Consider the following 60,948-nt stretch of genomic DNA (forward strand, 5'->3'; position numbering starts at 1 on the left):
TATTTTCCCTCCAGGAATCTTAAATCTGTACAGCACTTCTCAGTTTCACTGGAAAGTGAAAAGTAGTAAAGTAGGGAAAATAGTAAACCCATTTTATAGAGGAGGAAACAGAGGCCCAGAGAAGTTAGATTTTTCCCTGGGGCCACTTAACTGGGATAGACCCCTGGGCTGCCGGTGAGTTCAAGACTTTTCTACCAAATGGTGCCACCACCAAGAGGGGACCTACAGGTCGCAACCCTCTGGCTTCATCCACAGTTGAGGCAGATGGGCACATGTGAGAGTCCTGGGCAGGCTCAGAATTTAGTTCCCCTTCTTGAAATATCCATGCAGCATTTATTTAGCCAAAATTTAAGAAAGCCTCATTTTTCTTCGCAACAAAAATCTTTCTTCAAAGGTCAAAAGAAGAGATTTGTGATATACACTAGCTGTAACCAAACGTTTTAACCTAATTGAATTTGCCTTTCTTTTCAAAATTTCCATCACTCATACTACTGGTGACTCACACTCACCAGGAGAGAAGTAGCGAGTGCAGATACAGTTACAAAATCTTCTTCGAAACGTGCTTTAAAATTCTTTCCCGGCATTCGTGTCAGCAAAATATTTCCCACTTTTCTGTGGTTTTGCTCATTTTCATTTTCTTCTACAGTTGTGAAACCAGACAATGTGTTGGGAGATGCATCAGTTAGGTGGCTTATGGCCATAAGAAACCCCAAACTCACTTCACCAATGAAGAAATCCATTGTTCCACAGATCTGGCTCATCCAGAGGTAGGAAGGCTGGATCCAGTAGCTCAGCTCCAGTTCCCCAAATTCTTCCCACTGTGTTTTCCTCCAAGCCTTGGCTTCATTTCATGAGAGTAAAATGGTTGCAGTGAGTAGCCAGAAGGTGGAAACAGTCCAAATATCCATTGACAGGTAAATGAAATGAAAAAAAACATGGTGTACCTACAAACAGCAGAATTTTCTTTCGGCCACATAAAAGAAGGAAATCCTGACATGTGCTACAACATGAATGAAGCCTAAAGACATTATAAGTGAAATAAGCCAGTCAGGAAAGGATGACTGCTGCATGATTTCACTTACATGAGGTACCTCGAGTAGGAAAATTCAGAGATGAAGAATAGAATGGCGGTTGCCAAGGGCTGGGGACCAGGGTGTGGGGGAGGGGGAAGTGATTCTTAATGAGGACAGAGTTTCAGTCTGGGAAGTTGGAAACAGCTCTGGAGATGAAAGATGGTGAAGGTTGCACAAGAGTGTGGATATGATTGTATTTCACGTTACTGAGTTGTACATGTAAAAATGGTTAAGATGTTAAATTTTATGTTAGGTGTATTTTACCGCAATTAAAAAATATATACACCAAATATATATACAGTGTATATACAAAAAAATACAGCCTCAGGACCCCCAGCACTCTGAAGAGAGCAGTGTTCTTTTAAAGGAAAGGATGCCTCTTCTTCAGATGCCTTTAACAAATCAGCCCTCTGATTAAGGTCACATTTTCTGAGTCTTAAATCATCAGGGCCAGGAAAAATGCTCCACACTGATTGGCTTCGGCCTATTTCCTGACCTAATCACTGTGACAAAAGGCTTGGGATTATCGTCTTTAGACCAGCCAGGTCAGCCTCCACGATAGGGACGATAGGGACGGAGTCCACTTCCCCTGAACCAAATGAGGGAGGGGTAGTGGGGAAGGGAGGAGGAGTGTGGGGTTACCTGGAAGGGTGGAGGCGGGAGGGGAAGGAAAATGGAGGTTGGTGGGTGGAGCAGAGAGTGCCGGCCATCTTCCAACATTCATTGTCCCTTTCTCCCGGACACCTGACCAGACTACATTTCCCAGCCTCCTTTGCTGTCATGTGTGACTTGGGACTAAGGTCACCAGTGGAATGAGTAGAAGGTCTTGTTCTGAATCTAGACCAAAGCCTGAAGGAAACAGACCTGCCTCCTCCACGCTCTTTTTACTGTTTCCCATAGCTTCAAACATGCAGAGGAAGACAAAGTTTCTGGAGGATGGTAAAGGAACTTACCAGAAAGAATCTGGGTCCTTAACTCATTGCCCTTAAAACTGCAACCACACACATCACCATTGTTACATGCATGAGGAAAAATTTTCTATATTTTTTCTTTTTTCTTTAAATCTAAATTCAATTAATTAACATATAGTGTTTTAGTAGTTTCACGGGTAGAGGTCAGTGATTCATCAGTCTTATATAATACCCTGAACTCATTATACCATGTGCCTTCCTTAATGTCCATACCCCAGTTTCTATCATTTTTAAAAAATATTTTATTTATTTCTTTGACAGAGAGATAGAGAGCACAAGTAGGCAGAGCAGTAGGCAGAGGGAGAAGGAGAAGCAGGCTCTCCGATGAGCAGGGAGCCCAAACGTGGGGCTGGAGGTTCACGACCTCAGCCGAAGGCAGCCGCTTAACCAACTGAGCCACGCAGGCACACCTGGTTTCTATCATTTTTAAGGTGCAGTCCAAGTGAGCAAACTGCGGCTCGTTGTCTGTTTTTATAAATAAAGTTTTATTGGAACATACCCAAGCTCATTCATTTACATATAGTCCAATGGCCGCTCTCGCCCTATGATGGCAGAGTTGCGTGGTTGCAACAGAGACTGTATCTCTGTTGCCTAAAATATTTATTCTCTGACCCCTTAGAGAGAACATTTACTGACCCCTGTCCTACCTCATTATTGGATGTCTTTGGTACAGCAGTGCAGCCTTCCCTCAGCTAATGCAGCGCACGCCCAGCACTGCTCACTACGGGACATACATGAAAGTGCCTTAAATTGAAATGATAAATTACTTATTACCAGTAGAAAGCACCTGTATATGCTACTGCCCTCTCTGGGTGACTGCCAGTCTCAGGAGTGGTGACCTAAGCAATGTTGCACCAGACGGCCATGGGAAAATTTCAGCACAGATCAGCAGGCCAGGGAGACATACATATTTTATTCCTCCTGGGTAGCTTTGATTTCTTTGGCAGAAGCTGGACCAAATTTTATAGCACAGTTATGAGAAAAGACATGCCTAGAAATCTGGGTCGACTGGCCCCACGCTTATTTCAGTGCTGTTTGAGCCCCTTATAGATCAGCGCCCAGAATGCTGTCCATCTGGTCCAGCCCTTGAGATGCCTCTGGACACCGTTCTGGATGCTTCTTTCGGCTAGTTTCTGCTAACCCAGCTCTGGCTCTGGCTGACCAGGGAGTCTGAAGTATCAGCCCCAAGACAGCTGCGATCCTCCTGGTTTCTCACAAGAGAAGGCTCTTCATAGTCTCCTTTGGGGACAATTCTGACCCACCAGTACAAGGAGACTCTGTGAGTCTGAGAGTCGTCTCTGAAGGGAAATACCCCATCGCGATGTAAGATTGGGGTTGGGTTGGGGTTGGCTATGGACTCCGAGGTGAGGGAGGGAACTTCCTCAGGTCAACACACTGGCCAGCAGCTGGCTTCACCCCAGCGCTCCAAAGGGGCTCAAATCAGCGCTCTGGAGTCAGCTGTGGGATTTGAATCCCAGCCTTGCCCAACCCTGTGAATTTCTACAAGTTATTTCACTTTCTCTGCTTCAGGCTGGGCTGTAACAGAGGTAACCGCTCTCACAGGGTTGTTAGAAACCTTACGTGACATCTTGCTCAACGAATGTGGCTCTGGCTCCAGAGGTTCAGACCTCTGACCACTGGTAGGCTCAAAGACGACATGGAATCACTGAAACATGTGAGTGCCGGGAGTTTTGAGCAAAGCAGGCGTGCCAGAAGGGGATGCCTGTCTGTTCCTGCTGGCAACCCCCGTGAGCACCAAGCGCAGAGCAGGGCGGAGGGGAGGAGTGAAAAGGGAGGCAGAACATCGCCTGGTAGCTTTTTTCCATTAAAAGTTACTGGCAAGGGAATGGGTGTTTGCCAGACCCAGAAAAGTAATCTCTGGGCCGATCTGCACTTGAACCTTGAACGCTGGAAATGGTTTACCCTCTTAACCAAGGGTGACAATCCAGTGCCACCAAGCTCTTGGAAAATGCTCATTCAAAGTTGCTCAGAAGGACCTGGCCAGATCTTTCTTATCCGTGAGACTCTGTTTCCCCATCATCTCCACAGGCAGGCACGGGCTGGGGGAGCCCCTCGAGCCTTCCCCCACACCACCTTGCATGCCCCCATTATAAATTTATCTCACGTCTATTTTTGCAACGTGTTCAACAAATATTTGTTGAGCGCCTACCACACATAACTCTTTGTTTATTCTCTGTCCGCCCACTGGACTCCCTGAGTGAGGGCAAGGCGTGGCCACCCCCAGCTCCTGGGGGACTGCGCCTGGCCTGGTCCGTAGATCTTCTGAGCATTCACGACTCTTACTCAGTGAATGACCGAGGCCCCCAAAGCTTCACTTTATTCTTTGATGATTCCGAAGGATCCTCACGGCTACCATGAACTCGGTGCTGTGTTCCAGCTGTGACGTAATGCTGTCTACTTATCTAACAATGCTGTGAAAGAGAAAGTCCCATGCCACTTCTCCAGGTGAGGAAGTGGAAGCCCCAGCTCTCACCCTGCCTGACCTCACACAGCTCCTGGCCGGGACCCGTGCGGCCGGACACCGTTCACTCCCACCCACTGCTAACCAGCTCGACGCTAACCAGGCTGCCGCTTGCTGGGTGGGTACAGACATCTGCCTTATTTCAAATCTGTGACTTGGCTTAGAAAACCAAAGCAAGTGACTCTGATCATCTATGTTTTCATGATATGTTTGTGCAGGTGGTTCTTGGGAGGGCGCCCACCTCCGGGGAATTGTTCACACCAAGGTCAAAATCTATGAAGCAGAGTGACCAAGATGACTTTCTTGTCTTAGGAAGACCAGATACATGGAGCCGATCTCCACGGGAAAGCTCTGTGGCTAGACGATGGGGCCTCATGAAGTCTTTGGATGATAACTTCCTCACTGGGGGAGCCTCCAAGTTGGGCCTGTGGGTTTCACTCACCTCCCTTCTGATAAGGCGGGGCTGAGATTAGGTCTGCAAGCATCAGAGTGCCTGCAGGGTCCCCATGCCTGAGGGTCAGCTGGCCACATCCCCTTCTAGAAGCCCCTCTGTGTGAACAAGCCTCTGGTAAGGCCTTGCACCATGACTGCCTGGAACAAAGGAATGCTAGGACCACCAACATTGATCCGCATTTTCTGTAAGTCAGGAGTTAGTCTTAAAAGAAAATGCCCCAATCTTGACCTCTGTGGGGTGATGGGTGGGAGAGGGAGCGGGAAGATGGAATTGAAAAATCCCAGAGAAGCCAACAGTCCACCTGACGGAGGGAGAGGCTCCTTCTGCCTTCACCATCCCTGGTGACCGGAGAACAGGGTGAAAGTACGGGGATAGGGGTGGGGGTGGGGGTGAGGGGGACACAGGGATAGAACTGGGCCTGGATCTTCACAAACACAATGCTCAGCAGTAAAAGCAGGGCTTGGGATCGCCTGGGTTTCTACTCATCTTCTCAGAGGGAGTCCGGGACCACCCACCAGGGCACGCGGTATGAGAGCTCTGTTTGGTTCTAAAACTTTCAGAACTGCATGCTCGCTATGTTGGTGATGGCTTGTCTCATTTCCTAGAGGAAAAGCAGCCCGGGAAGCAGCGTCTGTGAGCCTGTGTTGGAGGAGGATGGTGGGAAATCAGCATTGCTCCCACCAGCTCTGCCCAGGGCTAGAGGGGGAGTGACTGCCTTCCCCACAGAGGGGACCCTCAGCAGGGTCCCCGGGACTTGATCCAGGAAGGCAGGCAGGGGTCATCAGGGCGGCCTGTGGGCCTCAGAAGGGGCCTGGAGTGCTACAGGGGCAGGCTCTGGGCTGGGGGCTGGGGTTCCATAATGACTAGAGCCCAGGATAGTAGAAACAGCCTCGTTCAAGAAATGCAGAGATTTCTCTGTAGGAATCCCTCCACTGCCAGCCAGCAATTCACTAGCAGTGGGACCCTCCTCCGTCTCCACTGGTCATGTCTGAACCGACTCCAGATCTGACGGACAGTACAGGCTCCATGAATCCTAGCTGTTCCAGGCCTGCCACCACTGTCCCCCAGGCTGGAAGGCTGCCCTCAGTTTCTCAGTCCAGGCCCCTCTTAAACGAAACCAAGGCAAGGGCGGCGGTGAGAACAGGGACGCGCTTGTGGGAAGTTCATGGCTGCGCATGCGCCTGACCTGGAGCCTGCTCTCCTGGATGGGGCTAAAGTCCACGGACTCAGTGACCCAGAAAGCACGGGTGACGCCAAGGCTTGGCTCCTGGGTGTCCACTCCCCAGCACCCTTAGGCAGCCTGGAAGGCTATTCTGGAGAGCTGTCCCCACGGTCATTGGGCAACGCCCAGAATGTGCCAGCCTCCCCAGATTCCTGAGGGCCCCGCTGGTCCCCTGGTCTCAGCTGGTGTCCACCCAGGGTGGGCTGTGTTCCTGAAGGACCTATGGCCCAAGAGCATGCCTTGCTCGGGAAGGAGCTGCCCCAACAGGCCAGTGTGGTGAGAGCCCTTGGTCTCTTCTGGGCTCACGCTACCTCGGGCCTGGCATCCAGCCCCGAGCTGGCTGCCTGCCCACTTCTCGCGTCTCATTTGCTTATCGCTGTTTGTTTTGGAGGCTTCTGGGAAACAAGTCTCCACCTGAGGGAAATCTTTGGCTCTGAGGACTTGTGACACCTGAGACTTTGAACTCTCAAGGAAGCTGGGCACACTGTTGGCCACCTCAGGCCAGGGGCGTGGAGACAAGCTTTACCTCAGCGCCTGGCCTTGCAGTGGGCTCCTCTCTGCCTCCTCAGCAGCCATCTCGGAAAGAAGACAAGTGGGCCTGAGACAGAGGTCATGGACAGGACCTGGGGGCTCTAAGTGGCCACCACCTGGGGCGGGGGATCTGTGTCAATGTGGCCTCCTGCTCTAGCTGAAAACAGAAATTATAAACACTTTGTGTTTCTCCCATAATTTGTTTGGATTTGTTTTACTATGAAAGTCAATGACTAGGAGCATGGGGAGAGCACGCAGCTCTTGGTCTTGGGGGTTGTGAGATCGAGTCTCTTGTTGGGTAGAGAGATTACTTTAAAATAAAATCTTAAAAAAAAAAAAAGTAATAACCAGAGGAAGATTATTCAAGTTAGCTGTGAACACGTTCTTGTAGTAGCCAATTAACAGAAACCCCAAACACACCCCAGTTTGAGAGGCAAGGACGGAAAAGTATTTTTTTTAAGTTTCTGCTCAGTAAAGAACTTTTAAAAACACAAATTATCTGGCAATGCCTAATTTTTTTAAATTGTGAAATAGATGTTTAAAAAAAGTTATTGAAATTTGGTAGAATCACAAAAGAAACGTTTCATATAATGAATTTGCAACAACAACAAAAAAAAGAAATAAAAAAGAAAAAAAGAAAGAAAGAAAAAGAAAAAACCCCTCAGGTTATTTCCACCAGAGATAACCATTCTGATATACATCTTGGTGTTCAAGTTATCAAACTATATATATATATGTGTATATATATATGTGTGTGTGTGTGTGTATACTTTGCATCATGGTTAGTATTCTAACTAAGCATTTCCCCTGATCAGTCGATTCATGTTCATTGAGATGATTTTTAATTTTTAATGGCTGCATAGCCGACCATTGTATGCTTCAACAGAAAGTTTTTTTTTTTTAACCATTTCTTTTTTGACATTTAGGTTGTTCCTACTTTTTGTTCTTCTAAAAAATATTTAATAACTGTCTTTGCACATTTATCTGAGCACATACTCATACTCAGATAAATGTGGTTTACTTAGGATAAATGGAGGTTTACTTAGGATAAACCTCCTATAAGTGGAATTTCTGAGTCACGGTGTAAGAACATTCTAAGGCCCGTGGCGTATCCCACCCTTTCTGGCTTCTTCTGCATCCCCAGAAACCATTCCCACCTAGAGATCAGGTGAACGTTTAGTAATGTTATGATTTTGCCATTATACATCTGGATTACAGCCCATCTGGATTAATCATAATACTAATAATAATACTAGCTAACAGTTATCAGGTGGGGACTATGAACGGGACACAAGGCTGAGAACTTTACACGCATTACCTCGCATAACCCCTCATTACCCTACGAGGCAAGAACTGTATCTCCTTGGTATTAGAAAGACACAAACTTCGGATTTAACTTGGCACATGAGATGAAGTAGGGATCTAGTACAACATATTCATCACATATTACTCATTTCCTTTTATATCTAGGATCTCTTCCTGGGTTACTTCTTCTCCATTGAGCTGCCTGTCTTGTTTTGGCCTTCCCAGTTTGTTTTTCTTTTAAGATTTTTATTTATTTATTTGACAGAGATCACGAGTAGGCAGAGAGGCAGGCAGCAGAGAGAGGGGGAAGCAGGCTCCCCACTGAGCAGAGAGCCTGATGCAGGGCTCGATCCCAGGACCCAGAGATCATGACCTGAGCCGAAGGCAGAGGCTTTAACCCACTGAGCCATCCAGGTGCTCCATTCCTCCCTCTTTTTATCACTGAAACTTTAGAATGTATTTTATTTATTTTTTGATTACTTTTTAAATTTTAATTTCAGTATGCTGAATATGCTCTATGACGTTTGTTTCAGGCGCACAGGACATACAATGTATCTTAATACCTGGGAATACAGGTCCACCCAGTTCTTTTCTTCCCAGCAATTTTGTGGCTCTTTTCACCCATTTATTCTTCCAGCTGAATTGTTCCACACAAATGCCTTGGGTCAGATTTTACAAACCTTAGATATTTTTATCAGCATTGCATCAAATTCATAAATTTGGACAAATGGCATTTTAGCATATTAAGAGTTCTCGATGTGATGTTTTACCATTTATTTAGTGCCCCTCGGAGCAGTTTGGTAAAATTTTTATGAGCACTGTGCATTTCCCGTATACTTTACATCTTGGTGTTGCTGTTGTAAATGGGGCCTTTTTTTTTTTTTTTAAGATTTTATTTATTTACTTGAGAGAGAGAGAGATCATGAGAGGGGAGAAGGTCAGAGGGAGAAGCATACTCGCAGAGCTGGGAGCCCAATGTGGGACTCCATCCCGGGACTCCGGGATCATGACCTGAGCCGAAGGCAGTCGCTTAACCAACTGAGCCACCCAGGCTCCCATAAATGGGACCTTTTGCATATGGAGCTCCTGGCCTGGTGTTTGCTGCATGGACAGCCTCCTATTCAAGGGCAGCAAAACCCTAACCTCAGCTCCCGGACATGACTGTGTCTAGCAAACCCTAGCACCCAGCTAGAGCTGACCCCGTCAGATGGGAACACCTGCAGGCAGGGACATAGAGGAGCTTTGACTCCTTTTTTGAAAGCAGTGATTCTCACTGTTTGGGGTCAGCGTCTGGAGAAAAAAAACTATGGACTTTCAGAAAAATGTCCCCAGTGCTGCCAGTACTCCCAGAGGATTCATGGACAGCCCCAAACACACCTAAGAACTATAATTAACATACTTGCATTAAAAGGATGGCCCAGGGGCACCTGACTGGCTCAGCGGGTTAAGCTGCTGCCTTCGGCTCAGGTCATGATCTCAGGGTCCTGGGTTAGAGCCCCACATCGGGCTCTCTGCTCAGCAGGGAGCCTGCTTCCCCCTCTCTCTCTCTGCCTATCTCCCTACTTGTGATCTCTCTCTCTCTGTTAAATAAATAAATAAATAAATAAATAAAAATCTTTATAAAATAAAATAAAAGGATGGCCTGGGGGCGCCTGGGTAGCTCAATCCGTGAAGCATCTGCCTTTGGCTGAGGTCATGATCTCAGGTCCTGGGATAGAGCCCCGGTTGAGCTCCCTGCTCAGCAGGGAGTTTGTTTCTCCTTCTCCTTCTGCTACTCCCCCTGCTTGTGCTCTCTCAAATAAATAAATAAAATCTTCGAAAGATAGATTAAAAAAAAAAATAGTCCAGCTACAGTCTCCTCCAGGTGGGTTATGTTGAGCACTGAAGTCCTGGGGTCTGTGTGACCATAGGTGAGTCACTCCTCTGTCTGAATCTTTATCTTCTTCGGGAGAAAAATATCCACGCAATGCAGTGACAGCACCATCTGGGGATCAATCGAGGCGCTATTTGTGAAAGTGCTTTGGAATCCGCAGCTCAGTAACACAAAGGTAAGAACCATTGGTTCCAGGAAAGGGCCGGTGACAAGGCCTGGCTCAGACACAAGGTGAAGCCTCGAGGATTCTTAGAGAGCATTATCTGCCCCTGTGCCACCACTGCCCCCCATGAACTTGGCCTTCGCCCTCAGGAGAAGACAATAAAGACGTTTGCGGCGTTCTTCTGAGGTTGCAAGACTGTTACGCTGACCCAGCTAAAACCATGATTAAGTGGCTGGATGTTGGAAAAAAGGCGTCGGGGCTCGTGGTTCACAGATATCAGTTTCAGGGTTGTTATAAAAATTAATAATTAATTCTTCCCTGCATGCTGGAGGGGAACAGCCAGGAGCCTTAGCGAAGCCTTGCACAGAGTGATGGAGAACAGGACCAGCCAACGGGGCCCCAGGAGTTCTGGCTCTGCGTGACCACAGGCTGGCCCTCTTCTCTGACCTCCCGGGGTCCCCACTATAGAATGAGGGGCTACACTCCATGACAGTTAATTCGCCACTGAAGAATTCTGCAAAGTGTAATGATAAATGCAAATGCCTTGCAAGAGACTTGAGAGGTCTTCCAAGTTATTGTCCTGCTCCCGACAGCGGAGGCCACCTGATCTCACGCCCCAGCTTGAACTTTGGGCTCTAGACACATCAGCCCTTGTGTGTGTGTGTGTGTGTGTGTGTGTGTGGTAGGGATGGTGGGAGCACATCATCTGGGGAACATTTTTCTAAATACAAATGAATGGCTACTCCCTTCTTCCCAGGATAAATCTGAATGGGGGAGGGGATAGGCCCCATCCATATCCCGGACTTTCCAGGGAAAGGGCAGAGGATAGGGCTGTAAGGGAATTAACAGGAGCGTTTTGAACACTCCACTCTCCGTGTGGAAGGTAGGAGGGAAGCCTCATTCTGCTTTCATCCTCTCCTTGGAGAATGAGCTATATGAGGCATGGAAGGCCTTTCTGAATTCCCAGTTTCTGGCTCAGTGACTGGCATACAACAGGAGCTTAATAAAAGACTCTTGGACAAATGAACGAGGCCTTCTCCCAGGCTTTGCTTAAACAGACCGGGTGGTTCAGTTGGTTAAGCATCCGTTGGTTAAGCATCCGCCTTCCACTCAGGTCATGATCCCAGGTCCTGGGATCGAGTCCCGTGTCCGGTTCCCTATTCAGCGGGGAGCCCGCTTCTCCCTCTGCCTGCTGATCCCCTGCTTGTGCACGTGCTGTCTGACAAATAAAATCTTTAAAGCAAACAAACAAAACCCTCCTCATACCCTTCCCTGCTACTAGGGTATCTCCTCTCCTTCTGACTTCCGCTCAAAACTCAACTTCCCAGGGTGCTTCCCACGGAGCCCTCGCCCCTCCCTAATTTTGCATCCTCAGCCCTATGTCCCCCCTGTCTCTGCTAATCCCACTCGGAAGCTGCCTGTGTGTGAGTTCTTGTAAATGGCCTACAGATAATTTAGGGAGCAGCATTACAAACGATCTCTGTCTTGTCTGTTACAGTAACACATGCACACGCTCTGCCTAGAGGAGCAAAGTTATGGCTTCTGCTTCCTGTGATGAATCTAACATTGTCACAAATTCCATCAGGTAGGGTAGTGGAATCAATAGGCTAATTAATTGACTGGTTTGTGTAAATATTCAACGAATTTTAAGTTCAAAACGAGCCATTTCAGCCTTCCCAGATCCCTTGGTAATGTGGCTATAAGTCCTCATGCCGTGGCTCAGGGTCGTGGTGGGTCCCTCGCTGACCCTCGAGGGGCTCTCCATGCTAGGTAGCCATCTGCCTGGTCCGTAAGCCAGCCTGGATTCCCCCAGCCCTCAGCTATTCCCACTACCAGAATTCTCAGCAGGGATCAGGGCACAAAGGACCCTCTGCTTTTGCCTTAGCCTTCAGTCTACTCATCCACTTGCCTCCTCACTCAGGAACGGCATCCTGGGGCAGAAAGACAGGCACCCATGAGTCTGGCCACTCATGTCCCAGATGTGGGCCCATCTGCCTCCGGTAATTCCCAGGCCCGGGAAGGCGGAGCTCTCCCGCAGAAGCTTTGCTATCCCTCTCACCTGCACGGCCGGGCGAGTGGTGCAGGACAGCCAGACCAGTATCAGCTGGGAGTTCGCCAAGATTCTCAAGCCCTGCCCCGACCTGAATGGGTGCTTGTGGTTCTACAAGACTCAAGGGCAGACCCCATGCAAGTCTGCAGAGCAGGACACCTCCCAGGGCATCCCGGGCACTTTCTGCCCTCGCCGGGCCTCGGGCTCTGTACTCTGGCCCTCAGGTCCTGGGCCTTGATATTCTTGGGGCTTCAGCAAATTTAGGAAATCCTTTTTGCCGCTTCCAAAGCCCAACTTCCCGATGCCGTGGACCCAGAAATCTTGCCCCAGCACCTGTCACTTCCATGGACATGGGCGCGGGGGACGCCAGTAGTCTGCATGGACAGGACGGGAGAAAGCGCTGGGGCCTCGGCGTCACACGGGCTGCCGAGATGTCACCTAGGAGCATCCTCCCCTCTGTTAGGGCGTGAGAGTCCCAGACAGCTGTACACTTTTTGAGCAAGCAGACACCTGCCTTCGTCTTCCAGGTCTATAGGGGATAACTAAGCACTTCCCCCCCCATTTGCTGCCGGGAAGCTTCCAGTCAAATCCACGGCCCACCAGTGCTAAGTGTGTGATTCTGTGTGATCCCCTCACGTGGCTCGTTCCTGCCTCCATCCTTCCTCCTCACGTTCCATATAAGCAGTTTATTAAAATCCATCTTCCCTTTATTAGTCCCTTTAAATCTCTTCTGAAACCAGGTGGAAGAAATTTACAGGCAGGTACCGTTCTAGGTCCCTGACCGCATTTCGTCTCACTTCATCTTCACCGGGATCATGGTCTCTTTTTTCAGGAGGAGGAAAGCGAGCCTCGGAGAGGCTCGAGACACGAGCCAAGGGCAGCAGCTGAGTGCCTAAGTCGGGGGTCTTGGCTCTCTGCATTCAGAGCTGGGCCCCCAGAAGGGCTCTCATGGAAGGTGCGCCAACACTGCTGAGAGGGAGCCACAGAGAGACACATATTGGTTTCTGCTGGGCCCCAGAACTCTCCACCAGGCATTATGGGGATTTGCCCAGTAGCCAAACGCTAGCTGGAAGGCTTGTTTATGCTAGGCCCACTATTTCCCCCAGTTAATTGATGATGAAGGTCCTTTTTTTTTTTTTTTTTTTAAGATTTTATTTATCTATTTGACAGACAGAGATCACAAGTAGGCAGAGAGGGAGGCAGAGAGGGAGGCAGAGAGGGAGGCAGAGAGAGAGGAGGAAACAGGCTCCCCACTGAGCAGAGAGCCTGGTGCGGGGCTCGATCCCAGGACCCTGGGATCATGCCCTGAGTCAAAGGCAGAGGCCTAACCCACTGAGCCACCCAGGTACCCCGACGATGAAGGTTCTTGAGAACAGAGCTGGGGCTAGTGATTCTGTGAATGGAGCAGGGACACTGCTTTGTGGGAGTGTGTGTTTCAATGGGGTGTGTCTGCCTCGCCCCCAAGGCCCTAAGTTCTTAAGGCAGGGGCTATGTTCCCCACCTTGTTGGGTGCTCCAGGCAAGCTGGTACCCTCAAAACTCAAAGTGAGCCTGCCCTCCGAGAACAAATTTAGGATGAATGCGGAAGATGACACCAGGCACCTATTTAAGAATGAGAAAATTTAGGGCACCTGGGTGGCTCAGTGGGTTGAGCCGCTGCCTTCGGCTCAGGTCATGATCTCGCGTCCCGGGATCGAGTCCCACATCGGGCTCTCTGCTCGGCGGGGAGCCTGCTTCCTCCTCTCTCTCTCTCTGCCTGCCTCTCTGCCTACTTGTGATCTCTCTCTGTCAAATAAGTAAATAAAATCTTTAAAAAAAAAAAAGAATGAGAGAATTCATATGTACCAACAAGAAAAAGTTATCTTTAGTTGAAAAAGGCAAATTAAAACACAGTATATGGATTAAGATCCAATTTTTGTGTTTTGTTTTTTTTTTTTTAAGATTTTTTCATTTATTTGACAGAAAGAGAGAGCACAAGTAGGCAGAGTGGCAGGCAGAGGGAGAGGGAGAAGCAGACTTTCCACTGAGCAGGAAGCCCAATTCAGGGCTCGATCCCAGAACCATGGGATCATGACCTGAGCCGAAGGCAGACGCTTAATGGACTGAGCCACCCAGGTGCCCCCAATTTGTATGTTTTAAATACACAGTCATATGCATACACGTACACACACACACACACGTACACACACACACAGGAGGTCTTGAAGGAAACCTCAAATACCAAATTATTAACAGCTACTTCTGGAAAGAGAGAGAAAAAATGGGGTTACGGGTGACAGAACTTTTTTATTGCTTAATTTTTACTATATATACTTCCATACTGTGAGAGCTTTTTACACTGATGTTATCACTTCATAATTTAAGGGAAGACTGATTTTTTTCAGTGTAGTGAATAAAGTCAGCCACTGTGAACATGTCCTGTGAATGTGTGACTAAGATTACAGAATGCCTCGTTGCATCAAAAGGGCCAGTGTGTTGCTTCAGAGAAAGTCTGGGCACGTGGGTGAAGGGGATATTTGCTCCCTGGCTGGGCAGTTGTAGGGAGTGATGGGGCAGCCTCACAAGCCTGGGGTTTTAGCAGCTCAAGCAGAGTTGCCATGGTTGTGGCCTCAGAAATGTAGCTGAGGAGCCTCGGTGAAGCAAGCAAGGGTGCCCCTACTGGTCCCTCTGAAGGCGGTGTGGAATCCAACCTTTCAGAGGTAAGAGGCTTCGGAGAGGCTGACCTCTGCTCCTCCATGGGGGTGGGGGCGGGGCAGAGTGACCCGGTGGGGGGGTGGGAAAGGCTTGCCTCACACCCCCAGACTCCATCAGCTAGCCAACCGTCTGGAAGGGTCGCTCCCCTCTTCCTCCTTGGTGAAAGCCATCCATCCAACGTGGAGCCTGTCTTGCCAGCCACCCGGTCCCAGTGAACGAGCATTCTCTCTTGATGGGCCACAGAAATTCTCATTCTTTTTTTTTTTTTTTAAAGATTTTATTTATTTATTTGGCACAGACAGAGATCACAAGTAGGCAGAGATAGAGGGGGGAAGCAGGCTCCCAGGACCCTGGGATCATGACCTGAGCTGAAGGCAGAGGCTTTTTAACCCGCTGAGCCACCCAGGCGCCCCTCTCATTCTTTTTTAAACAGCTGCCTTGTGTCACCTTTTACAGAATATCCTCAGTTCGTTGCAGGGGGCAGGCTTCCCTCCAGTCTTTGAGGGAACCGGCTGGCCTGGAGAAATGGGCTTTGTCCTGGAAGGCCGAAGGTCAGCTAGAAACATCAAATACCCCAAGGGAGGGCGGGCCGAGGGCTGAGGAGGAAGCTGGGCCTCTAGGCTGGGCTTTGGAGGGCGTGGAGCGCCAGGAGGTGGAATGGAAGATGCTGGGGAAAGGAGGTAAAGCGACTGGTCTGAAGCCATTAGGCCTGGGGTCCTACTGGGATCCCTCGAAAGCCACCTCTCCGCCTCCGTCCTCCAACACCAACCGGTCCATCCCAGCACACAGATGGGAAAGGCCACTGGGCCCTACCATGCCTGCTCCACTCCCCACTCCCTTGGTTATGCAAACGTCCTTGCTAAAGCCCAGGGACTGTGACCACCCCCATCCTTACGGGAAACTAGATGGTTTGGGGACAAAACGGACCCTTTGCGGTCTTGTGCAGGCAGGCAGTGGAGGGTCCTACTCAGGACCATGAGCTCTGGAGTCAAGAACAGTCCAGAAACCAGCTGTGCATCTCCCCAGCTGCGAACCCTGAGCTTCAGCTTCCCCGTGTGAATGTGACGCTAATGATGCGCATTTCTCAGGGGGCGTTGTGAGAAATGGATGAAATAACAGGAATAAGACATTTAACCAAAGCCTGCCAAGGAATCTCTCCATAACGACCGATTGCCAAAGCCGGAGGCCCGCGTCGGAGTCTGGTCTAACGGAGCCATGGCGCCACCTTGTGGCCGCTGCTCACAGAAGTTCTTAATCAGATCCAAACACCCTTTTTTCCCCCAATGCCCAGGAACCAACCGTGCTTGATAAAGCTCGTTGTTTAAATATGTAAAGTCTGTAACGGTGAGTATGGGATTGGTGTCCAGCAAAGCATCTTACAAGGGTCTTAGAGTTGCCAGAGAAAGATCCTTTGGGAGGGCTCTCCCCTTCCCGCCATCAGAGATCACCTTTCATCTCTTATCATTGCCCAAATATTCCCAGGCATTCCCAGCTTTAGAGGTGAGCAGGAAGCAGGGTTTTATTAGCGTTGGCTCAAGCTGGTGAGAACGTCTGTGCTCAATTTCCAAGTGCCTGTGTCTTTTCAAGTTCTGTGCGACGGCGTGATTCCCAGTGGCGCTCAGTTTCCCCCCCCCCCGCCCCCTGCTGGCCGGGCCTCCTTCTCTTCACTCCAAACTCGCCCTTCCTTTTCTCCCCCAACCCCACCTAAACCCTAACCTACAGTCAGCTTCCTTCTCATCCTACACACTAACGACTATCTCTTCTAAAATCGCACCCTGATTCCTCTGCTCCCCTTCTCCACGGTCACTCTGCTCCTTAGAACAAACACACCTTGAACGTGCTTGCTTCCTCTCTAGCCCCAGTTCAGTGGAATCTCCAGGAGGGCAAGGATTTCCGTATTTCTCCATCGCTGTATCTTCAGCGCCTGCAACCGGTGCCTGGCTTATAGCTGGTGCTCAATAATTGTTTGTTGATTCAATGAAGAAGGAATGAAAGTGAAGGTAGAGTCTGAGGTGGGGAAAAGTCATCACAGACTCAGAAATGAAAAGGAAAATGTTTTCCTAAGGTAGCAAGGGTTTCCTGAGGGTGAGACCAGTGCAGACACCCAGGCCCCACACATAGGAGGACGTGGCTCTCAGAAGGGACCCGGGACCCAGGGTTTAAAGATCTTTGCTTGCAATCTCGAAAATTTGAATCATTGTATCTTTGGATGTATGTTTTTTTTTTTAAGTCAAGTTTGATGGGACCACGGCACCTATAGGGGCTTAGAGCCTCAGTTCCTTGGAGGGTCTGCCTCCCGCTACCTGCTCCCCCACTCCCTGGTGCACCAGGCCCCCTCCGGCTTTCCCATCTTACCTGTGTCCCATGACCACTGACACTTTCTGCTTCCGGAGGGGCCTGTACGTGGGCAAGGGAAAGGTCAGGATTGGGGGCCTGAGGCCTCACGGGACAGGACATGAGAGAAGTGCCCCCCCGGCCCCCAGGCCTTCCCCATCCCCACCTCCCAGGCTGGCAACTCCATGGCAAGGCTGGTGGGTGACCACTGGAGACCTTATCTTGACAGGGACGATCCAAGAACCCTTATCCAGGTCCAAGAAAATCCCAGCTTAGAGGTATAAGGATGCTTAGGAGCGACCTATCTGCTGTACGTGGGTCCGAGGGGTTGATGCCTGGCTGGGCTGCTCCAACCTGACAGTAGGCAGGTCTGGAGGCTGGAGGGATGAGGAACTGGGCAAGCACCCAGCCAGGGGTCCCTAGACGCCAGTCACAGGGATCAGTGTGTGTCTCTTATGCCCAGCTTCGAGGCACCCACCCGGATGAGCCACAAAATACAGATTCTACACATGCACAAAATGCGGTTTACATTTAAAACTGCTATGGCATGATATAAAAGAGTGCTAAATTCATGCTAATAATTCACAAACTTTTCTTTACTTCAAACATTAAGTAACAAATAACACTGTAAGCAGAGAGACCTTATAAAAAGGACAAGGTTTTCATGTACTTTTAATGGTATTTATTTCCTTTTTGTTTAAAGAGCCCTACATTTTTATTTTGCACTGGGCCCTGCAAATTACATTCAACATTTATATCAAAGTGGTCCTGTTCGACTTAATCTGTGGGTATTTCCTAAAGGCATAGATAATATCTGTGCTTCGATAGTATCGATAGTATCACTTGTCTTTATTGGAACGGCATTATCAACTGTGTAATAAATCAGCCATAAAATAGCCAATAAAGGAGGAGTTTCTTCCCACGTATCATTAACCCCTCATAATTCAGTCTCATTTCATGAAGCTGGAAAGATTAGCGTTCCTAGGAGCCCATCACAAACTGTGCGGGGCATGGCCAGCCCTGCTGATTTGTATTAAGTTAGACATGTAAAAAAAAGAATCCATCCAAGCGAAGTTTCCTGAAAGGGTGGGGTATGTTCCAGCAAATTTTAGCCTCCATCAGATTTCTCAAGAGTAGCACTATTGAAAGAAAGAAAGAAAGAGAGAGAGAGAGAGAGAGAGAGAGGAAGGAAGGAAGGAAGGAAGGAGAAAGAAAAAGGAATGGCTCTATTAATAATTTTGTGGCGGGCGTGGTCCCACACATTATAGAACATTGAGCAGTGCCCCGGCTTCTGCCCACTAGATCCAAGTAGGGCCCTCCCCACAACCATTACAGTTTCTGTCTCCAAGACTGCCGAATGTCCACCGGGGGGGCCCTAGTTCAGGATGACTGGCTTAGATGGATGAATGAGATGGGGAATAAAATAGCATCCTGGCTCTCGTGAACATCAGACACATGTTCTCTCCTCCGCCTGCTGGGGCCCAGGAAGCACAGACACAGACACCCTCCACTGAGAGATCAACAAATGCATGAGACATGAATACAGGAAAACGAAAGCATTCTTTTATTTAGTGAGAAACAGGTGGTAAAGGACAGCCAGCTGAAACACTCTTAAATAGAATAAAAAGGAAGAATATAGACATCACAGTGATGAATTTCACAAAAGGGGACACATTTCCACTGCAGACCAGTGGGACACTTACAAGCGAGAGGTTCACAGTATTAGTGGCCGGTTTGTATCCAATTAGGTTTTGTAAGCTCAAGAACATGTAAAACCTTACAACGAGGCACGACAACTGTCAGAACACCACTCAGTCATTTAAAACTTCTCACTAAGTGCTACGCCTGGCTATTTTTTTTTTCCCTAACATTATTTCCCCCCAACCTTTAGAATGTCATATTTCATGTTCCAGTAGTAATCACACAGGATTAAAAGCCCAACCCACCAAGAAAATGTCATTCTTTCTATAAAGAAAGAAAAATTAAAGGTGTGTACATTTTGTACAATTGTTGCAGAAGAACAACCAAAGTAATTCTAAAATATCTTGCTCACTATACAAAAAGGTATGGCTCATGGAACCGAGTATGTAAAGCTACAGCAGTTGAATATCAATCTTTAAAAGGTAGGCAAAGCTACATACTATACACAGCTCTGGGGCTCTCTCTGGGCTAGCGCATGCCCAGAATCTGTCTGCTTTTCAGCTGGTAATTTTTTTCAATATCTGACAAGGCTTGGGCACGGAGCTGAGCAGCATGAAGCCTTTTCTTCAGGTCTTTGCACTTGGATTTGGAGGTGAGCAGACTCTCAGAATTCTCACTCCTCATGACGTTCTCTTTACTTTCGCCACTGAAATGAACTTTCTTCTTAATTATCGAGGAAGGAAGATCGAAAAGTTCTTTAGAAAGGAAAGAGAAAGGGTTTTAAGTTCAACTCCTCTGTACTTGTCAGACTTCTCAAAAACATTTATTCTTTCCATTTACATTGGAAATCTGGGGACCTGTGTTATTTTCTCTGGGATAGGAGGTTGGGGGCGTGATGCTGGCACAAATCAATCCATTTTTTAGCCCACAGCATTGAAAAACTTGATCCTGGAATGTGCCAAGGAACAGAGTCTCTTAACGGCCAACTCTTCTTTCAAGGTTAAGTGCATTGGGGATTACAGGCCACAATGTAAAACCTCTGGAAATCGATGTGATTTATCTCTTCTTGAAAACAAGTGCTATTCTACTTAGAATACATAACTTTCACAAAAGTAAGGAAGCACGTTGGTTTTTTTGGTTGTTTGGGTTTTGTTTTGTTTTGTTTTTACAGAGAACATGTATAGTTTTGCTTAAATATTCAAGAACACTTATTTCAAGGCAGCTTAATTGAGCAGAAACTTATTTCAAAAAGAACCTAAGCAAATTCAGCTTGGAAAGGTAATTCAAGTTAATGGTGTAAACTGTGAATTGTGTTTTCTATATGAAGAAAAATGTACTTGAAGTGGCTACATTATTAGCTACTGACTGAACTATCTGGGGGTTGGGGACTCGCAGTTTTGAATTCCATAAACTTTCTATTTTTCCTTTGTGTCCTTTTAAAGGAACTATGTTCAAATATTTACTGAGCTCACTGTATGGGCCATTGTGGAGCAAACAAAGGTCCCATTCTCGTAGGAGGAGGCAGACCATAAACAAGTAAACAAGCACACAGGGGGAATAGTTGAGGTGATGTGGGCGGGGCGGGGGCACCGAGAGGGAGACAGAAGGGCTGGATGGTGTTTACAGGGATGAAGGGGACTTGTGAGCAGACCTGATGCGAGGAGGAAGTGAGGATCCATGTGGCTCTCTGAGGAGACACTCTAGGCCCAAGAAATGGAAAGGTTCTGGGGTCCACCTGGTGTTGGGGGACGTGGGGGGGTGGGGAGGGGCGCAAGGGAGGGGGCAGGCTGCGGAGAGAAGCCCTGCCCTCCAGTTGTCCTGCCCATTCCATACATCATGCCTGTTCCAGCTGCGAAGCAAACTTGATGGCTTTCAGACCTTAACTCTACTGCTTCAAAGATGTCCACCTTTATTATAACAAATCTCTGTCTTCATAAACCATCAACTTGTAGATCTAACGAATAGGGTAGTTTTAGAAGAAATAAGTGTTTAGCAAAAGAATTCATATTTCACTAAGTGAAAATGAGTTACCATTTCACTAAATAGACTAAGAGCATTTACAGAGATGCTGCTGCTCACTGGGATGTTGATATATTATACTTTCCTCTGATCGGAATTTTATAGCTTGAAGGCAGAGAGAGGATCTTTCTAACCGTCCTGAGTGCACAAGGGCACCCACTTGTCCCTGCTTTGTTTATGACTGATGTGCTCAGTGCTCTCGGTGCTCTCTACCATCAAGTAGCTCCTAGACCGGGGTGGGGGTGGTGTTGATTCCTACAGCTCATTTCAAGTGTTTGCCATGACTTGCATTGAGGTAGGTGGGTAAAAAAATATATATATTTATATATTGAGAGAAATATACATATTTCTATATTTATATATACAATTTATATATTCATAATATTTTATTTATTTTTTTAAGATTTTATTTATTTATTTGACAGAGAGAAAGAGCACAAGTAACAGAGAGGAAGGAAGCAGGCTCCCTGCGGAGCAGAGAGCCCGATGTGGGGCTCGATCCCAGGACCCTGGGATCATGACCGGCGCCGAAGGCAGCCGCTTAACCGACTGAACCACCCAGGCGCCCCTTCATAATATTTTAAATATTATTTATATATTTATAATTTATAATAAATTTATAATACATGTTTTTAATTTATATATTATATATAAATATATATAGTTATATATATTTATATTTCTATATCCTATATTGAAACACATCATCCTGCTCTAGCTCTTCCCAGACTTTGTCCAAAGACTCTCAGGGCAAGACAGAAATAAGCTCTTTCCCCAGAGGAGCAGACCCGGCAGGACCTTCAAGAATTCTGGACAACAGGTTTGATGCGTGAAACTTACCTGGATAAAAATGTCTCCTACCTCTACCACAGTGATCATAATTTCAGCCTACATTGTCTTTGTGGGTGGCATTAAGGGAAAAACTGGAATAAATATTCTAAAACTACTGAAATGGTAGGTAGTAATATTGAGAAAAAAGAAGGTATTTCAAAAGAGATGAAGCCCAAGTTTTAAATAATTCTTGTTTCATTCACTTCCATCATGTATCTCTATCATGTCATTATGACCATCAGATTAACTTAAGCAGTTTTTTTGGTCTGTTCCATACACAAAATGCTGTCACTCTCACTGAAGTAACCAGATTCTCTCTCAGTTTACTGCAGATGGAAGGGATAGCCTTCTCCAGTGCTGCCCTCCAGGGTAGTAGAAAGCCATAAGAGAAATCTGCCTGTTTCACTGGAAAATTCACTCGATTTTTAAAACCAACAAAAACACTCTATAAAAAATTTATGTCATAAAGAAATTTAGAGAAAAGAGGTTTAACACTGTGCTTTTCCTATCAACTTAAAGACTAGATTAAGGTGGAGGTAGGGTTTCTGTGGAGTGGAGAAGGCCCGTCAGAGCTGGTCCACGGGGGGGTCTCACAGAGCAGAGCGAGGGCACAAGGCCTGACTGTCGCCAACGACGCCGAGGAATGGGAGAAACCCAAGCAGCGCATGGTGAAATCAACCAACCATTCTGACAATCACACGCTTCAACGTGAAGGGGTCTTTGCAAAGATCCAAAAGTGATGGCCTAGTCTACGGTCGGTTTATCACACCTGTTAAGCCATAACTTCTGTAAAGGAGGTGGCACGTGTGACCTGCTCACGCGGCGGGAGTTAAATGCTGGGATTTCTGCTTGAAAATGGGGGAGAAATGTAGAGTTTTGATAATATAGAGTTTGGGGTAGAAAGGTAGAGTTTTGATGATATACTCATTTTTTAAAATGCCCTAACTTTTAAAACCAAGTCTCAAAAACTGAACACGTAGTTTGACGAAGTAAATAAAACCGAAGCGAAATCATGACGACTCATTGCCTCAAGTCTGTGAACCCATGAAGTAAATCACTGCCATCACCAAATCATTTTTTTCCATCGAAATGCATATATTCAATTAAGTCCGTGTTAAAACGGGAGACTTGGTCAGTTAAAAGGGCTATCAAAGCCCCAGGGCGGCGACGCGGGTGCCCTTCCTGTGTCTGCGGGGGCCGCTCCTGCTGGCGGAGCCGATTCTCATACCTGGACCGCTCGCCAGACGCAGGAACTTCTGCTCCTTCAGCAGACTGTAGTTCTTCAGCAGACTCTCTGCCCGCGCCAGCTTGTCCTCTGCCAGTCTCTCCCGAACACAGAGCTCCCGTTCCTTCTCTTTAAAAAGGCAAGGGAGCGAGAGCCATGTTAGCCGGAGGCGGAGGGCAGAAGGCCGCTCCCACCCGGTCCCGCCCCGCCTCACGTCTCCTCACAACCAGCGCGCCTCAGGGGCACCGTGGAAGTTTTCTGACCAGAAACCCCGTCAGCCTGCCGTGCTGGGTCCTGATCCAGCACCTCAGCGTGTGCGGTGCTGCCGCAGGCTTTCGCAGAAGGACCGGTTTGGGCACAGATACGAAGTTGGCCTCCGCCTTTGGTCAGGTTGTGCGAGAGGAACTCATTTTGGGAAAATAAGCAACTAAAATCATCTCTGCTCTCCACTGAGAATGGGCAATGGTCCACTTTCCGGGCATTACCTGACCTCATGGGACAAACCCTCCTTCTCCTTCTGGGAGAAGAAAAAAACAAAAGCCACAACTAATGAGGAGGTACTTCTTGAGATCAGTGACATTTTTTAATCCACGGCCCAGAATTCAGGAAGTTTGGATTTCAGTTGCTGTAGCAACTACAGAACGCTGGGGAAATTTTAATAAAGATTTGTTTGACAAATTCTACTGACAGAAGCCTCAGGCAAAGGTTTCTGGGTAAGCACAGGTTATACTTCCACAGAAAGCATATCTCACGGCACGCTACGGCCGTCGTCAGCAGGTAAAAACTGAGATGACTGTGTTGGATGCTAAGTTCATTTGAACAGAAATGTGTATAGATTTCTTGGCATCAGCCACGCAGCTGCAGAAGCCAAGTCAGCTGAGCCACGAGGGTGGCCTGACAGGAAAAAGCTGATGTGAGGCCCCCAGGCTGCTGCTACCCCGCACCGTACTGAGGGGAGTAGACAGACTTTCAACGTCAAATACTCGCTAGCACCTGATCAGTTAATCCCCCTCAGGGAGTCTGAGGGCCTCGAACACCGTGTGCTCGGCTCAGTTACCTGAACACATCGAGGCCCTCCGCGTGCCAGAATTTTACATCCAACTGTGCTGGCTCAGACAGATCAGAAAGTGGAAGTGATGGCTTTTATTACGGAAGCGGCAAATGCACAAACGCTCCTTTATAATGGGAAAAAATGTAGGGTATAAAGATGCGGAGGAAGGGAAAGTGTGATGGCCCCTGCGGGAGGGTGGTCAGGGTCACAGTGACCACCAGTCGGAGCGACCGAGCTCAGAGAAAGGCTCAGCATGCAGGTGCCGGCACTCCTCGTGTACTGTCTCACGAGACATGGTTCTGGTTCTCAGGTATTTACAGGAATGTTCTAGAACATACGCGTGTCAAATACTCCATTCAAGCAGATCGAACACCCCAGGGAACCCCGCGGAGCTCTCCCGAGCTTGGCCCCATGCGGACTTACGCTCCAGCCTCTCCTCTCGGGCTTGGAGGGCCCGCTCGCGCTCCTGCAGCTGAAGCTCCTTCAGTCTGAGCTCTCCCAAGACCGGGCTGGAGTCCTGGCGCTTCTCTGGCTCTAATCGGCGCCCTCTTCTCTCGAGATTTCTTCTTTGCTCTTCTGCAACCAGGTCTGCTATCAGAGGATTCTCAAGAATTTCTTCAACAGAAGGTCGGTGGTAATCCTGGGGGGGGAAATGTCCAGTGCTACAGTCGAGATTTTATAACACGATACTCATCCTAAAAGAGCAGGTACATGGAAAACTGCGTACATTTCCGAGACGAAAAGAAAGACTCCTTCATGGATGAGTCTTAAACACCTGGACAGATGGAGTTCACTGGGGGCTTTATTAACCCATGCAGTTCTGGGTCCACAAAGTAATGCAGATGTGAGCTTACCTTTGTTCCCACTTAGCCTTTCTAACCAAAGTTCAGTCCCTGAGCTGGTGCTTGGTGCATGTCCAGATCCGCTCTAGGGCACATCCCGCCTTGCATCCCCAATACTGTTCTCTCCCTGAACTTCAGTCCTGTTAGGTGGTCATCATCCTGCTTTGTAATTCCACAGCATTGAAATCCACTCTTACATCAGCCTGACCCTAGGACACCTCCCTTCGCATCCCATGGCCAGATTTTTTCCACCAAATCTCTTTATTTCCCCTTGAATCTTTCTAGCCAGGCCTCCCCCGCCCCACCTCTGATCTCTGATCTGGAGAGAGAGGCCAGGTAATGAAGTCTTCATTTGTGGCCCCTTCCCTCGCCACCTGCCACAGTGAGGTAGACAAGGGAACTGAGGATTTGGAGCTTTTCTGCAGTCTTGCTTTGCTACCAACCATCTGCTAGTAGGGCAGAGACAGAGGGAGGAGACAAAAGAGAGCACAGAAGGTAGGCCAGCCAGGAGGCACAATTTGCCAAATTTACATGTTTTCACTTGGGTTAACAGAATAGATTTAGCTAAAGAAATACAGCTAATGCCGCTTCAGTCTCAGTGCTCCGAGAGAGAAAATATGCTACTCCACAACGTAATCGAGAGACAGACAATATAATCTTATGGTCTTTACCTTCAAATTTAACATCCTCGTAATAATGTCATTCAATTCATCAGAGTAACGATAGGGAATTCGCCTGAATTTGCCTTCTCTAATCTTGCCAGCTAGTTCTTTCTGGTTGAAAGCTGTAAATGGAGGCCTGGGGGAAAAATATTTTTAATGTAAAAATGAAAATACGGAATAGGAACCAAATCGAGAGCACAGTTTTAGCTCGTTTGTGTTTATGTTTCTTCTGGGACTGTCTGCCACAGCTAAATTGCCCAACCTTGGCATTAGACATTTAGGGTGATAGAGTATTTGTTGAGGGGCCTGTCTTGTGCATCCGATGACTATGTTTTGCAACATCGCCGGCCTCTATTCATGAGATGCCAGTAGCTATTCCTAGCTGTGACATCCAAATAGGTCTCCGGACATTGTCATATGTCCCCTGGACGGCAAAATTGTTTCCCGCTCCCTAGCTGAGAACCACTGCTCTACAGAATAGTTTAGAAGGAAAAAAAGGAAAAGAATGGGAGCTCTTTCTTGTTCTCCAGTTCCCCAGACCTCTCCCCTAGATTTGTTTTATTTCTTCCATAGGCCAGACCTATGTGTTTTCCCCTTGAGCTAAGCATCAGTCTGGCAAGGGACACATCAAGTCAGGTTAAAAGTGTGAACGAGCCTCAGGGATCACACTATTAATTTGTATATAATTTTTAACCAGCCCATCTATCTTTTTTTGAAAAATTATTCTATTTTTTTATTAACATATAATGTAATATTTGTTTCAGGAGTACAAGGTCTGTGCTGTCCATCTACCTTAATTTTAACCCAAGGTATGAGTCTTTTGGACTGGAATACACATGGATGCGCAAAAAGCTGAATGTAATGAAAGGTGACAAGCCTCTGTGACTATGAACTTCACACCAGAAATCTGTCTTCATCATACTTACATTAACGCACACAATTCATACAGCAAACAACCTAGCGACCAGATATCCGATTTCTCATTGTAGGACATGCGACTCATTTGTTCCTAAAGGGGAAGGAGAGGGTAAAACTGTAGGAGGTAAAAATTTGTTTTAAAACTTACAAAATGACCTGAGATAAAAATGGAATCTCTAAGTTTGATTATATTGACTTGGAGAAAAAAAAAAAAAAAAGAAAGAAAAAATTTTATATTATATTTTATATCTGTAACAAAAATATTAAATAAAAAGACCCATTCAGTTTATGTCTGAACCTGTATCATAATAAAAAGAGATGGTACTTTGCATTTTATCTTCAAATGTATAATGGAAAAAAAAATAACGATTTTATCCCAATAGAATAGGATAATAGGATAAGATATATATAGGATCTTATCCTATATAATTCATTCACTTATTTTTCATTCACAAATGTTATTGTGTTATGATAGACCAAGGGCTGATAATTCAAACCTCTACCCTGAAGGCATTCATAATCTAGAAACTCATTTTAAAAGAACCAGAGAAAATTTCAGAATAACCAATACATATATCTGGTCATTTAAATGACAGAAGTATAAATGGCTAATTGAATTATCCATTTATGTATTTTCCCTTCAGTCCACAGTATAAATCACAGTATCAACTAATATTCTCATTTTCTAGTTTAATCATTTGCCTGTCTCCCACACATACAGTAATAGTCTATCATAGTTCTTCTTCTCAACACAGGGCACAGAATCAAGTACCAAAACCTTCAAGAAGCATCTTGGTGTTTTAAACTCCCAGCAGCTGAATCTGATACCACCGCCTGACAATCAATGCCTTATGGAGGGCTGAACTTATAAGGGCAGGAGGGAAAAGGAACAAAAGAATCACAAGGTTTCAAGTTTTCTAAGAACCCCTCCTAGATGATTTTCTTTTATGTTAAAGCCTTTCTATTTGGAATCTGATCCACTGAGAAAATGACAGGGTTCTGGCAATGTCTAATCGTAGTCAAAAACAAAATTGTTAATTTACAAAGTTTTATACTTGGTGAAAATAACTCAAAAAGATCTGGAAAATCATGGAAATGTTTGTGAACTGTTAAAAAAAAGAAGAAGAAGAAGAAGAAATCCCCATCCTGATCTGCTCAGATTTCATATACAACACATTGGTGATAGCATTTGACTGCTTCAAGCTTTTCAAGAGCCATCAGGTAATATCTCCAGAGTCATAAACAGTTCATATCCTTTGACCTTTCAATTTCATTGAGAGCCACATGCCAAGGAAATAACCAAAAAGGAAGAAAGAACAATTCACAAAAAGGTATGCAGGGCAGAGCTCTTTAGAAGGATAAGGAATTTTGGAAACAAAATATCCAGCAACAGAGGGTGGGTGGGACTAGGTGGGTGGGCTGCAGCTCCTGCCCAAGAAGGCATTAAAAAAAGCACAAGTACAAGAAGTGAACACTGTAAAAACATGTATCTGAACTGAGCCCTGAATCTGCATGCCCAAGAACCATCTAGAGAGTGTGTTAAAAGGCAGAATCCAAAGTGAAAAGTGGAAGGGGTTGGGGGAAACAGAATCAAAGTCCAGTGCAAGAACTGGATTTGGGTTTGGGGGCCAGGACTCTACATTTTAAACAAACCCTCCAAATAAGTCCAAGCTGGTGTACAGGACCCAAGGCACTTTAGGAAATGTTGCTCTTGAGGCCAGAGACAAAACCCATTTCATCTTCGTAATCCCAGCACTTGGCACATAGCAGTCATTCAATAAAAGCGTCTCTTTAGGGGCGCCTGGGTGGCTCTGTCAGGTAAGCATCTGACTCTTGGTTTCAGCTCAGGTCATGATCTCAGGGTCCTGGGACTGAACCCCGAGTTGAGGTCTATACTCAGCTGGGAACATGCTTGAGATTCTCTCCCTCTCTCTCTGCCCTTCCCTCCACTCAGGCGCTCACATGCTCTCAAATAAATAAATAAATCTTAAAAAAAAAAAAAAGCTTCACTTTAATTGCTCATCAGAAGAATTTAACAGTCTGATGATCCATTTGCAAAAATGTAAATTTTCTTCCTGTAAAATGAACAACATGATTATTCCTTGGCTATTGTGTATTACTAAGCAAAGAAATAAACAAAACTTCAATTTCCCTGCATTTGAATGCTTAGCATTAGGATGTTTAAAAAGTATCTAAATTCTGAAGTACTTACAGGAGACATATAATAGGGTGTGCCAACAAATGTTTTTGCAAAACTCGTATCATGGTTTAATATTCTAGCTAGCCCAAAGTCGCCAAGCTTAACGTTTTGCTTGCCATCCAAGAAAACGTTGGCTGGTTTCAGATCCCGATGCAGCACGGTATGACCACCATCGCTCCGTCTGTGGCATTCTTTTAGGGCCAGAGTCAACTGAGTCATCACTCGAAGAACAAACTCTTCCTCTAAGTATTGTCTGAAACCAAAGCAGTTATACAGCTTTGTGTTACCATATATATATATATATATATATATATACACACACACACACACACATATATATATGTATGTATATATACATATTCTACACACATGTATTATATTAATATATTATTAATTATTAATATCTTATTAATATACATTAGTATATTATATATGTATACTATATATATAAAGATTAATTTAGCACATATATATATATAAAACTTTGGAACAAAACCATTAAAAAGATGGGATTATGTGAAGTATCTAGTTTTCGAAGTGTACAAATAGGGAAATAAACTTTTATTATATGAGACAGGGATGTTCATTCACCAGGGATTTTCTAAAGTACTGTGGACCCACCAAACAAACAAATATAAGAACAGTCTTTTACATTACTAAGTACTCCATCCCCAGTCCTACAACAGGATGCTTAACAAAAATGAAACTTGGCCCATTCTCAGCTTAAGTATAAAAAAGATTAATTTACCTTTCCTTTGTTCCCTTTGTAATTACACTGGCCAGGTCCCCTCCTTCACAATATTCCATTACAATGTACAGTGTTGTGTTGGTTCGGTCAATAATTCGATCATAGTAACGGACGATGTTTGGATGTTTCAGTTCGCGGAGTAAATTCACTTCAGAAACAAGCATCTGTTTCTCAGCTTCTGTCATGGAGCCATAGTCAAGTTCTTTCCAAACTAATATCTGAAGTAAGAATTTCCAAGGTATGAGTGAACTCTTTATTCTCAGAGACAAAGAATGAGCATTCTAAAATTTAAAATTTTTTGAAGTCACTTCTCTATTAAATAGCTCACACGATCATTATCATCTAATTTATTTATTTCAATGAACTTTAGAACCCCTGCGTTTATTTCCGTAACTTTACCCTAAATTTCAATCAATAAATTGTGCAGCGGGAGAGAGCGGGACGTAGCACTTTAGGCCCCCCCCAGCCCCTTACCCTAACTAAGTTGCTTTGTGGCAGGTTGGCGGAAGGTATTTTGGTCAAAGCTGGAGCAGGGGCAAAGTCCATCTTTCCAACCAAACTTTTGCAGAGTGAGAGACCTTAGTAAAGATCTCTCCGTCAGCAGTTCCCTCTCCATTGTTTCCTCCTGTATAAGATCTACCTACACACACTGGGAAATTAAGAATCCAAAAATCCGAAGAATGGTTATTTTAAATGAGTTCTGACTGCAAGACAAAATCTCCAGGTTCTGCTGATCCTGCCTCTTTCCCATGTCCAAGAGGATACTCTACTCTGAAAGAGCTCAAGACTCAGCTACCTGTCACTAATGGGAGGCCCTTAGCAAGTCAAGGCGGGAAAAAGGAAGAAAGGGGAAGAGAAAAGGAAGAAAACAAAAACAGAGAGATCTTAACAGATGCAGTCTCCCAGCCCTTGCGCGACCCAGGGCAGACACAGACCTGGAAGAGATAAGCTCTTCCCGGCAACCCGCCGAGGAGACCCACAGCCCCAGGCCTCCCGCTCTTCCGCCATCCCAGGGGCCGAGGGCGCTCGCCGCAGGCGGGCGAAACCGCTGCAGGGGCGGAGACACGGAGGTGGCCCGCGCTCACCTTGCCGTCGCTCTTCCTCCGGATCTTCTGGCAGCGGCCATAGGAGCCCGTGCCGATGGTGTACAACACCTCGTAGTCCTCCGCCCGAGTGGGCATGGCCGGACCCCCCGCAGACCTCCTGCAGGTCGTTCCGCCGGCTCGGAGCAGTCTCCGAGCCACACTACCTACCTGGCCGCACCAGTCTCCAGCCCGGTTTAACCGACGCGGGTCCTGGCCTGGCAGCCTATTGGCCCGCGGTGAGCTGGCTTCGCCTCTCTGATTGGTTAAAAGAACACAACATCCTAGGCATCCTGGGAAAGGCGCATCGCTAGGCAACCGCGTCGGCGTCGCTGTCGGCGTCGGCTCCCCCTCAGCCCCGCGCCCGCTTCGGGAGAAAGGGGCGGAGCTAAACCGAAAAGAGGCAGGGATAGAAAGCGGGTGTAGGCGGATCTCCGCAAGTCTGTCCCTCCCGCTGAGGTCGCCAAGGTAATCGAAGTCGGGGACCTCTCCTTGGACTTCTTTGCACACTGCCGCCACCGGCCACCTTCTGACCTTTGCACTCTGACCCCTTACACTAAGCACTCTCTTCTGCACACGCCCTCCTCCTGGGTTCCTGAACCCCGAGCCTGGGCGGGGTCACACTGCAGACTGGGAGCTCAGGGCTCAGATGCAGAGTACAGAAGCTCTGCTGAAGATAGGTGAACGATTCAGACTGTGGTCGGGGACTGTGCCAAGCACTTTACACGTGTTGTCTCGTTTATTCCTCAGCACAGACCTATAATGCGGGAATTAGTGTTCTTTCCCATGAGGAAATGGAAGCACAGAAAGGTTAGATTATTTGTTTTCGGTCCAACAGCCAGGAAGAGAAGAAATCGATTTGAAAACAGTAGATGCTCATAGAAATGATTTAAAGCTTACGCACGACTTTAGGGTGTAGTCATCATAGAGAGACTGTATTTTTGAACACGAAATTTAGAGTCCTGTTTCACATGCACAGGATGTATGCAAAACCTCAGTGTAGAATATGGAAGTCCTTGATATTTTGGAATACGCGGGAAAATATGGTGGCTCTAGGACAGAAACAGGTTTACCTTTAAGACTCCTACAAAAAATTTTTATTAGAAAAGACTACTACATAGGTTATTTGGGGTGCCAAACACATAATTAATTGGCAATATGTCATAAGCTATAGCTTCTTCCCGGTGCCTCACTCACCTAGGCAGATCAAAGAGTCCTGTTTTTACCAGGATGGGGGGCCAGGCCTCGAAGGAGAAATAGTCCATTACCAGAAGACTAATAATTTGACAGTGCATAAGTAGGTCAATTTTCTTTAAATATCTGTTCAACATGGAGTTGAAAGGAACTTGATTTTCTATTAATAAGAATTACAAACCAGTTTCTGTTTAAAATAAAGAATTTCTTACATGCACTGAATACAGCATAATTGGAATTGCCAGCCAGAAGCATTATTAAAATAACATTCAAGGACACTGTCTTACCTCAAGGGAATAGGACCAATTTAGGTTTCAAAAGTTATGTAAAGAGCCACAAGTGTCTGAGCTAATTGAAACTGTATTTTTTTATTTTAGTACTTCTTAAAGATTGACGTGCATGGGGCTCTTTGACTGGTCTGCCCCAAATCCAGCCCTGCACCTTCTCTCTGGCCACTCTTCTGCTCTCAGGCTTTGCTCCAGTTCTCCAAACCTGGAACACTCTCAGCTCCTACTACCACCATGACCTTTGTACCTGTTTTTCCGCTTGCCTGGAATACTGTCCACCCAACTCCCTTAACCACTCATTCACCCCCCAAGTCTGTCTAGAGGATACAACTTGTCTTTTGATACTCAATACCAACTTACTTTCCTATACCCTAGGAAACCCTTCTAGCTTGCTAAAACAAGCTATTTTTTCCATTTACAGTGTTCACAGACCCCCTTGTACATAAATCAATATTTCCCTTGTTATTTATTATTATTTGTTTACATGGGTCTGGCAGTAGCTTAGCTCCAAGCTCCTGGCAGCCATTATAAGTCCTGTAAGAGGGGGCATGCAATTAATTTTTGTTAAATGAAAGTATGAGAGAGTAGTTTATTAATAATCATGCAAGGATCTGGAGTGAGCCCTGAAGTACACATGTTTCAAATGTCCCAGCCCCGTGGCAGAAAATATCGGGGGACGGCCATCCCAGGAGTATGGAGAGTGGCATCTAGACACATACGTTCATTCAACAAATATTTATTGAGCACTTACTCTGTGCCAGGTGTGATGATAGGCGTTGAAAGGCTAGGTGTTCCTTAGAGAAGAGACAAGAGAGCCTTGATCACAATGATGAAGAAAAAAGTAACATAGACATGGCAGGACAAACCCTGACAACCAGCCAAAGTTAGTCCATACCATTGTGGACAGTAAGGGGCAAGACAGCCCAGCAGAGTCCACTGGATACTCTGCTGGACAGAGCTCCACTGGACACTAGAACAGAGACACTGGAAGCCAAGGAGCATATGCAGGCCAATCAGGAACACTGTACAGGAAACACCCCTTCCCCCATCACTTCCTCTCTCCTTCCTCCATTGTCCACCAATTTTTTAATACTCGGATTGCACCCGGTTTCTTCCCCGAAAATTTCCCTACTCCCTTCAACCCACGGTGTTCTCCTAAAAGAGGAATTAACTGTGCTTTTTACTCATTCAGAATATGCCGTTTACTAGTCTTTATCCCTAGCTTCTTGTGTAGCTCTATCTTCTCTGACCTATTACAACAAAAACTCTCAATCTTCAACAAACATAAACTGAGACCCTGCCAGGTGCCGAAGATACCCCAGTGAGTAGGACTCACATGCAGTCCTGACGGTGGAGAAGAGAGATGCACTGGTGTGCCTCATGCACAGAGAAACTCAACCATTACAAATTGTGGTCAGAATTAAGAAAATAGAGAACCGAGACAGAAACCAAGATAACATTGAACAGAGAACTAAGAGCTGAGCAGTTCCATGAGAACGGGGCCAAGGCGTGAAATTCTCGCTCACACCCAGGGCCAAATTCACTATCCTCACAGTCTTCTTATTCACGTGATCAGTTTTAACAGAAATGTGGTGAAATCCCAAATAAAGAGATTATCTGCATTATGAGGGTTCTCAGAGACACAAGCTAATTTTGGAGAGAAGCTAGTGGGAAGACTAGTGAGTATCTCTAACTTAACATGTTCAAAATCAAGTTCCTGGTCTTTGCCCCAGATGTGTTCAACTCACTGTTTTCTTTGTCTTGAGTAACTAATGCATGGGATTTTTGTTGCTGTCTATTTTGTTCACTGCAGTATCTCCAGCTCTTAAAACGTGCCTGGAACAGAAATGGGCACTCCACTGGCTTCTGTACATTGAATGAATGAATGAGTGAGTGAGTAAATGAATGAAGGGAGGGAGGGAGGAACAAGTGAAGGGACTAACAAAAGAACAAAGCCATACCTCAGGGCCCTCAGCTTCCCTTATAATGTTACGTGAAAGACCCACTAGAGGGCTGTAAATCACCATGTAGTAAAGGAGGAAGCATCCCTCACGCACACCAGCCCACGGCAGGGCCTGTCCTGCCGGGAAACTGAGATTTGCATACTGAACATTTCAAACCTCAGACCAATGCTTTGTGTGTTTTCTTTCCACAATTCCCAGGAGCAAGCTGAAGTCAGGGATTACGGAAATTCTTTCAAGTGCTTAATAAAGATTTCTAGAAGAAAAAAAAAAAGAGAGAGAGAGATTCTTTGTTTATAAAAATCAGAAGATAAAATATGTTTCCGGAAAAATATGCATGACATCGTATGTGCTGAGGAGATAACTACATTCTAGAAAAAAAGGAGATGTTACCAAGACTGGCCCTAATGCTGACACACTGTTTCATATAAACAGAAGGGCAAGGCTCAGGCTAAGAGTCAGCTTTGGACATGATGCCAGGCAGCAGAGGGAAGAGTATGATGAGAAACAGTTCATCTTTGAAAACCAAATAGTGTCGAGTTCTGAGCTCTACCACATGTTCAAGACGGAGACTGGACCCAAGGCTGACTTGTGTTCAGTATAAAGATAAACTTTCCAACAAAGTGAGCCATTCACAAATTTTACATGATTTTTCATGATACTTGTGAAGTAAGGTATCTGTTATCTCTGAGAATATTGAGAATATAAATTGGTAAAGAAGAAGTGTTAAAACTAATCTCAGATGCTGAAGCCATGATGTGTTTCTAAGGGAGCAGCCTCTGGGGAACCTGTAGAAGGGGGTGGTTGCTGTCTAGGAGCCCCTGTCTGTTTTCCTAAGCTGTGTCACCTAGGGAATCGGCTCCGCCTCTCTAAAATGAGAGTGTGAAATCAGATGACCTTAATTGACCCTTTAGGCTTGACACGTTGTGATTCTATCTCACATTCCAGAACATTCACTGGAAAGGCTGTTAGAGCCAGAACACTGGGCTGTTGAGCTCTTGGTTTGACCCAGGTGACAGTTTTTATTAAGTAGCTGTGTCTGCATTGGATTTGTCGGCATCCCCTCTCCTCATTCTCTACCTTTCCAGCAACATTGACTGAACGACAGACACAGTGAGATGTGCCCCTGGACAGGTGAGACAGGTGTAAACTAGCTCTCCCTACTCAGGGTGATCATCACTCTGGAAGAGCTTTCCCTAAATGTTCAGGGAACACAGGAGGAGGAGCCCAGAGCTGATGAGGATGGCAGGGAGTGCCGGTCAGGGCAAATGTTCCCAGAGAGGTGGCATCTGAATGACCTCTAAGGGACGAGTGGGAATTAGGAGGAAAGGGACTGTCGTTAAAAGCAGGGAGGCAAGGGACGGGCTGCAGGTTGGTGAAGCAAAGCGTGTGTGTGGTTACCTCGTGAAACAGGTGGTCAGACAGGTGAGCAGGACGACCGAGGGGTGGAGGCAACCTTCTGACAGCGTCCCCGTGGAGGCTTTGAGCAGATGCCCATTACCAGACTGTGCTCTCAAAAGGTCACTTTGGTAACAGTGCGGAGCATGACCGAGGGGACGGGAATGCAGGTGGGAGCTTACAGTAGTCAAACGCAGGGGATAATGACACCGAGGGAGTGGCTGGGGGAATGGAGAAGATGGGGGCAGGCAGCGAGACCGGGGTAGGAGGCAGATGGACTGTATGCATGTAGGGGAGGATCGGGGACAATTCCTGGCTTGAGTGACAGATGGATGGCGTCGTCCTCGCTGCAGGATGAAATGCAGGGGGAGGAGCACGTTAAGGTGGGGGACACTGAGCTCATGTTCAGCCCGAGGGCCTCTGGGGGAGCTGGCCAGTGGGCAGTCAGAAGTGACTTTTCAGCATTGGGGTCTAGGCTGGAGACAGAGCTGGAAGTAGGTGGTGACAGAAGCCAAGTGTGGGGGTGAAAATGCCCCGAGAGGGGCAGAGTGGTAAGGGAGATGGGAAGGGAGCCTGGAGGGTATACTGGACACGAGCACGTGGAAGAGCCAGGGAAGGACCCCAAGGAAAGTGACCAAAGAGGTAGGAAGCAATAGGGAAATAACCTGTAACCCAGCTTCCAGCCCAGGAGATGGCTTGAAAAATGTGGGCATAGTCCACAGTGCTAGATATTGCTGAAAGAGCAAATAAAGTTAGGGCAGAAATGAAAACACTGGCTCTGGTCATTTGGAGAGCCTAAGGGAACCACCTAGGAGCATTTTCTTTTTTCTTTTTATTGGGGGGGGGGCGGTTGGTAGAGGGGCAGAAGGAGAGGAAGAGAGAGAATCTTAAGCTCGACTCCCAGCGGACAGCCTGACATGAGGCTCGATCCCATGATCCTGAGATCATGACCAGAGCCAAAAACAAGGGTCAGGCGCTCAACCCATTGAGCCACCCAGGTGCCCCACCCAGGAGCATTTTCAAGCGGAGCGGTGTAGAAGCCGGCAGGACCAGATGGTGAGGGCAGATAGAGTGTGTGTGCGCGCGAGTGTGTGTGCTTGTGTGTGTCCTGCGGAGTCCTGCCTTTCTGCCCTGCCCTGTCCCCAGAACAACTGTCCTACCCTCCTTCCTTGACCCCCTCCCCTGACATAAGCCTGCAGCTGGCTGCAAGTCACACACTCACGACAGGTCCCCTCACGGAGCTCACGGTCCTTCACAGCATAGGCTTCCCCGCCGGCTGTGGGTGAGCTCCCGCTGTAAAGGCTCAGACCACCACCGGCAGCTCGCAGCCTCCCAGAGGCCTCGAGAGGGGTGGCGTGGGCCTGCCTCTGCTCCGTGAGGAGGGTTCACAGGAAGTCAGACGAGGAGCTCCTATTTTGACTTTCAGGGGAAAGAACTGCAAGTCTAGGCACCAGCCGGGGTCTGCTCCACGGTCAAGGCACAAAATGAGCTCCCAGCGCCTTCCCGCAGCAACCAGCTTGAGTCCGGATTCCATCCAGAGGAAGAGCCCCCACGCCCCTTTTTGCTGTTTTTCATTCTTTGACCAAGGCCTGCGGGCGAGTAGCCTCAGTGCTGCAGCAGCGTTTGGTCAGCAGCACAACCCCAGGCAGGTGCAGAAAGGAGAGGCTGCGGCGACGGGCCTCTCCCGTGACTGGTCGTGACTGGTCACGGAGCTCAGGCCAGGCCCTGGGCCAGCACCGGTCCCATCTCACAACTGCTGCCCACGGGGAATTCACAGACAAGGAGCTGGAGGCACGGAGACATGAACTGGCTGACTCAGGGTGGTGAGAGGCAGATGCAAACCTGAACCCCAGATGCGAACCTGAACCCGTCCAGCAAGCCAGCAGGATCCTGACAGCTGGTTTGTGGGGTTGACCTGGTTTTGTCCAGGATGGAGGGGATTAAAAAAAAAATCAACAGCAACAATCCAATGTCTAGGGTAGTTTCTGTTTAACAGTTATGCCCTGAGGCGGAGAAAGGGGGATCTATGGCCTCCCTTGAAGGGTCTCACTGAGGGTTCGAAGAAATCACGGCTGTGGTGTTGGACCTGCTGTAGATGCCACTGGTGTGATAGCGACGAAGGTTCCTAGTATAATTCTAGGGGGAAACACAATGCTAAATGTTCTGCTGACTACTGAGGTGCCAAACAGACACTTTTTTTTTTTTTTAAGATTTTATTTATTTATTTCACAGAGAGAGAAGAGAGCACAAGCAGGGGGAGCAGTAGGGGGAGAAGCAGACCCCCCGCACTGAGCAGGGAGACTGACCCCGGGGCTCGATTCCAGGACCCTGGGATCATGACCTGAGCCACCTCCCCCCGCTCTGACGCCCCCGTGACGGGCATCTTTCTAACCTCCAGCCTCCCGCCCCGTCTAGCATTTCAGACATCAGCACTGCCCCACGGGGCCCGGCTTCTCCGTCTAGCCTCGGCGTTCCTGCTCGCAGGTGGCAATCTGCCCGTCGATGGCATTCAAGACGGGGAAGCAGACGCGAGGCACAGCTGTTTCCATGGTGTTTTTAAATTCACTTCCCCATCAAGGAGCAGATGGAAACAGCTCCCAGGGGCCTGTCACCCTCCTTTCGCTGTGCTTTCTCTTCCTCTTGGTTTCTTTTTTTCCCTCCTCACTACCTGTCCAGTGCAGACAGGCAGCCGAGGGGAGGTGAGGGTAGGAGAGGCCCTGGTCCGTGGCCCTTCAGGGCTAATTCCCTCCCTCACAGGCCTCAAATTCCAGAACTGGCCTCCCTTAGGTCTGAGACACAGTTGCAGAGACCTCACTCTTCCTCTGGGAAGCTTGTTAGAAATGCAAATTCTCGGGCCGCACCCCAGGCCTGCCCTGTACCACAGAGCTCAGGTGACTCCCGTGCACGCTCAAGCCGAGAACAATGACTTCCAGCCTCGCTTTGCTCAGAAACACAATGTGGACAGCATCTGCTTCTGAGGCACTTTTTCCTGGGAGCCCCCCATAAGACCCAGGCCCAAGCTTTGGGAAGGCCAGGAAAGGGCTCGACCAATTTGAAACCATCCCAGCCGTGAGCAGCTGGTCAGTGACAGCCTCTCGGGGAAGGCTCCTGAGGGGCCAGGAGGCCTGCCAGGCAGCGCCGCAAACATTTCCTCCCTGAGGATGCGGGGGTGGGGGTGGGGGTGGGGGGCAGAGTCAGAGGACGGGCCTCCCATGTGCTCTAACTTAAATATGGAAGACGATGAATGCATCAAAACGTTGGCATCTTAACTCTGTATGACTAGTGGGAAGGTATTTGCGACACTTCGTATCTGATCTCAATATCCTATGGTTCTCAAATTGAGTGTTGACTAGAAGCCCTGTGGGGCTTGTTTTCCTGAAAACAAAAGTGCCAGGCCCACACCTGGGACCTCCTGCATCAGGGTCTCTGGGGAGGGGCCAGGTTTCTGTGATCTGGGGGAGTCCCCAGGTGGTTCTAGAACCCCTAGGAGCAGAGCCTGCAGCCTGCTCAGGCCTGCCCTCTCCCTGCCATCCTACCTGTCACCAGATGAGGGTGCCCTTCCTCCCTCTAGAAAGCACTGAAGGGCCACCTGGCCCCTCACTGGCTTGGGCCAGCACTCTTTGGGGGAAGGAGCGGGGGTGGAGGTAGGAGAGAAGGAGTGGATGGTGAGAGACTAGACTCTAAAGAACCCAGACCCTTGGGTGCTTAGATGCACAGTGTCCAAATATAGAAACCTTGACCCCATGACTGAAAGAGTAACAGCAAACTTCTGCTTTCTGGGGACAGACATGTTCCTTCCTGAACATGCCTCAGGACCTGACCGACCCTTGAGCTGGGTTTTGAAGGTCAAGTAGGAGTTAGCCAGGGAGCTAGGCCAGGGTGGGGGGGTAGTGCCACAGAGAACAGAGGAGCCGCCCTGGGTGTGTGTGTGACTATGCTGCTCTAGCAAGAGGCTGAGGCAGGCCTTAAAAGTTCTTGAATCTCGGGAGGTTATACTCTAGCCTGACGGTGACATGGAGCCCCTGAAGGGTTCTCAGCCGGAGGGAGGGGGGCACCAGCAGATGTGCATTGACACAGATCACCTCAGGATCAGAGAAAGATTTGACCCCCTGGGGCAGGGCATCCAAAGAAGAGGTCACTGTGGAATCCAGGGCATTTGAAGACCCCTACACCAAAACAACAGCCATAGAGAAGAGAGGACACACTCTGGTCATGTTTAGAAGCTAGAACGACTGGGACATGGTGGCTTGAATGGGTGCAATGAGAGGGAGGGAGGAGTGGACACAGACGTCCAGGTTCCTGGATGTGCCCCCTGGGGAATGACCGCACCGTGTAGACATCAGCAGGACGGAGGGGCGGCCTGTGGAGGAGGTCAAGCTCTCCCTCCGGAGATGCCTTTGTGCAGTGGACAGACGATCAAGGGAGGAGAGAAATAGAGATCTGGAGTCAGCAGCAGGTAAATGGCCATATGGAAGGCTGGGAAGGTGGTGGAGGGGGGTTCCGGGGAGGGGGGACCCCAGCCATACAGGGTGTGTGGGAGGGGGCTCTTTTAATGACTTTGGATTCTGTTGAACCCCAAACTGGCTAAGTTCTGCCTAGAGTCACAAAATTAAGAATGGTGCCTGGGGTTAAAAGCAGTTCTCCACTAGATGGTTTGTTTTATGTAATTATTGGTGGCTACTTTCATTCAGACTTGTTGGTAAAAGCCTTGAGACTGCATTTATTGAGGCTGCTTGAGTGAAAACGGAAATTACAATACAGAAGCAAGTTAGAGGAGGCCCCCACTCCCCATGCCCAGTGCCACGAGGGGCCTTCGCAGGAAGTGAAGAGGGTCTGGAATGAGCACACCTAAGGCCTGAGGAAAGGCCCAGAGGGGTGGAGCTGCAGCTGCTCAGCTGGTCCCACCGGGTCCTTTCTTCCGGTGACACACAAAAGAGGAGGCGGGGACGGGGGTGGTGTTGTAATTTGCACCCAGGACAGGAAGCGCTGGAAAGGGAAGTCGGCAATGCCAGCAGGAGCCATTTGTTCCCGCGGCCAATTGGGCTCTGGCTGCTCACGGGGCAGCCTGCTGGAGGAGACAGCCGCTTCCAGTTGCTCCTGGGGGGTGGGGCTTGCCCCCAGGGCCCCCTCAGGCCCTCACCCCACCCTCCTTATCTATCTATCCACCCCAGCAAGCAGGTGCAGCTACGGAAGAATGCCTGGGTGAGATCTTGTGTCCGCTGCTTGGGGCCAAGCACCTTGGGTCTTCCCACGGTCTCACTTTCACTCCTAACCTATTTTCCTCAGGGATTTAAAGAAGGAACCAACTCCACTAACACCGGGATCTTAGATTTCGGGCCTCCAGAACCATCGGACAATTTCTTGATTAAGCCACCCACTGTGTGATATCTGTAACAGCAGCCCCCACAGCCTGATTCTGTCCGGATCTGTCCAGACGACAGCAGGGGCAGGCCACACCAGGCTGCGCTTGTCATACCTGTGAAGAGGTGACCTCTTTCGAGAAGGGAGAGGGGGATGTATCTGTCTAGCAGTTAACCTTCCGGCTTCTCAGCAAGTCATGCTCATTCCTACTCCCCAGCCTGTCCCTGCCTCTGTCTGAGTTTGTTTGCTCACTTATTCATTTGCTGGTCCACTGTCCATTTGTTTATTTGGGCCATTCTGTTCATTTCTCTTGTCTGCATTCTGTGGGCCAGCCACTGTTCTAGATGCTGGGTGTGCAGTGGGGAAGGGGACAGACAGAAGGCCTGTCCTCAGGGTACTTCTGTTGCAGTGGGAGGCCAGGCATGAGCCGTGTCAGTCATGTGCTGGATGCTGCAATGACAGGAGCAAGGTGTCCTGGGGGTCTTGATGTCCAGCGAGCCCTGACCTTGAACCCCCTGCTTCTGTGTGAGCATGAAGATGGCTCAGGTGTGTATAAACAACCTTGTTATGCTGTTAAGTGTTCTGCTAGTCGTGAAAAGCTGTGCATCTTGAATACAGATGGGGGCCTTGGTGTGGTCTGCCTGCCCCCTCTGTAAGCCCCGTTTTGGGGAGAGGACTGAGGGACACTCTGACCAGGTAGCATGGATATGTGACACCCACTGGGACTGGATGTTCTAGCTAAAGACCACAAGGTGACAACAACCAGAGGGTCATCAGACACTCAGGGGGTCTCTCCAGGAAGTTGAGGGTCACAGGTGTTGTTCAGGGCAGGGCAACTCAAAGCGTGCCTCCTGGGATCACCAGGGCCACTTGGGACCTTTGGAGAGATGCAAACTCAGGCTCCACCCCAGACCTACTGAATCAGGAACTCTAGGGTGGGGATCCCCGGGAGTTGCTGATGTGTCCGGAAGTTGAGAAACATGGGTGCTGGGGACAAGCATGGCTCTGGGGACAAATGGGGTTCAGTTTGAGAAGTGGCCTTCTGCTTACTGAGCTTTTGTTCTCTTATACTTAATAAAGGCATTTAAAAAAAGCATCTAACTGTCCCCACCGAGTTTCTAAAGTTGTGAATAGTGTATTAGATAATGCGTGTGAGTGTGGGATCCAGTACAAAGACAGGAAACACTAGCTAGTTGTTGTCTTATTATAATTATTATTCTCCGGTCAGCTTCTGGAGAGCAGGTTTTCCTACCCAAAGCTTTGGAGCCTCAGGAGCTGGTTAGAAACCCTCAGTGTGACCCCAGCCCTCTCTCTCAGACTGGATGTCTGGCTGCCTCGGAGCTCTCCACCACCCAGCAGAGCAGGGGAGGCCGCCTCGCTCAGGGTGCTAGAGGCCAGAGGACTTATAAGCCAAGAGTTGTCAGGAATCTGGGCCCCAACTTGCTCCAGGAATTCTGGCCCAAGATAAGGCAACACCATCATTATACCCCACGCGACAGTGCAAACTCAGGGCCTCAGCAGGATCCAAACAAGCAAGCCTGGCGGCATTCTGGGCAGGAGGGGGCTCTGAGGGGAAGAGCAAAGTGATCACTACTTGTGTGTATGAAGTGGGGGGGGGGGCGTGTAAAGATTGCCCAGGTGCCCAGGCAGTCCAGGGTTCCAGGTACTAGAGAGGGCGGGAATACGGGCTTATTGTTCATGTTGTCTTGCCAACTTCTTGATTAGGTCGTCCCTTTGAGCACCTGGCTTTGTGACCCAGAGAGGAGAAGGCTGTTCAAAGCTGTAACAGAGCTCTGTGCTTGTACTGGCTTTACGGCTGCTGGAGACAGTCGCCCCGAGCAGTTCAGAAAGGCCAAGGGAGACGTGCACACTCAGCGAGCTCACACCCGGACCGTGCCTTTCCTGCCCTGCCCCACCCCTCCACCAGGAAGATTTACTGGGTGATGCTGGATGTGGGGGTGGGGGGCACGGCCTTGGGACTCCCAGACCTGCTTACGTGCACAACCGGGCCACAGCCAGGCAGCCTCTTCTTGCTCAGGGGCTGAGGTGGGGCCCATACTCCCTCACACCTTCCCCTAGGTCCTTCCCAAGATGCCCTGGGAGGTAATCCAGTGTTGGGCCAGTATGTCAGGGTCATGAAGAGGCCGAGATACAGTGGCTTCCCCTGAGGTCAAAGGGCTTTGGCCCTATCTGCACGGGTGCCACGTTACTGGGTCTGCTCTTGACTTCGGTGTCCCTCTGCAGTGGGCTCTGATCCCTTTCCCAAGCGTGACCCACTCCAACCTCTGCAGGGATAACCAGTCATATTCCCCCATTGACTCTCCTGGCCTCCCCTCAAATGGGGTGAGAACATTAACATGCCAGCAAAAGATACGCCCAGCCGCAGACAAATCAGAGAGAGGAATATATATTCCTGTCCGCCTTACATTCAGATATACATTTTCCTCTGATCATCCGTATTTACATGTCTCTTTTACTATCTGGATTCTTGAAAATGATCTAAAATTATTTCTTCAAGAATCCAAAATTCTTGAAAATGATCTAAAAAATTTATCATGTTTAGTGGCAATCTACTTCTTATCTCAAAGGGAGATGAAGTGTGAGGAAGAAAATTAACCCCCAAGTCAAGGCACAGGCTAAGATATACGGAAAGGGACGGGGGGTTGTCTGTGCTGAGTTGACCGTTACGCCCACTCAGGGTCTTGACCATCTCTACCCGCTTTCCCCTGTTCCCTCCCCAAGAAAGAGAGGAGGATGCCACTTGCAGAGAAACATCTCTCTCCCTCTGCTCCTCACTGGTAAGGGGAAGAGCTGGGAGAAGCAGCTTCTCCTCTTCCCATCAGCCGTGCCCCCCCCATCCCCGTGCGCCGGGCCCCTCACTGGCACACCCGCCCTCATCCAGCCTTCTGACACCCTCTCTCTCCAGCCTGTCCCAGTCTCGGGTCACTCGTTGTGCCCTGTGCCTTCAGCAGTGAGCCTGTAAACCTTCCTCAGACACTGGTACTGCTTAATTATTTTAAGGTATACAGTTCAGTGGCAGGAAATACCTTCATATTGTCACGCAAATCACTACCTCCCAGCTCCAAAACTAATCTTGCACAACAGAAACTCTGGAAAATTTTGACAACATGGTATAACATGGATGAAGCTTGAAGACATTATACTAAGCGAAATGAGTCTGTCACAGCAGGACAAATGCTGTAGGATTCCACTGCTAGGAGGTAACCAGAGTTACCAAATTCATAGACATGGAGAGTGGAAGGCTGGGGGCCAGGGCTGGGCAGAAGGGGAAGTGAGGGGGTAGCGCTGAATGGGGACAGAGTTTCAGTTTTGCAAGACGAAAAGAGTTTTTTGGGGGTGGGATGCAGAACAATGTGAATATTATTATTATTATTTTTTTTTGACAGACAGAGATCACAAGTAAGCAGAGAAGCAGGCAGAGAGAAAGGAAGGGAAGCAGACTCCTGCTGAGCAGACAGCCCGATGCGGGGCTCGATCCCAGGACCCTGGGATCATGACCTGAGCCAAAGGCAGAGGCTTTAAACCCACTGAGCCACCCAGGTGTCCCCACTGTGAATATTTTTAACACAAATGAACTGTACACTTAAAAATGGCTAAGGGCGTACATTTTATGTTATATGTAATTTACCATAACTAAACATTTTTAAAACTAAAAAAAAAATTTTTTTTTTTAAAAACTGGAAACTCTGTACCCTCACCCCACCTCTATTTGCCTCAGTTTATTCATTTGTCAAATAGGAGACTTGGAGGAACCGATCTCGGAGCAACGTCGTGAAGATCTGCTGGGTGATCTACAGGAAGGGCCCATATTGGTGCCTGGCCACCTCAGTGCCCTATGTCAGCTGGTGCTATTACTAGTGTCCCACGTGCAGCAGGGTGGGAAGGGGGAGGTTAGTGGGTCTACCTTTCAGAGAAAAGGGATAGGGATGGTAAGACAGGGTGGGGAAGGGTGCGGGAGAGGAGTCTGCTGGGGCCTTGGGAATCTATCCCCCGGATGGAGGGATTCCTTAAGGCTTGACCTGCACACCTAGGTCCCAGCAGAACTGCTGAGTCTGCCCATTATGTGGCCTCTGATCATTTTGAATCTGTGGTCCTGTATCTACAGCAGGCTGGAATTTCTGAGTCTTTTACCCAGCAGAAGAGTGAGCTGAACTCAGTTTTGGCACAAACCAGATAGGTCAAGTGCAGGGGAGATTTTTAAATTTCTTAACAGAATAAACTACCTCCACGCTCTGCAACAGGGCTGTTGGGAATAAGATTGCAAACTGCCTTACCTTCCAGTTCAGTAGACCCTCAGAGCAATTTTTAAAAATGTATTCATAAAAAAAAAGCCTTATGAAACTATAAATACGATTGCATGTAATAAGTAACCTTATTTAACAGGGAAAAAAATCACATCCTTGAAAATCTGAGCATGGTCCCCCATTATGTGTCACCCTAGTGATGCCCGGGGTCCTGGACTTTCTCCCCCTCATGGCAGCCCCCACCCCGTGACCGCAGGACAGCGACTGAGCAGAGCCCCCCAGGCCTGCGGGAAGATTCAGCTGCAAAGGGCAGCAAAGACTAATGAAACAAAAAGAAGAGATTACTCCGAGGGGTTTTACAGCATCTGTTGGACCAAATGTTTTCTGACGTTTGTACTAATTCTCCGGGGATCTTGCTCCAAGGACTCTAATGACCTCATTCCTCTGACTTTGCTCTCCATCCAGATTGCAGGCAAGCACGAGCAGTCAGTCTCCTGCTGCAGGGGCAGAGGAGCGGGGACGGGCTGCCTCCTCTCCTTGGGGTGGGTGTATGGATGGAGGTCAGCTAGCGTGGCCTGGGAGGGAGAGCTGCGGGATGCCTCAGCCTCGCCCCTTGCCTCCGTCCTCCATCCTTCGGCAGAGGCTGCAGCACTAATGCTAGGAACTCTAGAGATACCGGTTCTTCTTTCCCGTTCTATAGCTTTCTCGGGTTTAAGTGACATACGATACACGGCACACACTGAAGTGTGCACTCTGAGGAGTTTTGACACACGCATACACCCATGAAACCACTGCCAGGAGGTACATAGCTACCCTCCCTCCCCTCCACACCTCTGCATCCCTCCCAGGCAACCATAGATCCGCTTTTTCTTTTTTAAATTTTATTTATTCAGTGTTCCAAGATTCATTGTTAATGCACCAGACCCAGTGCCCCATGCAATACGTGCCTTCCTTAATGCCCACCTAACCCCCCACTCCCTCCCCTCCAAAACCCTGTTTGTTTCTCAGTTTCCACAATCTCTCATGGTTTGTCTCCCCCTCTGATTTCCCCCAATTCTCTTTCCCTTTCCATCTCTCAATGTCTTCCATGTTACTCCTTATGTTCCACAAGTAAGTGAAACCAAATGATAATTGACTCTCTCTGCTTGACTTATTTCACTCAGCATAACCTCCTCCAGTCCCATCCATGTTGATACAAAAGTTGGGTATTCATCCTTTCTGATGGAGGCATCATACTCCATTGTATATACGGACCGTATCTTCTTTACCACAGTTTGGAGACTGTGCCCATTGCTGCTATTAACATTGGGTACAGAAGGCCCTTCTTTTCACTACATCTGTATCTTTGGGGTAAATACCCAGTAGTGCAATTGCAGGGTCATAAGGTAGCTCTATTTTTAATTTCTTGAGGAATCTTCACGCTATTTTCCAAAGTGGCTGCACCAACTTGCATTCCCACCAACAGTGTGAGAGGGTTCCCCTTTCTCCACATCCTCTCCAACACTGGCTGTTTACTGTCTTAATTTTGGCCATTCTAACTGGTATAAGGTGGTATCTCAATGTGGTTTTGATTTGAATCTCCCTGATGGCTAGTGATGATGAACATTTTTTCATGTGTCTGTTAGCCATTTGTATGTCGTCTTTGGAGAAGTGTCTGTTCATGTCTTCTGCCACTATACATTCTTTTCATGTTATAGAATTTTATACAAATGGAAGGGGACGTTATGTCCTTCTTTGGTCCACACTCACTCTGCATCATTATTTTTTGAGATTCATCCATTATCATGTATATCACCTATTAATCTCTTTTCAGTTCTGTCATTTGTTTATCCGCTCAAGTATGGATGGGCATCTGTGTACAAGACTTTGTGGGGACAGACACTTTCATTTCTTCGGGGTGAATAGCTAGGCGTGGAATAGCAGGATCACGTGTTAAGTGCATGTTTATTTAAAAGATTACCTCACTGTTTTCCAAAGTGGTTGTGCCATTTTATGTTCCCACCAGCAGCATGTGAGAATTCCAGTTGCTCTGCATTCTTGCCAGCATTTGCTACTGAAGGCCTTTAATTTTAGACATTCTAATAGCCGTTCAGTAGTATCTTGTGGTTTTGATTTGCATTTCCCTAACTGATGATTTTGAGCCTCTTTTCATGGGCTTATTTGCCATCTGTATACCTTCTTGGGTGGCTTATCTGTTTGAATCTTTGTCTATTTTTAAAATTGTGTTTTTTTTTATTATTGAGTTTTGGGAGTTTAAAAAATATATAACACAAGTCCTTTATCAGACAGATGCACCAGTCTGTGACTCGCCTTTCCATTCTCTTAACAGGATCTTAAGAAGAGCATGAGGTTTCTTTCTAAGAAGTCTGATTTATCAATATTTAATTTTATGGATCATACGTGGGTGTCATGTCTAAGGAATCTTTCTTCAGGGGAGGTCCCAAAGGTTTTCTTTTATGAGTTTTTCCAGATAATTATAGATTTGGTTTTACATTTATGTTTGAGATCTGTTTTGAGTTAATTTTTATATATGCTGAAAGGCATGATTCCAAGTTTATTTATTTGCATATGTATATCCAACTGTTGCAGCCCCATTTGTTGGAAAGACTATTTTTTTCATCACTGAATTACCTTTCACCTTTGTAGAAAATCTCCTATACATTTGTTTCCTAGGACTGCCTAAGAACACACCACAAACCTGCAGGTTTAAAACCACAGATGTGTATTCTCCCACAGTTCTGGACGCCTAGAGTCTGAAATCATGGGCTTGGCAGGAAGCCGTCTCTCCAGAGGCTGAGTCGCGAATTCTCTCTGAACTCTTCCAGCTTCTGACAGCTCCACATACTTCTTGGTTTGTGGCAAAAGAACCTCAGTGTCTGCCTCCATCTTTGCCTGGCCTCCTCCCTACCTATCTTTCAGGATCTTCCCCGCTTCTTATAAGGATACCTGTCACTGGATTTAGGGCTGATCCTAAATCCAGGATATTCTCATCTTATGATCTCCAACTTAATTACATCGGCGGAGACCCCTTTTCCAAACAAGATCACATTCACAGGTTCTGGGTGGACATTTGCTTTGGGGAAGGAAGGAGCACAAGTCAGCCCGCTATACCCATGCAGATGTGGGGCTACTTGGCTGCTTTGTAGTAAGTTGTGAAATCAAGTAGTGTTAGTCTTCCAACTTTGTTCTTTTTCAAAGTTGTTTTGGCTATTCTAGTTCCTTTGTATTTCCACATTAATTAATTAATTAATTAATTTAAAAGGGAGGGAGAGCAGGGGGAGAGGGACAGAGAGAATCTTAAGCAGGCTCCATGTCTAGCACGGAGCCTGATGTGGGGCTCGATCTCACGACCCTGAGATCACGACCTGAGCAGAAATCAAGAGTCAGATGCTTCACAGACTGAGCCACCCAGGAGCCCCTCCACAAGAATTTTAGAATCAGCATGTCAATTTCTACCCAAATGACTACTGGGATTTTTCTGAGCTTGTATTGTATCTATTTGGGGAGAATTAACACCTTAGCAATATGGTATCTTCCAAATTATGAACAAGGAATGTTTCTCCATTTATTTAGATCTTTAATTTCTCTCATCAGTGTTTTGTAGTTTGCAACATGCATGTCCTTCACATTGATGGTCATGTTTATGCTCTTTTCAGGTATTTTGATCCCATTAAAAAGGGTATTTTAATTTTAGTAATAGTTCTGAGTTTTCGCAGCTAGTATACAGAAATGCAGTTGATTTGCAGATCTTTACTGTATCCTGCAGTCTTAACTAAACTCACTTATTAGTTTAATGGCTTTTTGTTAGAGTTAATCAGATTTCCCTCTTATCATCTGAGAGTAAAGACAGTTTTACTTTCTTCTTTCCAATAGGGATTTCTTTTCCTTGCCTTATGCATTGGCTGAAGTCTCCAACACAATAAAATTGTTGAGAGTGGATGTTCTGATGGGCACCTGACCTCAGGGAGAAGACATTCAGTCTTTCACCAGCAAGTATGGTGTTAGTTGTAGGTAAAGTGACCGGTCGGCCCAGTTTTCCTGGGACAGAGGGCTTTCGTGGGCCGCACCACTCTCAGTGCTAAAATTGGCCTATTCCCAGGCAGACTAGGACAGTGGTCACCCTAATTGAGGGTTCTGGGCCAGTTTCAGTGATGATATTTTCTTCTCATTATAGGTTGTATTTTTCTATTTCTTTGCATGCCTGGTAGTTTTTTATTGGAAGCCAGACATTGTGAATTTTACTTTGTTTGTTGCTAGGTATTTTTGTATTTTGATAAATATTCTTGAATGTGTTGTGGGATGCAGCCATTTTATCCTTTCATGCCTTTAAGATTTGTTACGTGAGATGAAAGCAGTGTTTAGTCTAGGGCTAATTATTTTCACTACTGAAGTAAGATCCTTCTGAGTACTCTACCCATAAATTATGAATGTTTCTAGTCTGACTGGTGGGAATAGGGACTATTCCCAGCCCTGGTGAGCTCTAGGTACTCTTCCCTTCATCGGTTTGGGTGGCTCTTTCCCCAGCTCTGAGTAGTTTCCTTACACACATACGCGGGTCATCACTTTGCTTAAAACTTGGGAGATTCCCAGGGTTCTCTCTCCATGCAGCTCCCCACTCCTCAGTACCCTCTTGTGTACTGTAGCTGCCTGGGTCTCCCCAGACTCGTAGCTCCTTCTCCTCACTCATAAAATTTGCCGGGCTCTGCCTCAGTTTCCCTTCCCTGCATTGTGGCTTAGAAATTCTCTCAAGGCACTCAACTGTGGCAACTGTAGGCTTGCCTGTTTCCCACCTCTCAGGTGTCCTTGAACTTTGTTGCCCAAAGTCCATTGTCTTGGAAGCCATCATTTCCTGCGTCCCTCCCTCAGGCTAGGAGCCCTCAGAAGGCAGGGGCTGTGCTTGCTTCATCAGGCTGGTGCTCCTGGAGAGCAGACAAGACCTGGGCCTCTGCCTTCCTCCTTATCCCCCCTTCAAAGCCTGTTTTAACAGATGCTTAAGACCATAGCATTTTACTCATGGTTATACCTCCAAGTACATGTTTTGCTTTCATATGACACAGATTAAGCTGCAGTCCCTTGAGACTATCCTTTCTTCTCTCAATGATTCCCAAGATCACACATCATCTAGAAAGTCTTCCTGGATGGAGTGAGCTAGATGACATCTCCTTGGAACACCATCTGCCCCTGAGTTTATGAATCCTTTTCCCCTGGTTTGCCACTGTCCCCGTGACTCCTGGAACTAGTGTCCCCAATCCTGGGTTGTCCCAGGAAGGTCTTAATCAACCTTACCAGTTCTGTGGGAATATGGGGGGGTTATAGTTGAAATAATGTTGGGAAATATTGCTGGTCATATCCTGCTCATGGGGATTCACAGAGCATGTTAAGATTTTAAAGGCACTGATAAATATTGTAGTAGAGGAAAATGTGTGCTTTGTTGATACATATTTGCTAAATGTATTTGATTCCAGTAACTTTTCTTTGATCTCAGAATCTCTCTGGACTATTTATTGTTCTCATGAACATACTTAAAGAAACACTAACCCAAATCATCATGAACAAATCAGAGGTTCCCCTCCTCTGTAAATCTGTCTCTTCCAAGAGAACAGACGAATGTTTGTTAAGCAAATGATTCAAAGAAAGAATTTGAAATCACTCTCAACAACCCGTTCTGATTTTATCCTCACAGAGCAGGCTGGTTTTCCATGCGATTCTCTGGAGTCTCACCTCCGTATGTTCCGTCACCTCCTCCTACCCTGGGTTTTTTGAATCCCACGTTAGTCATTTGCTCCTGTGTGGAACTGGTTTGGTGTCACACAAGTAAGGCTGGGGGCACAGACTAATAAGGCCAAAGAAGAGGGGGGCAGGACCACACCATCACACAACTTCAGGGGGCACCCCTCATGCTCGACTCCATGTGACAGTCACTCCCCCAGAATCATGCAACACAGTAGCCCTGCAGAAGGGTTTGAAAGTAGACACTCCGTGGGCTTTTGCATTTCCAGAGCTCCAAACGTACCACGGCTCTGCGTGGAATGCTATTCCGCACATTCTCTTGTTAAAAGTCTACTCCAGTCATAGCTAAACGCCACTTCAGTGAAACCATCCTGGGTACCTCAGGGGACATTCATGTTTTCTTTCTCTGGACTCCCATGGTCTTATCAGAGTCTGCCTTTGAACGTGATTAGTTGTGTCCAGGTCTTACTCCCTGGCTAGAGTGTGCATTTCATGAAAACAGGGACTGTGTCTTACTCACTTCTGTATCTCTGGCTCTTAGCACAGGACCTGGCCTGGCAGAAGCTCACAGATGGTTTAATGGGTGAGTAAAATAAATGAGCTGAAATTCAGTGGAAGCTCCAAGGATCAGCCCTTCTGGGAAAGTCTTTAGTGTAGCATACAAGAGTTCTTCAGGGGCTCAGGGGTGTCTAAGGTGTCAGGGGTGTCTGAGACATTAGGGTATGTGTTTGGTTCTGGACAAAGCCAGGGAAGTGGTGAGACTCAGCTCAATGTCCAGCCAGCTGTGTTGATGTTGTCATGTTGCTAGACATTAAGTCCTGATAAGTTTCATTCTTAACATCCTCAGTGAGGATCCTCCAGCACACATGACTGGACACATTCATGTGTGCATAGGCACAACTTGGGCAAACATGGGAATTATCACATGTGGTCATATCCACACGGAGATATGCAGATGTGCACTTGGATGCCTGGGCATAGAGGTACATGAGACAGAGGCAGGAACATGCAGACGTGCACAGGCTCAGCAACCTTCAAGAGCCTGGAAACATAGTGAGCGTGAGAACAGGTAGTCAAGGGTGGGGAAGTGAGAGACCTGAGCAAACAGATGGGCTGTTCTTGATAACCAAAGCCAAAGGAAGCTTGGAAAGACTGAACACCGAACTCCTCCCCACCTTGCCTTCCTCTCTTCCAGAGAGTTCTGGGACTGAAGGCAACAAGCCAGCAAGATCCTTCCAGCTTTGCCCCCCATAAGGAACCACAGTGTCTGATAGCAGCCGCCAGAACCAGCATGCATCCAACTCGCTTGGACCCTTGTTGGCACAGCTCTGCACAGAATGGCAGGGAGGCCTCTGGGAAAGGGTCAACTTCAGCAAATCCCCTCCTTCGGGCCACACTCCTGCAGTGGTCCAGCTAGTTCCAGCCTCCAGAATAATTACTTACACCTTGCCTGTGTCTTGCAGTTGCTGTCCTTAGAGACACAGTGTGTGTGCTGGGGCGGGGTGCATGTGTGTAGATGTCCCCTTGTGTCCTCCCTCTGGCCAGGAGCTCCCAACAGCTCCTCTCTCTTAAGCAAAACCATGCCTTCCCGGGCTCCTCTAGAAGGCGCTGTGTTCTCCTCACCTGCAAACACACCAAGGGCCCCAATGACTGTGGGTTCTGAGTTGGGCTGTTGCCATCTCAACCCTCCAGAACATTTGGGCAATTCTGGCTGCAGAGGACTTTGAACATGGGGCCCTGGTGAGCCTCCAGACTTCAAGTTTCAATCTCTGGCAGGCTCAGAGGCCACAGGCCGGGGAAGTGATCCCCGGCACAATCCCAGCTGTGGCACCCCAAGGGCAGAGCCCTCTCGGGTTTCTTGGCATATCTGACTCTCTAGGGAGTTGTTGAGAACCTGAGGTTTCCTCAATAATTTACATCCATGCTCCTCCCGTGACAGGATCACATGGCCCTGGACAAAGTCAGCAAACACTATCCTGGGGAACCTGATCTCCTGGGTCCAGTAACAACAACAGAGGGAACAATGCCGAGGTTTGCTCTGAGTTCCAGCCAGCACCTGGGAGGTCTGGACCCAGCTGGAGGCCTGTGACCTGATAGGGCCACTCCAGCTCAGCAATGGCCTTACTTGCTGGGAGGTGGAGGGTAATGGAGAAAAAGGCAGCCGGCTGCTCTGGGAGTCTCGGGAAAAAGATGGAGGCTCAGTTTTGCCCAACCCCACTAGCCTGTGGAGCTATAGAGTGAGGTGACTGTGCCATGGCTGCTCCATCCCCCACCCTGTCTCTGTCCTTGCCTAAACTGAGCATCCCCTGGGTCTTCCTGTTGCTTGTCCGCCCACCTGTGCTCTGGGCCCATCCCCCTCTCCTGGTTCCATGCCCAGGTTCTCCTGCATCCTCAGCCCTCTCTCTGCACTGGCTCCATTCCCTCAAATAGAAACACACTCGGAACTTTGGAATCTTCTAATAAATCCTCCCTCGCCCCCCAGTCACCACCCAACTACTCTCCTTCCCTCCTTGGATAAGCCACTGGAGACAGACTGAGGGCCTTCCTCACAGTCCACTGCCCACTGCCTACAGCCCACTGGCCTCTACCTGTTCCACCAGCATCCCTCACAATGATTAATTATACCCACAAACACTCCTGCGCATCCGAATGTTCCACAGACAAGCTCTGAACTTGCTATTGTTCACCAAACGTTTTTAAAATACCTTCTCTGTGCCAGAAATGGAGGTATAATGTGAATGCAATTAGGGCTAAGGAGCTTATGATTTGACAGTAAGCAGAAATATGAACCAGGTGCGACAGATCTGATGGCCGAGGGCTACAAGTGAAACATGCCCAGGATCTTGTGGGAACCCAAGGGAAGTGCCTGCAACAAGGAGGGGAGGAACAACTGGTCCGAGGAAACTTTCTGGGAGAATTAGGTTGGAACTGAGTTTTGAAGGATGTGTAAGAAGTGAATAGAAGAAATTAGGATTTGGGTTTTAGGAGTCTTTCATTTTCTTTCTTTCTTTCTTTCTTTTTTTTTTTTAAGAGGAGATAGGGGCAGAGGGAGAGAGAGAATCTTAAGCAGGTGCCATCCTCACTCCAGAGCCTTATGCAGGGCTCAATCTCATGACTCTGAGATCATGACTTGAGCTGAAATCAAGAGTTGGATGCTTAGGGGCGCCTGGGTGGCTCAGTGGGTTAAAGCCTCTGCCTTCGGCTCGGGTCATGATCTCAGGGTCCTGGGATCGAGCCCCACGTTGGGCTCTCTGCTCAGCAGGGAGCCTGCTTCCTCCTCTCTCTCTGCCTGCCTCTCTGCCTATTGTGATCTCTGTCTGTCAAATAAATAAAATGTTTAAGAAAAAAAAAAAAAAGAGTTGGATGCTTAAACCACTGAGCCACCCAGGCGTCCCTGAGTCTTTTGGTTTTAAAAGTGACAGGATGAATTTAAGCAAACCAGGGATAACTGGATGAAGCGAGCCTCTGAACTCACAAAGCATTCAGACCCGCTGCTCTCCTTACATCATCGCTGTTGTGTCTTTCTCTGTGCTGAACTCATTCTCTCCTTATCAGTTAAGCTTCCTTTACATTTCAGGGGACAGGAGGGTCATGGTCACAGGAAATCTTAGGCTTATATCACCTCAGTTGTTTGTCCCCAGAAGAAGAAAGAACCCTCCCAGCATTAACATTTATTTATTTTTAATGATTTTATATTTATTATATATGTAATATATTATATGTTATATATTATATAATATATATTTATAACATATAAAACAATAAAGTATATATAATATATAGTTATATTTATAAATTATATTTATATGTAAAATAATATATAATATATAATTATATTTATAAATAATATTCAATTATTTTAGTTAATAAATTAAGAATTAAATAATTAATAGTTATAGATTTAAAAAATCCCAGAGGAGGGCTCTGATTGGCCCCGCTTGGGTCACGTGCCCATCCTGGGCCAGTCATGGCAGGATGGGATACCCTGCTTGACCAGGCCTGGCTCTCCTCACCCCGGGGGGCCAGCGGGAAGGACGTGATTGGCAGCCCTGTCAGGACCCCACGGAATGAGAAAGGAGAAGTAATCCAAAGGAGAGTACTGAGAACACAAACAACAGATGTTCACTGCAGAGCACTTTCTAGCCAGAGGGAATCACACGTACAAAACTACACAGCAGCCATGGAATGTGTCTTGGAATAACCAGGAGTTTTATATAGCTGTATCTAAGGATGAACTTAGAGGAATGCAAGAAATAAGCCTAGAGGAGAAGGAAGAATTTGGAGGGCCATATGTGCTAAACAACAGAGCCTGAATATTATCCTAAAAGCTGTGGAGAATCTTTGGTAAATGTTATGTCAGATAATTACATGATCAAGATTCTTATATTTGAGAAGAAAACCCCGTTTGCCCATAGACCTGTTTTTTTCCTTTTCTTCCCTGTTTCAGTTAATGGCATCCAAATTCTGCTGGTCCCATGAGCTAGACATCCAAGGACAACTCGGGGTCATCTCCCTCAGTCAAGTACTTCCTGGAGCCTCTCCCCATTAGCCAACCGTTTCCTTTCTGTGCTCTGCCTTCGTTCAGGCCTGGGTCTGTTCTTGCCAGGGCTGCTGTGGTGGGCCCTGCTGATGAAGACCAAGCAGGGAGGTTTCTGCGGCACAGCCCAGGCTGGGTTAGACCTGGTTTTCTCTGCTTCCATGGTGCTCACGGCTCTCCTAGCACGCATCCCATGGCCTCGTAACCGTGGGCGGCCTGGCTCGGACCATGCTGTCTACATACGCTCTGTGGGGCCTCGGGAGCATGAGCCCTGTTTTTCATTTCTTACCCCAGCTGCACAGATAGTGTCTGATACACTAAGACACTGGGTCAATGTTTGTTGATTAATGAAAAGACGAATGAATGAATGAGCCCCACCTCCTGCCACTAAGAGAGACGAACACAAAGGCACCCATAGCTGAAAAAAGACAATGTTCTAAGCCTTGGTGAAGCACTCTGAAACAAGGGTGTTTGCCTCATCGACTTGCAATGGGCATGTGCATTTTCTCTATCCTCAGAGGCCTCTTTCCAGTTTCCCTCTCTCTATCCAGCTCTCTAGCTTGCCTAGCCCTGCATGCTGTGGAACTGAAATCCATACCCTGTGTGTGTGTGTGTGTGTGCGCGTGCGCACGCACTAAGTGCCTTTTGTTACCTATTTTAATTTTTAAAAAAATTTTCTGAAGAAGGCTCAACACTGGGCATGGAGCTTACTTAAAATTTTAAAAAATAAGACTCACTACCCTGAGATCAAGACCTGAGCAGAGACAGGAGTTGCATGTTCAGCCAATGGAGCCATCCAGGTGCACCACTGATTTTCATTTTTTTTTTTTAAGTAAATAATCTCCAATCTTTGGGACGTCACGATTAGTACCACTTATTGCAAACATTTCACATCTGATTGTGTGTAGAGTCTGAGTTTACCCCCCAGGAGCTCTTTACTGAGGGCTGAATCATAAGGAAGGACTCCTCCGTGTGCACCCTCGCTAGGGACCCATGGCCAGCCAGCATCCGGGTCAGGGAAGCACGCAGAGCAGCCCTTCCCAGTCCCCGCCCCAAGGCTCCTGGGCTCCTTGGTCCAGAACTCACCTTCCCTGGAAAAGCTCCTCTGGCAGAGCCCGCCCTCCTCCTGGCGCTTTTCTCTCTGGTCCCAACCTCATGGCCTTGCATCTTCCCCACTGGATCCGCAGGTGCCTGCCCGCCCACTCAGGAAGTCAGGTGGCCTCATGCTTTGGAAACTCTGCCAATCCTTGCTTTACACGTTCTCATCTTTCCCTCCTTCCACCTAGGAGATTCCCAGGGGCGATGGCAGAACATGCCACCTTCCTCATCTGTCCATCTCCCCACCCCTGTACTGCCTGGTTCCAGCCTGGGCTCACCCAAGCTCATGGTTCACCAGTGCGAGATGATCAGATTCTCTTTCATTTTTCCCTGAGACTCTTCGGACAGGTGAGAGGAGGCTGCTGTCTGACCTTCCATTTTAGCTGTCTGGGGCAGCTGCGTGTCCCTCTGTTCAGCTTCAGTTTGGGTCTCTCCCAGGTGGAGTGGAAAGTGTGCGGCAGCGAGAGGCAGCAACTCTGACCTTCGCTATCAGACCCACCACCAGTTAGCTCTGTGACCTCGGGGGTCATCTGTGCCCCCTGGTCAGTTTGCTCATCCATTAGGGAACAGGGCGAGATCCCTCCTCCTCTTGTCTTCTGGGACAGCTGAGTGACACAAGCGCCTGCAAAGTGCTGAGAAAACTGTACGTTCCCTTCGGGGGGTCGAGGTTCCAGTGTCATTTTACCCCTGGTTCTCTTGTCCACAGAACGCTGAATTACAAGTGGCTTCAGCCGCGAAGACGTGCCTTGTCTCACATGGCAAGGGGCCTGGAGGGAATTTCAAGACGCAGCAGCCTGACAACGTCCTGGCTTAGCTTCTGGACGAGGCTCTTGGCTTTCTTCTCACTCGATGCCGCAGCAGCTCCCGGGCTCAACCTCTCACGCCAACCGGGCTGAAGCAAGAAGGTGTGGGCCATGGTGGCGGGCGGGGTAGGGGAGCTGGTTAGAACTGTGAACCACTGGGACGGGACGGGGTCCGAACTGGCCTCCTTGGTGAGGAGGAGGGAAGAGGCTCCCTTGTCGCGCTCTCGGTTAAACCAGGAGTGAAGCGCTTTCCCAGAAGCCCCCAGGGAACTAGGCCTCAGATTCTATTGGCCAGGCCTGGGTCTCAGGACTAAACTGACCCCGGATATAGTAAATTCTAAGCCAATCACGGTTCGTCCATAGGGTCGGGAGGCGGGCCCTTCTGACAGAGAGAAACTGGGGTTTAGCCCGCCCAGGGGATCCCGTCCCGCAGCCCCTGCCCTCTCCTCCTTGCGTTGATGCAAGTCCTGCGTCGTGGGTCCTGCCTTGCTCTTCCTTTCTGGTTCCTGCCTCCCCTCCAAAGACATCTTGCCATTTTTGTCTTCCTTTCCCAGGACTCAGAAGTCCGCTCGCTCCCCTGCTGACCCGCCGTACCCGGTACCTTCGTGCACCGAGCCCACCGCCCAAGGGTGGCGATGACCTGCTCCTCCCGCGAGCTAGAAGCTGAGTCTTTCTCTTCTTGCGCCGACTTTCTCAGATGTTCCGGAAAACATTTCAGGACCGTCTAGCCCTCATGGCCAGATGTGTACTGTGGAATCCTGTCGGAAGGCCTTATTTTTCCAGGAACAACCCCCAGCGTTCACCCGGCACCGAGCGTGTCGCTCTCCCGTGCTCAGACCCACGTCCTCTATCTTGAACCCCCGGGGGGCCCCAGGAGGCAGACGGGCCAGGCCGGCCTGGTAACCACCTGTGTGGGATGAATCACGAGGCTCCAGGAAATCAAGGAGCTTGCCCAAGGCCATGGGGCTCCCAGCCGCTGGGTCTGGAGCAGGGATACCTGGCTCGGGCCCTGACTGAGGGCCTCTTCCATGGCACTGCGACTCCAAGGCAACTCACAACTGGCCTGTGTAGATTCCAGACAAGCAGGAGTTCGCCAAGCTCACGAGCTGCATACAATGAGGTCCCTGTGTGTGCCAGGAAGAGAGCGTAGGAATCGGGTCTGATGGGAAGCCAGGCACAGGGCGGCCAGCAAGAATTCTTATGTGTTCCATCCACACGGAGCTCCGTTGGTTTGAAAACGTCGCTCACAGACGTTTCATCTGATGTCTCAGCAGCCCTGTGAGGTGGACATGGCAGGGCAGATGCCTGCTGCACGTGGGGAAACTGAGGAAACGTGGCCTCACTGGCTAGGAAGAAGCTGGGATCTTAGTCAAGATTTCTATTTCCCAGGCTGGAATTCTCCCTGCTCATAGAAGAACAGGTATTATAAACCCGCCCCTCTGCTTGCAGGTTCAGGGGTTCTGGGCTGGTCATCTTGTCAACTAGTTTCGCAGAACAATGCAGAAAGCAACCAGGGCCTAGCGAGTGGTTTCAGGGAAATGTGGCCAAGAGAAGAAGGCCTCGGGGAGGGAAGGAAGAGGTTGACATGAGGCTCAGAGCAGGCCGGTTAAGCCAACAACCTTGGCTGAGCCCAGGCCAGCCTCAGATAGGCAGCCAGCTGTGTGCAGGAGGTGAGAGAGGGGCAGACTAGCGGGGTCTCCAGGGTCCTCCGGCCAGCAGGGAAGCATTACTCGGAATTTTTTCCTGGGCTTGGTGGCTCCTTCTCTAGATGGCCTCTCGGGATCAGCCTCTCCCCTGAAGCCCTTCATCATGGCCACAACCAATCTCTGTGATGCCATCCGGGGTGTGTCAACTTGCTGCCCTAAGGGGAACAGAGCCTCTGTCTTCCCCCTCCCTTGCCCCTTTGCCAGCCCATTCAGGAAGCACACTCCGTAAACAACAGCTGACTGGCCCTAGCCTGCCGTGCCATCTCCCATGCTCTGGGCCTGGGGAAGACGGTAGCTCCAAGAATGAGAAAATGCAGGCATTGATGAGGAACCCAGAGACCCAGGGGAGAACAATGCAAATGACGTTTTGTCCACAGATCTCCTAGCCACTTCTGCTCCCTGATTCCGTTGAGAGATGGTCCCTAGTGAAAACTGGTGGGCCCTGTACAGACATGTTGGGGGTCCCGCCCTCTATTCCCTGCGTCCACTTTCTTCAGCTGCCCTGGTGGTAGCTGGCTCTGGTGCACCAGGGACTTAAACTCACCTTGAGCACATCCTACCTGAAGCCCACTCCCTGGGTCTTTTTGCTCTTGGCCCCAGGGTTTCTCCAGGGCCAGGGTAGTCTTTCCCACCCAAGACAGGAACAACCCAGAAGTTTGGGGAAGTTAATGGCCACAGAGACAGCCCCTAATCAATGGGGGACAGGAGGTGATGGGTGAATGCTCAGCTTTCTGCAGAACTGAGCTCCCCCTGCCCACAATGGCAGCATCAGTAATGTCCCCAATATTCCCTGTCCCTTTTCCCTGTCCCTTTTTCTTTCTTCTAGACACTCTCTGATCCTGGACTCATTCTAGGAATCATGTCCTAAATAACCGATCTGCACCCAAAGCTGAATCGCAGGCTTTGCTTTAGACGGAACCCTAACTGGGGCACCTAGGTGGCTCAGTCAGTTAAGCATCTGACTCTTGATTTCGGCTTAGGTCATGATCTCAGGGTCGTGAACTCGAGCCCCACTTCGGGCTGTGCTGCTGGGTGTGGAGTCTGCTCAGGATTCTCTCTTCCCTCTCTCTCTGCCCCCACCTCACCCCTGCTTGTGCATGCTCCTGCTATGTCTCAACAACAAACAAACAGAAGAGGAGGGAACCCAAACTAAGATACCTCTCACTTGGACGAGGTATGTTATCATCTCTGCCTACCTAGCCCCAGCAACCTTGCCCCCTCCTAGATGGGTTTGGTGTGGTTTTATAGGGGCAGCAAAGGAGAAGAGGCTGCAACCTGGTGATCCAGTGACTTTCCTGGACCAGTTTCCCTGGCAGTGTTCCCTTCTCTGAGGAACTATACAGAAGACCCCCAGGAAAAGCATAAATCACAGAGGTTAAGAAGTTAAGAAGACTCTGAGGCAAGACACTCTGCATCTGAATCCTGGCAAACCACCTAAACTCTAGGTGTCATTTCATACATCTGTAAAATAGTGATAAAATCACCTACCTCGGGGTCGTCGTGAAGGTGGTAAAGTTCTCAGAGTATGTTCTAGAACACCAGAGCTGGTATATGTGTTCGCTTCGCATCTCCTCTTCCTAAGAGTCCCTTGTGCAGTGTCTTGGGAGAGGGACAGACTGGGGGCACTGAGGCCCCCCAGCGGCCTGGCTCATTTGCATTCCTCCCTTCTGCCTTGGTGGTCCTGGTGGCAGAGCTGACTTCCTAATTGTGTGACTGGCACCTGTTTTAGTGCTCTGCAGTTGCCATCTTGAAATTCTTAAAATTTGGGGGCCATTTTCGTTTTGCCCTGGGTCCTACAAACTATGTAGCTGGTCCTGCCCGTTGCTAAAGTCTTGGGGAGAGGCCTCTGTGAATGATGAGAGCAAAATGAACCCTGTCCTATGGCCAAGCTGAGCTCATGCTTTCTTTCCCCCTCCGAGCACACTAGAAGATGCAGGCACAGTGGAGCTTTTATCAGAGTACTTGCGACGGACAATGGCTCATGGTGGGGAAGGCTGTAGAGGCCAGCTGGCCCAACCCACAGCCAGAGTTGGGTTCTCCCACCCACCCCTGGCACAGGTTCACCCAGCTTCTTTGTGAATTCTTTTAGGGCCAAGAAAGGATCCGTTTCAGTGTTGAATGTAATTGTTACTGCCGCTCATTCTTGTGGAGTGTTTAAAGATCTCTGAACTCTTTCGTAAGGATTATCTCATTGGGTTGTCACCAACCCTCTGTGCGACAGGCATTTTCTAAGGAGTA

At 48.1% G+C, this 60,948-nt stretch overlaps 1 protein-coding gene and 2 long non-coding RNA genes across 4 annotated transcripts; 2 read left to right on the forward strand and 1 right to left on the reverse strand.

Moving 5' to 3' along the window:
- Positions 1–4,301: 4,301 nt before the first annotated feature.
- LOC123393254 lies at positions 4,302–7,228 on the forward strand. The gene is made up of 2 exons (XR_006607995.1): positions 4,302–4,644; positions 4,745–7,228. It is a non-coding gene; the product is annotated as an uncharacterized LOC123393254 (long non-coding RNA).
- An 11,464-nt stretch (positions 7,229–18,692) lies between these two features.
- NEK2 (NIMA related kinase 2) lies at positions 18,693–60,614 on the reverse strand. The gene is made up of 10 exons (XM_045084691.1): positions 60,199–60,614; positions 32,603–32,645; positions 30,374–30,758; positions 29,289–29,506; positions 28,553–28,793; positions 26,349–26,431; positions 25,432–25,558; positions 24,342–24,558; positions 22,871–22,996; positions 18,693–19,547 (listed from the first exon to the last, which is right to left on the reverse strand). The coding sequence occupies exons 3-10, from the start codon at positions 30,467–30,469 to the stop codon at positions 19,321–19,323; spliced, it is 1,335 nt and encodes a 444-aa protein (XP_044940626.1). The 5' UTR covers positions 30,470–30,758; positions 32,603–32,645; positions 60,199–60,614; the 3' UTR covers positions 18,693–19,320.
- On the forward strand, positions 40,019–44,020 carry LOC123393255. Of its 2 annotated transcripts, XR_006607997.1 has the most exons (5): positions 40,019–40,412; positions 40,497–40,696; positions 40,981–41,117; positions 42,297–43,792; positions 43,979–44,020. It is a non-coding gene; the product is annotated as an uncharacterized LOC123393255 (long non-coding RNA). The 2 variants fall into 2 exon arrangements; XR_006607996.1 differs by lacking the exon at positions 43,979–44,020 and having other exon boundaries at positions 40,032–40,412; positions 42,297–43,970.
- Positions 60,615–60,948: the final 334 nt, after the last annotated feature.

The sequence above is a fragment of the Mustela putorius genome, unplaced genomic scaffold (assembly GCF_011764305.1).
Source record: "Mustela putorius furo isolate JIRA1106 unplaced genomic scaffold, ASM1176430v1.1 tig00000785_pilon_pilon_pilon, whole genome shotgun sequence".
Classification (NCBI taxonomy): Eukaryota; Metazoa; Chordata; class Mammalia; order Carnivora; family Mustelidae; genus Mustela; species Mustela putorius.

Coding starts and splice junctions, on each gene's coding strand:
- NEK2 (XM_045084691.1), bottom strand. CDS start 30,469: ATGCCCACTCGGGCGGAGGACTACGAGGTGTTGTACACCATCGGCACG. Junction 22,997..24,341: donor CCGAGAGGAGAGGCTGGAGC/GTAAGTCCGCAT, acceptor GCCTTTTTAAAG/AGAAGGAACGGGAGCTCTGT. Junction 19,548..22,870: donor GCGTCTGGCGAGCGGTCCAG/GTATGAGAATCG, acceptor TCCTTTCTAAAG/AACTTTTCGATCTTCCTTCC.